Source organism: Nyctibius grandis, chromosome 3 (genome assembly GCF_013368605.1).
Source record: "Nyctibius grandis isolate bNycGra1 chromosome 3, bNycGra1.pri, whole genome shotgun sequence".
Lineage (NCBI taxonomy): Eukaryota > Metazoa > Chordata > Aves > Nyctibiiformes > Nyctibiidae > Nyctibius > Nyctibius grandis.
This window is the reverse complement of record NC_090660.1, coordinates 13709330-13781418: the sequence shown is the minus strand read 5'-3', so window position 1 is coordinate 13781418 and position 72089 is coordinate 13709330. Positions and strand designations below refer to the sequence as shown.

Here is a 72089-nt window from a genome sequence, read left to right as displayed (position 1 = left end):
AGGAGCTCCTAACCCCATGCAGCTTGAAAGGCATCATCTGAGTTCAGGAGTGACAAAGGTCCGCAGAAGTGCTGGGGAGTTTTCCTCGCACCCACTCAGGAACCCGAATCCTTCTGCAAGCACAGACTCGTCCTCGTAGTGTGGGGTAGGAACATCTCTCCCATCTAGCTTAGCTGCTACAGGATTAAATGGATATATAAGTGCACCCTTATCAGCTCTATTAAATACTTTTGAACTAAATTCAAAAGGCTCACTGGAGAGAATGGAAAAGCTTGCCTCTGCCTTTTACCCTGATTTCCTTATCATCTAGGTAGAATGAAGGGGAAGGATGCAAAAATCAATTGCTTTTTCTTACTGGGTCCAGATTTAAAATATGCCTCCCCAGGAAAGCTGTGAATTGCACATTCCCAGCTCAGTACTTGTTCTAGGCAGCTTTTCGTATCACACAGTGCAAATGGTCTGAATTAAATTTAGTAGGGCAGGGCAGGATAGCAAAATTCAACTTGTAGTTTTGCTCTGTCCCCAGACTTGCAGGTTTTGCAGATCAAGATGTCTTTAATTCCCCTTCCCAGCCATTGATGTGAACTGATAAATAGAGCAAAGCAGTTGCATGTGCAGAGTAGAAGCAGTTACCTCTGTAATGGGAGGGAGAGTATGTGGCTCAACTCTGTACCTGTGTTTATTTCTGCATTTGCTGTTGTGCCCACAGTGGATGTAGAGCAGACCATGAAACCAACAGTATCTTTGCCCTGAAGAGCATTTACTCTGAGGGGCAAGGAGAAACAACAAATCATATATATAGTTGCTTTGCCATAGGAATAAGACAGTTTCATCCAGCCAATTATAAGGACATGTATTTAAAGGAAGAATTTAGTGGAAAAAAGTACTTGCTTTACTGAAATAATGGCAGGTACCTGGGAAGAGATTCAAAACAGGCTAAAAATGATTCATTAGACAGGAATCAGAAGAGACCTCGAACATACACCAAGGATTTTCTCACTGCATTCAGATGAAGCCTGAAGTTGGCACTATATAGTTACAAGGTGGGTTTTTTAAAATTCAGATGGAAAGAAAGTAAGTGTCTAAAACTGCTGCATACTCCGCACTTCTGGCTCTCATCCAAGCCACAGTTTAGCCATGCTGTGTAAAAATTCTTCCCGTTTTTCTTCAAGGATTTCCTATTTTATGCTAAAGATTAATGTTGCCTGCCACTCAACAATATATCAGATGACATAATTTATCCAGCATGGTAAATGTCAGACACTGCCCAGAAATACCACTTGATAAATCATCAGTAAGTCTAATAACAGGGGGTTTTCTGATAAAAAAAATTAAGAAGGAGAAGAATAGAAGGAACACTGAGTTATTTCCACTTGGTTCCCTTTATGGTTCAAGGAAGTTTAATTGAATTTTGGAGGTTGGAGTTTACTTGAATTCAAGGAGGCAAAATTAACCAAATGATACTCTGTGTGGATTGGAAACCATAATGTCTAGCAATAGGGAGAAAGTGTTGAAAACCCACGAGATGTGAAAGAGAAAAGAGGCATACAAGTTAATAAAAAAAAAAAAGCAGAACGGAGGAGACCCCAAAAAAGGAAAACTGGAAGAGAACACAACATTTTGGAGAGGGCTTTGTATAAATGATTTTTTTTTTGTGCATCTTTACTTCCATACATGTTCATGTGATACAGAGTTCATCCAGGCGAAGGACCACACTAATTCACTCACTATTGCACTCCAGCTGTAGACAATTGCAGCCCAGAATATTTTTAAAGGTCATTTTACTAATTTAAATAGTCAGAGTTTCCCACCAACCACACAAGGCTATGTCACTTTAGGCCATTTGATGTATCTCAGCCTAGGGGTAAAACTAGAAATAAAATTTACTTAACGTTGCACCACTGGGGCAACGCTCTAGCGTTGAGGTAGACCAGGAGGCCTCCCATCCCCCTGGGGTGAAATCGGTGTGCCCAGCTCGCTCCCTGAAATGCCTGTACACCAATGCATGCAGCATGGGGAAGAAACAGGAGGAGTTAGAAATCCGTGTTCGGTCGGGGGGCTATGATCTAGTGGCAATTACAGAGACTTGGTGGGACGCCTCGCATGACTGGAATGTGGTCATGGATGGCTATGTCCTGTTCAGGAAAGACAGGCCGCTAAGGAGAGGTGGTGGAGTTGCTCTTTATGTGAGTGAGCAGCTAGAATGTATTGAGTTCTGTCCAGGGGCGGATCAGGAGAGAGTTGAGAGTTTGTGGGTGCGAATTAAGGGGCAGGCTGGCAGGGGTGATAATGTTGTGGGTGTCTATTACAGGCCACCGGATCAGGATGAGGAGGGTGATGAGGCCTTCTACAGGTAGCTGAGAGCAGTCTCGCATTTACAGGGCCTGGTTGTCGTGGAGGATTTCAACTACCCTGATATTTGCTGGGAGGCCTACTCAGCCAGCCATCCCCAGTCCAGGAGGTTCCTCCAGTGCATTGATGATAACTTTCTGATGCAAATGGTGGATGAGCCAACTAGGAGAGGAGCGCTGCTGGATCTTATCCTCACTAACAAGGAGGGTCTGGTTGAAGAGGTGAAGGTTGAGGGCAGCCTTGGTTGTAGTGACCATGAGATGGTAGAGTTCAGGATCTCATGTGGCAGGAACAGAATAGCTAGCAGAATCACAACCCTGAACTTCAGGAGGGCCAACTTTGGCCTTTTCAAGCAATTGCTAGGGGAAATCCCATGGGACAGGGTACTAAAAGGTAAGGGGGCCCAAGATAGTTGGTTAGCATTCAAGGACTGCTTCTTCCGAGCTCAAGATCAGAGCATCCCAACAGGTAGGAAGTCAAGGAAGGGTACCAAGAGACCTGCATGGTTGAACAGGGAACTGCTGGGCAAACTCAAGTGGAAGAAGAGGGTGTACAGATCGTGGAAGGAGGGGCTGGCCACTTGGGAGGAATATAAGTCTGTTGTCAGAGGATGTAGGGAGGCAACTAGGAAAGCTAAGGCCTCCTTGGAATTAAACCTTGCAAGAGAGGTCAAGGACAACAGAAAGGGCTTCTTCAGATACATTGCAGGTAAAGCCAACACTAGAGGCAATGTAGGCCCACTGATGAATGAGGTGGGGGTCCTGGAGACAGAGGATAAAAAGAAGGCGGAGTTACTGAATGCCTTCTTTGCCTCTGTCTATACTGTTGGAGGCTGTCCTGAGGAGCCCTGGACCCCTGAGGCCTCAGAAGAAGTCAGGATAGAGGAGGAATCTGTCTTGGTTGATGAGGGCTGGGTCAGGGACCAATTAAGCAACCTGGACGTCCATAAATCCATGGGCCCTGATGGGATGCACCCGCGGGTGCTGAGGGAGCTGGCGGAAGTCATTGATAGGCCACTCTCCATCATCTTTGCTAAGTCGTGGGCAACGGGAGAGGTGCCTGAGGACTGGAGGAAAGCGAATGTCACTCCAGTCTTCAAAAAGGGCAAGAAGGAGGACCCGGGTAACTATAGACCGGTCAGCCTCACCTCCATCCCCGGAAAGGTGATGGAACAACTTGTTCTTGGTGCTGTCTCTAGGCACATCAAGGATAGGGGGATCATTAGGGGCACTCAGCATGGCTTCACCAACGGGAAGTCATGCTCAACCAACTTGATAGCCTTTTATGAGGACATAACCCGGTGGATAGATGATGGTAAAGCTGTGGATGTGGTCTATCTCGATTTCAGTAAAGCGTTTGACACGGTCTCCCACAGCATCCTCGCAGCTAAACTGGGGAAGTGTGGTTTGGATGATCGGGTAGTGAGGTGGATTGTGAACTGGCTGAAGGCAAGAAGCCAGAGAGTGGTGGTCAATGGGACAGAGTCTAGTTAGAGGCCTGTGTCTAGCGGAGTCCCTCAAGGGTCGGTACTGGGACCAGTACTATTCAATATATTCATTAATGACTTGGATGAGGGATTAGAGTGCGCTGTCAGCAAGTTCGCTGATGACACAAAACTGGGAGGAGTGGCTGATGTGCCGGAAGGCTGCGCAGCCATTCAGAGAGACCTGGACAGGCTGGAGAGTTGGGCGGGGAGAAATTTAATGAAATATAACAAGGGCAAGTGTAGAGTCCTGCATCTGGGCAAGAACAACCCCATGTACCAGTACAAGTTGGGGGCAGACCTGTTGGAGACCAGCGTAGGGGAAAGGGACCTGGGGGTCCTAGTGGACAACAGGATGACCATGAGCCAGCAGTGTGCCCTTGTGGCCAAGAAGGCCAATGGCATCCTGGGGTGTATTAGAAGGGGTGTGGTCAGCAGGTCAAGAGAGGTTCTCCTCCCCCTCTACTCTGCCCTGGTGAGGCCGCATCTGGAGTATTCTGTCCAGTTCTGGGCCCCTCAGTTCAAGAAGGACAGGGAACTGCTAGAGAGAGTCCAGCGCAGAGCCACGAAGATGATTAAGGGAGTGGAACATCTCCCTTATGAGGAGAGGCTGAGGGAGCTGGGTCTCTTTAGCTTGGAGAAGAGGAGACTGAGGGGTGACCTCATTAATGTTTATAAATATGTAAAGGGCAAGTGTCAAGAGGATGGAGCCAGGCTCTTCTCAGTGACATCCCTTGACAGGACAAGGGGCAATGGGTGCAAGCTGGAACACAGGAGGTTCCACTTAAATATGAGGAAAAACTTCTTTACGGTAAAGGTGACTGAACACTGGAACAGGCTGCCCAGAGAGGTTGTGGAGTCTCCTTCTCTGGAGACATTCAAAACCCGCCTGGACGCATTCCTGTGTGATATGGTCTAGGCAATCCTGCCCCGGCAGGGGGATTGGACTAGATGATCTTTCGAGGTCCCTTCCAATCCCTAACATTCTGTGATTCTGTGATTCTGTGATAGAGTCACATCGAAATCAGCAATGCACTGCTAATTTCAATGACCCAATTTAGAAGTTTAGAACCCTTAGATCAGCTAAGGAAAAGTTAGCATTAGCTCACAAAAGCACTTCCAAAGGGCAAAGACAGAGCTTTTTGGTTAAATTAATATAAGCTGGAATTAATATAAGCTAGATTAGGGTTACAAGTTGCTCTGGGAATTACCTGTCAGCTAGAAGAGAGAGAGGTGATGTCTATCTTGCTAAAGTCCAGAGATGTAAATTTTCTTGCAGGTTGCATGAAACTGTTTCCCTAGGTATTTTTTTTTTCCTGAAAAACAAATACATTTTTACATTATTTAAATAGCACATAATAAAGTAGCTAGGTTCTCATCTTGTTTAAAAGGGGGAAAAACCCTCCAAAAAACCGTGCCTGTCCTGTGCTCCAGGCTCAGAGGGTGACACAGGAGCACAGTAAGTAGAAAAAAAAAAGTGAGAAAGTGTTTAACATTCCGAATTTGTCCACAGCCGATAATTTATTGGAACTCATCTGTAACAAGGCCTGGCACTGATTTATAAGTTGATTTGAAAAATAAATAAAAGTGATAGAAACCTGCATTCGGTTTTAATGATAGACTGTTGCAGCGTGAAAAGTAAGGATATGAAACATTGCAAGGAAATTAGATATTATGCCCTGAAGACAACTGCAGCTACCAGCCCATTAATTGTTAGATATTTATTATTAAAAATTTCTTTTCATGAGTGACTGCAGAATATTTGCGCTCTTAAAGTTGTTGAGTTCTGACATGAATGAAGCGTATGAAGCTCATTTTTTCTACCCTGTGTGTGTGCGTGTGTATGTGTTTGTGGAGCTGACAAGGTAGCTGACCCAAAAATGTGATGAATCTTTCCTGCACAAACACAAACACACAAGTGCTGCCTCTGGATTGATACTGAATAGGATAATGAATGCTGGGAAGTTTGTTACTGTTCTGAATTTCAATGGCAAGGGGCTTGAGAGCACTCAGAAATCAAGTCTCTCTGGAAGCAGAGAGGGCCCAGCTCTGTTTCCAGTGAGATGAACAGCATTTTTAAACATGGATAGCATATCATCTCCTGTGTGCTCCCAGAGCTTAGCCGATTATACACCGAGTGCTGCAGAACGGAGGAGACAGGTAACAAAACAGCAGTGTATATTTGACAAACCAAAAAGAAGGCAAGTAAAGTATCATTTTAAAAAGTGCTCTAAAGCTCCCGGCAAACCAAGGCATTATATCCTGCCTCAAAAATACAGAGGAAATTTGATCAAATAAATTCTAAACCAAAAAGAGTTCACAGAAAGGCAAGACCACCTAATACGTCCTTCTCCACCCTCGACCTACTTACAAAATAGCCAGCATTGCTGATCTTTTGAGGAAGCAATATCTAAGGGAAGAGCATGCATAGGACTGGTGCACAGGAGGCACGGCGTGGGCAGCTGTGTGTCTGTGCGCCGACTGCCACACTGACCTGCTGAGTGACTATGGGTGCTGACCTGCCTGTAGAAATGCAGACAACAATCTGCCCTTTCTTTTGAAAGCACTTGAAGGACAACTAATGAAAATGGGAAAGAGACAGGGAGAGAAAAACATAATGTTTTATTATTACAGGGTCGTTATATTGTGGTAGTATCTAGAGTTATGAGACACTGCACAAATACATAAAGAGAAATGGTCCCTGTCTCAATCGGCCTATGATTTACCTGTCTCAGATTTTGCTATGAATTATTAATAGCAGTTATAATAATTAAGTATGATAATAATGGGGCTACAGAAACTTAATGGAGGAATATCAGATTTAAAATCCTTGCTATTTGGATTGTATGAGGCAAATGTTACCATTGTGAGCTTGTACAGTGTTCAGATCATATGAAGCAACTTGACTCTATTACTAGTAAAACAATATATGCATCTTTGTTCCTCTTTTCCCTTCCAAGTTGTATAAGGCAGTTTATCCCCATTTCTCCATCCTCATTTCACTTTGAAAACCATATCTCTAAGGCCATACGCACTATACAAACAAGGTTTTCAAAAGCAGGGATGTGTCCAGCTCACAGTAAAAGGTATCTGGTACTTCATCTGTCCTTGGGATGCAAACATTTCCTTCTCCATAATGAAATATAACTTACAGTCTACATTACTGTTATTTCCTCGTAGGTATTTCTTTGGTGCTTCTAATGAAGATAAAATCTGGGAGGCCACAAACTTCTGCTTCAGAACACTGATTTAAAAAGGAGGAACATTTTATGCAGTGCAAAGAAGACAGGCAGCTATTAAAGAAGATTCACAGTTATAGGCATAAATATTAATGGTGGCGTTAGTTCTTGAAATGAAAATTTATAACATGCCTTAACCTAATCCCTCATTAAGATAATTTATTCCCACCCTCAAGGTCTCACAGCTAGCACTAGGCAAATAATTAGTAACAAACAATTCATTTGATCAATTTCAGCTCCTCTTTTTTAATGAATTGTTAGCCAATGCAGTACAATTTTCTCAAATATATTTATAATTTGGCATTATTTGCCAATTTTTGTGATGAATTTGTAGTCTGTTGTTTATCCAAGAGGAGCTGGGTGCTCGATGGTAGCTAGTTAAGGCATTTTGAGTGGATGCAGAAGTCACTTGCCATAATTGGGTTCTCTGCCTGGGAAGTGGGATGTACAGATCAATTTTATTTTGTGAGTACTCAGGCTTTCAAGATTTGAACATTATTTCCCCTAAACAAAGTTAAGCACATGAACATTTTAATCCATAACTCACAGATGAGGATGGGAGTTCTTTGCTTTGGGGTCACGTTGACCAAGAGACTCACAGCTCCCTTTGTAGCTAGGTGGGAAAGGGACCTACTTCTATCTTGCTGCTGTGAGAGAGCATCCTGGCACAGAGGAGGCTGCAAGCCTGTGTGCTAATTAAGGTAGCCTTAGGAAGTTACTAAATCAGAAGCATTTCCTACGAATCTCCAGCAAGTATCCAAACACTTGCTGAAGTACTGACTAAGCTCTTTGCTCAGCTGCCCTTCTGCCTGCTGTGGAGAAACCTGTGGGAGCCTACTTAGTAAATGTGGCATCCAGAGGACTGAAAGGCTACGAAATGAATTGGGGTCTCTGACATGGCCCTATCTGGGCCACCACAGCAGCCCTGGAAGGTAATTTCAAACTACATTTTTCATGTTATATCAGCCAGAATGAGAGCAGTTATCAAGCTAATGAAGTTCTTACATCTCTGTCAGCTGACGGGAATAAAGCCACGCAATACTGTTTCCTAAAACAGCAGCACAAAGCCACCGACCAAAAGCGCAACCTATAAAACAGAGGAAGAGAAATACAGCAGTTATGGTGTAAAGGAACCAGGCTGGGATCCAGCAGGCCCATGTTAGCATCACCCTGCGCAGCGTTCCTACGTCAGCCATTCTCTCTTCCTTTTCTGTGAAACGGGGAGAAATGTTGTCGTTTTTCACGTGCGGCTGACTGCCTGTTGATTCTGTTTGCTTTCCGCGACAAGGACGACTTCATACTGCAGGGCTGTTTGGGAACCAACGAGGCAGAGGTAGGTACACATTACCCCCACACAAACAGTGCTAGCTAGGGCGTTCAGATACTCTCTCTAAACCAAGTACTGTAAATCCGGAAAATTCAACTGAGGTTATGCATACGACAAAGCACAGAATGTAACTAAAGCTCTCAGCCTCACCTCAGCCCTGTAGAGACACAAAGCTGTAACTACTCAATGACAGAGGCATTTTAGCACCTCAAATTAAGCACTTTTAAAAAAGTGCTGTATGATTTCCTCCAATGGGAGGAGGAGTGTAGTGGCAAACTGTACTGTTCTGGCTGGGGATAGTTACACCTTCACCATAAAATTTATGTTCTCTGCATTACATTATCAAAACTTAAACAATTTTAATTTAGTTCAAGAATTTCCTTAGGATAAACTATTAAAAATCTGTTACATGAATGCCAATTAAGAAACTCAAATAACGTGCTAGCACTCAATATTCCTAATGGAGACACCATTAAAAAATAAAAAAAAAACCACTCATGCAGTCCCCTACTCCAAAAAATTCTAGAGTGAGAGCAAAGAAAAACAAGTTAGTATTTTGACTTTTTTTTCCCTTTACTTGCTATTTTAGAGGACTTTCAGAGTGGCCACATCTCTAAAGGATGGGTTAAACAGAACCTAATACTTCACATTGAGAATGCACTCTTGATCTCCTGCTAAATTGCCATCCCAGTCTTACTTGGAGGAGTAACAGAAGTGTAAGGAACAGATTCTCAGGTATTGATACTCCAGCTACAATGCTAGGGAAATATCATAGAATCATAGAATCATAGAATGGTTTGGGTTGGAAGGGACCTTAAAGATCATCTAGTTCCAACCCCCCTGCCATGGGCAGGGACACCTTCCACTAGACCAGGTTGCTCAAAGCCTCATCCAACCTGCCCTTAAACACCGCCAGGGAGGGGGCATCCACAGCTCTCTGGGCAACCTATTCCAGTGTCTCGCCACCCTCACAGGAAAGAATTTCTTCCTAAGATCTAATGTAAACCTCCCCTCTTTCAGTTTAAAACCATTCCCCCTCGTCCTGTCTCTACTTGCCCTTGTAAAAAGCCCCTCTCCCACTTTCCTGTAGGCCCCCTTCAGGTACCGGAAGGCTGCAATAAGGTCTCCCTGGAGCCTTCTCTTCTCCAGGCTGAAGACCCCCAGCTCTCTCAGCCTGTCTTCATAGGAGAGGTGCTCCAGCCCTCTGAGCATCTTCATGGCCCTCCTCTGGACTCACTCCAACAGCTCCATGTCCTTCTTATGTTGGGGGCCACAGAGCTGGACACAGTACTCCAGGTGGGGTCTTACGAGGGTGGAGTAAAGGGGCAGTATCACCTCCCTCGACCTGCTAGCCACACTTCTTTTGATGCAGCCCAGGATATGGTTGGCCTTCTGGGCTGCAAGCACGCACTGCCAGCTCATGTTGAGCTTCTCATCAACCATCACCCCCAAGTCCTCTCCTCAGGGCTGCTCTCAATCCATTCTCCGCCCAGCCTGTATCTGTGCTTGCGATTGCCCCGACCCACATGCAGGACCTTGCATTTGGCCTTGTTGAACATCATGCGGTTTGCACAGGCCCACCTCTCAAGCCTATCAAGGTCCCTCTGGATGGCATCCCTTCCATCCAGTGTGTCACCCGCACCACACAGCTTGGTGTCATCAGCAAACTTGCTGAGGGCACACTTAATCCCACTGTCCATGTCACCGACAAAAACGTTAAACAGCGCCAGTCCCAATACTGACCCCTGAGGAACGCCACTCATCATTGGTCTCCACTTGGATATTGAGCCGTTGACTGTAACTCTTTGAGTGCGACCATCCAGCCAATTCTTTATCCACTGAGTGGTCCATCCGTCAAGTCCATGTCTCTCCAATTTAGAGACAAGGATGTCATGCAGGACAGTGTCAAATGCTTTGCACAAGTCCAGGTAGATGACATCAGTTGCTCTTCCCCTATCCACCAGTGCTGTAACCCCATTGTAGAAGGCCACCAAATTTGTCAGGCATGATTTGCCCTTGGTGAAGCCATGTTGGCTGTCACCAATCACCTCCTTGATTTCCATGTGCCTCAGTACAGTTTCCAAGAGGATCTGCTCCATGATCTTGCCAGGCACAGAGGTGAGACTGACTGGCCTGTAGTTCCCCGGGTCTTCCTTTTTTACCTTCTTGAAGATGGGGGTTATGTTTCCCCTTTTCCAGTCAGTGGGAACTTCACCAGACTGCCACGACTTCTCAAAAATGATGGATAGCGGCTTAGCAACTTCATCTGCCAGTTCCCTCAGGCCCCGTGAATGCACCTCATCAGGTCCCATGGACTTGTGCACCTTCAGGTTCCTTAGATGGTCTCGAACCTAATCTTCTCCTACAGTGGGTGGTTCTTCATCCTTCCAGTCCCTGCCTCTGCCTTCTGTGACTTGAGTGGTGAGGCTAGAGCTCTTGCTGGTAAAGACTGAGACAAAAAAGTCGTTGAGTACCTCAGCTTTCTCCATATCCTGGGTAACCAGGTCTCCCGTTTCCTGCAGATTATGTTGTACAATGTGGTGGGATGGTGTCCCTCCATTTTTCCATCCTCGTATTTGAACCTACTCTATAAATTAGTATCATCTCTGGTAACATTACAGCCTTGTCAAGAAAAAGGGACTGAAGGAGACTCCAGCAGCCAAGACAACTGATCTGGTAACTAGACCACTATATAAAAGTCTCCTGTTCCAGCACTTCTGTTAATCTAGCTCTTTCTTTCTTTTGGCTTTTTAATGATGCCATTAACTACAAAATATAACATCCCCTCTTAGATCAAATAGTATTTTCCATTAAGTGCAAACTGTTCTTAGGTTTTCTTTTTCTGGAGAAACCTCTGTCTCTCCTACCACCAAAATGTTCCCTACACTTTCCCTAAGGATTAAAGCTGCCCTCAGCCGAAGCCAAATATACACGCAATTGCTTCAGTTTGGCTGTTGAGTTTAATGAGTTTGAATGAGTTTAAATTGCTGAAACTCGGCCCCAGGGAGAAGCTGGTTGATCTTCTTTTGTAGTAATCTGTACATTTTTGCTTTTCAATAATTTCTACAAATCTCTATTTGTATTCACAGTTTCTTTAAAAATGATTAATTGTTGTTATTCTGCATAAAACCCTAATTTCATGCATATCAAACATATGAGCTCATAGTATTGCCCTGCCCTTCATGTACGAGGAAAGGTCTCAAATACTTTCTTCTTCTTCAGGAAAGATGGGTGTTTTTTTTGGCAGAACAGAACCAGTAGCTCCTCTGTTTCAACAAGAAATCCCAAAGATATGAGATTCTGTTATTCTGAGGTTTCTGTTCTCCTCTGAAGTGTAAGTAGCAGTTACAGTCTTCTTGCAGTGAAATAACAATAGATCTGCAGTCCATGCTGCTCGTATGTGTCGACAGGCTTTATGGTACATTGTGCAATGCACTACATTCAATAGAATTTGTACGAATTTGTAGTTATTGCACTTCTTGCAAACTAACCATATAGATTTTTATAGACAGCGGTGGAGAAACAGGGAGTCGTGACTGAACAGAACTTTATTAATCCATTGTTTAAAAAATAATCTGCAGTAGTGTCAGCCACAGACTTCTGAGTAACAAATCCAAGTAAATCACTTGGTTTGCTTTTGGATACCAGCATTCCAGAGGCAAAGAGACTGAATTAAGTTAGAGTCATAAGTGTCAGTTATTCCACACAGTCAAAACAAATCATCAATTGACTACACACATTCATTGAGAGTTAAGAGAATCAGGACATAGCTTACACATTAACTGAAATGAAATTACACCTGTTAGAAAAATGCGTTGTTTTTATTCATCAGCAGGATAATATAACAAGTATAAATTCATGCTTAATATTAACTGGTTTAGCAGAGAGCGTATGTTCACCCCTCCAGCAGTGTGTAACTCACAGACTACTGGTACTGTTGTTTTGATAGTTGGATATTAATAGACTCTATAAGCAATAGGACTTTGCAATGATTTTTCTCCATCTTTTCCTGTAAAGAGAGTTCTGAGGTTATGAGGCTACACGTGTATTCAAGGAAGTATGGCTGCATCTTTCTGCTCAGTCCCAGATTTACTCCAGCTTCTTGCAAAATGTAACGGAGTTCAGATCACACACACATGAAAGTTACTGCAAGATAGGGAAGAACGTGACCTTATATGGTCAGCTATTCCACAGTAACAATCTATGTGCTCAATACAGATGAGATCATTTATGTTTTTTCAGTGAGAAGCATGCACACATGGGCAGTTTCTACTGAATTTACTGTGTGGCAGCTTTCTGAGTCTCACATCACAGAAATTTGTGGACACAAACTCTTAGGTGTCTATCATCCATTTAAAGGAGAAAAATGTTTACATGTTTTTGGGGATCTGATCCTTATTTTTTTCAATAATTCAAGACCTTCTTTGCATAAAGAAACAGTACATATACCCTTGGCTCACAAGGATAACAAAAGAATAAGCCTATGATCACTCAATGAAGTCATAGTTGTCATGGTGAAAGGAATGCAAAATGATAGAAAAATTACTTGCATAGTATAAAACTAGTAACTGGGATGCCAGGTTTTTAACTGGTATTCTCCACTTAGACTACAGGAATGAAAAAACAAAAAGGGTGAGGGCAAAGGAGCAAATACAGAGCTAAAACCACAAGCAAGCAAGTGTGGGTTGCTCCTCTGACTAAAAGCAACAATGTTCTCCCAAAGGCCCATGTCCTCATGTAGCTACCTCAGCTCTTTTTCTGTTGCTGCCCTACAACATCCACGTGCAGAAAAATTAAGCTTTTTGCGAGAAATAACAGAGGTAACGGATGTACTGCCAGCCCTCACTGCTGTGGCAGTTTGGAGAGGATGATGCGTTATGCACCATCTTATTTTGCTGTTGTGATCAGCTTCAGACATGTACCATTATTTACCACATGAGGCTGAGAACACAGGTTACCAATTCTGTTGAAGAGAGATTACAATAATAGAAATGAACACGGGGAAGAAGAGATGCAGACAGCTCTTACTGTGAGTTTCAATAAATAAACTAAACAGAGAAGGAAAAAGGTCAATATTGAAAATTACCTACGAAGAATCCCCTGCGCCACAGAATATTAATTAGGAAAAATACAAAGAAAAAAAATCAACCTGAGCCCCCCCAAACTGTGCAAAACACAAGTATCTGCAGCTTCAAAAATACACATTTTAACACTGTAAGTCATTACCAGAAAGAGAACAGTTAAACTGATCCAACAGTCATAGCTCTGGCAGAAGAAATCTAGCAGACTGAAGAAATGGCACGCTAAATCATATACAGCCCCCTTCAGCCACCCGCACATATACCAAACACGGTTCACCCATTTTGAGTTTGGCACAGCTATTCTCAACTTTGAAGGACCTGCAATGATGCTGACTGACAGGAGCCATCGTATTTCTGACCATGAAATCTCAGCATAACTAAAAAGAATGTCTTTGCCCATCAATCAAGGAATACATTTAAGATGGATCTGTCTTCACAGTGGATCTCCACAGATGGCAACAGAAGCTTTGCACAGAGAGGGGCAGTCTAGTGCTCTGCTGTGGTGACTGTATTAGGTATTTTCAGAACAGTAAAGCAGATAAGGCTCAACAGGATTTTGATTGTCTTTGATTGCTTTGAAAAATCCCTCCTGATTCCTAGTCCGATTACTGAAACCTGCTTTGTAGCTGTTGCACCCAACATTATGCAATGGAAAAAAAAAGAGTATGGCCAAGAATTAACACTATTGCTGTCCAATGCATCTTGATTTTCATTTCTTTCCTTTATTGATGTTCTTTCCTCATCCCACCACACTGCAGAAATATAATCTGGTGAAAAATACCACATTGCACCTTTCCCATACACAGGAAGGCCTGGTTCTCCATACAAATTTAGCTCTTAGTAGGAAAAAAACTAGCTCTCACAACTAGTGACATTCTTATTTAGAAGCCAAACATGTATCATTTGTACACAGTCTATGCATCAACTTGGAGAAAAATGAGCTCTTATCTGAGAAAGAATAGACTATATTGAAGCTGTCTTGCAATGCAAAATTTACCAAGTCTAAGATGGTCAGTTCAAGCTGCCTTTACCTATCTGCCCGGGGACCCAAAAGCTTTAGGCGATAACTGGTCTCATCCCTGGCAATCATGTAAGCTTGATTGCTTAATCTCAGGCTGCTTTAATCCCAGGAAAGATGCAAGCTTGCAAACCAAGGCTGTCCAGCCAGACATGACTAATTTATTAAGGATAAGGAGTCCAGGGAAATCAGGCGTGACTCATAGTAAGAATGAGCTATTCTTAAATCAGTGCTTACCTATGTAGAATTTGTTTTCTTTTGTTAAAATCAAGGATGGCGATGTTACCTAACAGCAATACAGTCTTCATTTGAAGAGGCCAAGCACTCACATTCAGATTTTACTATTAGCTGCATTGCACAGGATGGTGTAAACTAGGGATAGAATACTACCAACTGCTAACTTGAACTGCTTATTAAGGGCAATTTTTAGCATATTTCTCACTAAAGTGATTTTCCAGCACCAAAATTTGGATAGTACACAAAGTAAATAATCCTAACTTTAGGCTAGAGCAACAGAAGATTAAAGGCATGTTAAAGCCTAAAGAGATTAAATTCTGCTTAGTCACTGCCTGAAGCCTATATGAACTGCTTTATGCATTAAAGCCTTTCAGGGGCCCCAAATCCTCTTTGTGGACATGTCCACAATTGTCCAAATCCTGTGGCTGCAATGTCTATCTCAAACTGAAACACCCATCAAGTTCAGAATAAATAGGTGTACCTTTACCTGTTCGTAAGCATAAACAGATTTACTGGATTAGGTATGAGAGGATTAATATAGCAGGCTACATTTAAAGACACGGTGAGCAGAGAAGCCATTTCTATCTTTAAACAGTACTGTTCATCGTTTGATGATGTGGCTTTTCTCTCCTCAGCCACAGCAGTGAGAGCCACGTCTCCCCCTCAGCTCTCTTCTGAAGGGGTAATTATAACTTTTGAACTACCGGTCATTCCGAAAGTCGAGATGGGGCACTTCCAGTTTGCATTGCTATCACTGTTTTATTCATGAGGGACAACTATTGAGCTGGACATGATCATCCAAATGAAGGCTGAGATGGGTTTGAATAACTCACCTATCTGCAAATTTGGGTTGCTCTACTTTCTACAGATAGCCTATAACATAATCCACTTCCTAATCACAGGCTGCAGTGCCCTTAATTTTTTGTGCTGAGGGCTCTTTACCTATAACGCGTAGTCCTGCGAAGCACTGTGACAGGTCTCATGTAATGAAACTAGCATGAGGGCTTGCAGTTTTTGAAGTCATGGAGAAGCATGCAATGAAGAAGCACCTCTGTAGCATGCAGCCAACAACGTTATATGCAAGACTGGGCCGTGGAGCTTTCACAATGCTTCGTCACCGAGATGCCACTGCTGCCTCATTCCTGTTCCCCAGTTGTGGACATGGGTGTGAAAAAGACTATTCTCTTCAGAGGTTTGATTATATCCATATTTATGTTAACACTGAGTGCCAATAGTTACTGTAGAGCTGCAGAACCATAAAGGAGTTCAGGAACTTGGATTGTGGCAAAAGCGAAGAAACAGGAACTGTAGCCTGTCAGGAAAGAATCATTCTTCTACAAAGGGTACCAGTAAGTGGATCCTATAAAAGTGTCTGAATTCCCAAAGATGATTTTCATGGCCAACTGGACCACTCGCCAATTGCTTCACAGACTATAACTGAAGCTATAACCTTTCTCATATAACAGCACTGTGTTTGTCTTTCCTAGGGAGAGCACCCTATTCTACCTCGACCTAAAATAACACCTTCCATTTTCTTATGAATGCTAGAGACTTCTGGGATGCCTACATTTCCTCAAGACATAGACTTCAGAGGAAGTAAGCACAAGCGCTCTTCTTAAACCAGGTATAAGACTTGGCTTGGTAAATCCCGTTTACTGCCGGCGCTACTAGAAAATTCAGTAAGCTGAGGACAGGTAGACTTGGTGCCTTAACAGAGAACAAACCAGGCATGCTGGCAGCACAGAAGCAACCAGACTTAGAGCATATCCAGATCCTTCCCTCTTGCAGCCCTCTCCCATGCCTGATGGGATATTTCACCCAGAACACGTCACCAAGTCTACTCCAGGAGGCAGGCTGCAGCAGAAGCCAAACTCACACCACCCTGTATTCAGATGTACCATGCTAACAGAAGCCCAGGGCATATTTGTTTGATCTGTTTTCCCTTTACTGCTGCAGTTACAGGTAAACAGCAGTTTACCATGTGACAGACAGATTGTACAATGGTTAACAGTGGTGTTTAGCGTGTGTGCTCCAGTGCTGGTGGGGTTCAAGTGTTCAACCTGACATAGCAATTTTACTTCAATTTTATACAGAACTAGGACTGCTATAGGACAGACTTTTGCACAGATACGTTCATGTAAATGCCTGATACTACAGAACGATATTTCAGTGGAATTTATACCTGTGATTTGAACAAGTAGGAAAGCATCTACCACAGCTGACCATGTCCAGGCAAAACACTGACAACTAACAGGCAGCAAGTGGTGTAGCAACACTTCCAACAGACATCTGCAGATCAGATGCTGCACTAAAACACCCACTAGCATGGCAAGAGCTAAATGCAGAAAATCAAAAGCAACTCTGAACTCCTTAATGAATACAAATAGTTCTGTGTTGACAGCATCAATTTCATCTACCAGTTTCTTGCATTTGCTCTAAGAGATTCACATACTGTCATTTTGCATTGAGCAGCTGTTACCAAATGAAGGTGTCTCTCTCAAGGGGATTGTGCTCTGCAACTACTCACTATTCAGCTACAATCACACTATCAGGCACTGTGAGCATGGCTGCTTCAGCTGAGTAGCCAACACAAACAGAGATAAACATTCTTAAAACAAGTATTAATGCTTTGAAAACAGGAGAAAAAGTATTAGTGATCTGGACAAAGAAGGTAAGATTTATGATCACAGAATGGTTGAGGTTGGAAGGGACCTCTGAAGGTCATCTGGTCCAACTTCCCCTGCTCAAGCAGGGCCACCTGCAGCCGGCTGCCCAGGACTGTGTACAGACAGCTTTTGAGTATCTCCAAGGATGGAGACTCCACCACCTCTCTCGGCAACCTGTGCCAGTGCTTGGTCACCCTCACAGTAAAATAGTGTTGCCTGATGTTCAGAGGCAACCTCCTGGGTTTCAGTTTGTGCCACTCCCTCTGGTCCTGTCACTGGGCATCACTGAAAAGGGCCTGCCTCCATCCTCTTTGCACCCTCCCTTCAGGTATTTATACACATCGATGAGACTCCCCTGAGCCCTCTCTTCTCCAGGCTGAACAGTCCTGGCTCTCTCAGCCTTTCTTTACAGGAGATATGCTCCAGTCCCTTCATGACCTTTGTGTCCCTTTGCCAGACTCTCTCCTGTAGCCTCATCTCTCTCCTGACCTGGGGAGCCCAGAACTGGACACAGTACTACAGGTGTAATGAAAATTACAAGTAAAACTTTACACTTAAAATAAAAAAAAAACAAGAGAAGAGGAAGCATATATGTGAGAAATCTAACAAAGAAAAAAGTATTTAAATATTCAAAAGTGTAGAGAAGCAATACATTACTATCACACCTCAAGAAAAAACAGCAAACCAGCAGAAATTGATCCAGGTATAGAAAAGAAGCGTTAAGTCAGCATTATATTCTAAGCTCAGTATTTGTGCATGAATGTTCTTTATTGCGTTACTGTCTCTGCTTCTCTTCAAGTGAATGGCAAAAAGATACAGATCCGGCATGACATCATTATGCTCAGTTCCTCACATTATGGCAATGCCTCACAGTTTTCCAGTGGCAGCAGCTTTTGACCTGTAGCAAGGTGAATTAAATCTGGACCAGTCACCTGAAAGTGAAGGATATTATGCTTCTCCTGCGACTGCCACTCTCTCTGGTTTCTTTCCACAGCAGTGTTCATGGACAACAGAACAAATCAACACGACAATAACAATGCACACAATGCAAAGAAGCTTCAAACAAATGCAGGAAGCCTGTTTTGTGGCTGTCTTAATTTCACTTTAGATTATACTAGAACACACAACAGAAACAATTTAAGATTTCTAATACTAGGATAAAAGAAAACTGAACTTACATTGGTACTGTTTCATTTCAGGTACAGAAGGGCTCTGTACTTGGGGCATAGAATAACTGAGGGTATTAACATCTATTCCTTGCTCATCACAGACTTACCAAAGCAACTTTGGGCAAATTACCATCTCTGCTTCATCAGTGAAATGCAGATAGGATTTTTCTTCTTGCCTCATAGGCAAGACTAAAATTAATCTCTATAAACTGCCTGAATAGTCAGGAGTTTTATATTAAATATTAAAATTAATATAAAGATTTTTAAACAGGTAAAATGTAAAAGAAAAAAAACCCTTTCACTAACAAATTCTGAGCTATTACCTAAACCATATATAAAATCCCTCCAGAAAAAACATCTGAATCCATTTAATTACTTCCCTAACTTGTGAAGTTTACTTATTATTTGCTGCCCTCCAGAGTATACATGCAATTCTATATCTCTTTTCAGAACAGTAAACAACTCAAAAAGTTTCCATGACTGAACAAACAGTGGTCAAGCATGAGAGAAGGGCTTGTTTGTGCCTGGGAACACGGGAGGCAGAAAGAAAAGAAACAATTAAGACAAAGCAGGTTAGTAAGGAAGGCACTTATTAAAGAAAAAAGAGCACTTGCAATAATTTATTTCCTCTTCCTTTAGTTCTCAAAGGCAAGCAAGAGAGAAGAGAGATTTTCTTGGAAGATGGAATGAGGTCAAGGAGTTAACTCATACATGTACTCATCGAGACCTTTCCAAAAATAACGGAAAGTATAAAAGGAAAGATTTTTTTCGTGGAGAAAAAAGGATTTAAAAGAATCATCCAGACAGTCATAACTGATATGAAGCAGAAAATATGGAATGTGACCAATCTGTAACAGTATGATGCGAGCCCTTAAATGCAGGAATAGAAACCTGAAACAATCCATAGTGCATCAACAGAGCATGTTAAAAAGGGAGTTAGCATCCAAAAGTAAGAAAGACAAACGAGGAAGTAAGGAAGACAAGTAGCAATGACATATGCCTAAGTTTTAGCTTAAAATGTTTGGTAAGTTCAAAGCACATGAGTAGTAAAACAAGATTAAGAAAAACAGTTTAATGCAGTATCGGAAAACACTAGAGGTTTAGGGAGGGTTCAGAGCATTAGTTCCTCTGCACCTGTATTATCATATAGGTATCTGAATAATTAGCAGTTTGATGATACTGACGTACTGAAATACTAAAGATCAACTGCACAGTCAATTACTTCGGTATTCAAGTGTGCCAAATAAATGCAAAAATGTAATGTGAAAGCAACTGCAAATGCATACTAATTTAGGAAGACAGAGCTACCTCACTCCTCCAAAGGAGGCAGAAGTAGAGGGTGTCACAGAGGTAGATTGCTGACATCAATGGAGACCTTGGGAAGCCTTAAAATTTAGTGTGAACTTCAATCCCACTATAATTAACTCTTATATCACAGGTTTTCTGTAGAGAGGAGAAAGTTGTATCGCATAAGAATAAGCAGCAACTAATTCACATTATATTTAGATGATAAATTTTACGGTGGCAGAATGAATGTTTTTTCTGTAGTTTCATAATGCCTACTGTAAAGAGTCCGGGGCCAATGAGTATAAAATGCAAAAGTTGTTATGATCAGCCTACATAGCAACATTAGGAAGGGTTAATCAATACCCCAATATAAGTGCTGTTACATGAAAAACAAAGAATTTACAGTTCCTTTGTGCACAAGCCCTTATTCATATTTCATAAACAACACAAAACTGACACACATATACAGTACAGAAGATCCCAAACCAAAATTCTGTAATAAGAACACTTGGAGGTTTAAGGTTCTCTTGCATGCACTATAAAGCTTATTAAAAAAAACAACCAACCACAAACAGCAATTCACCAAAATGAAGGCTTTCTTAACATCTCAATGAAAGCATGAAACTCTGCAGACCACGACAGGTGGCAAATTATGAACTACTCTCACTCGTATGTGCATTTTCTTTAACACACTTGAATATTGTTGATTAGCAAGTACTAGACTCATACCTATGAAAATAAAAATCTGACTCTTAAATTTATGCTATTAACACTAAACCTACAATATCAGTGTATAAAAATAATTTTTTAAAGTACACCTGTAAAACAAAACATACATTTCTATAGTTAAGAAAATTAATACAAAAATAAATCAAAACTTCCCCTAATGTGTGCTCCATTAACTCAGTCTTGTATACAATAGAGAATAAATTAAAAGGTAAATTATTGTCAACACTACACTCTCCAAAGAGAGAAAATAGAGACAAAACTGGATTATATAAACAGTTTGGCAACCTACATACTACATTTGAATTCTAGTCAAAAACTTTGGGAGTGACTTCTCACCTATTTATATAACACAGATGCCAAATGGATTATATTTACTATGACTTTCTGCATGTATGGTAGCTTTCACATAATTTGGTTTCCTGAAGTTCAATAAAGTTTAGCAACAGACAGTTTACAGATAGCAAAACTGAGACTGAAAAATTGTCAAAACGATGCTCAAATGCTAATTACCAAGGTCCACCAAGCTAGTGAGCAGAGCAGTAAATGTCCCAAAATTACTTTCTTTTCAATGGTTCCAAAACTGTCTCTCTTTAAGCTTGAAACGTAAACTTAACCTCACTGGAAAGAGCAACTTCATTTAGTGAAAAGAATGCAAGGGAAGATAAGAGTTGATAAATACTATGGGGAAAGAAATGTGTATCAATCCCCTTGACTTGGTCAAACGAACTCTTGCATCAAATTTGAAATTGTAACCCTTTTTCACACCTTACCATAAAACTTTGGCTGCAACATGAAAATGGATAGCCATGGCAGGCCATCCTCTCTTTCAAGGTGTATCTGTTCATCAAATGCTCACACCTCTACCTCATCCAGGATATAACCAATCATGCAGCAGCTGGGAATTTAAGAAATAAAATTGTCACACGCAATAAATTCTCCTGATTTGGTAACACTGGGTGTACATGGGTTGAAAGGCTTTGCTGACACACCAGAGTAGCTCGAGTGCTGGAAACAGTGCAGTTATGTTAGTGCAGCCCTCCACTCCACTTATTTGTCCCATCGTGCTAAGATGGCTAATGCTATTCCATGCTCTATTTTATAACAGACAAGCTAGCATGCGCTAGCTACCAACTCAATAAGCAAAATTTAAGGCACATTTTGTCTCTGTGCTTTGATTACAAGCTCCTTGGAACACCAATTCTTCCTAAATGTCTGAAAAACATTTTGCACATTTTGAATACTCTCATAAACCAGGATTTTTGGCAGAAGGCAATCCTGTGAGATATTTCAATTCTTTGCACATTCTTCCTGACTATACAATTGTATTATCCAATTTACTTTTGTTTAAGTTGAAAGAACACATCCCAAGATGCACCTAAGGGACACAACAACAACAAAAAAATCATGACCACATGAGAACAATGAACTGTAAGGTGATTAGTATTTGTAAAGTGCTATTGTTAAAGATATAAAACGAAAGAGATGGCAAGCGATTCAAAGTGAGTTGAATACAGACGTAAGAGAGATAAATGGACTTAGTCTTCCTAAATTCATGATGAAAAAGACAGACTGGTAGTACATTGTCTCGTCCTGTCATTATATAAAGAAAATTGTAATCTGTACTCTAATCCTCTTAAGTTCATCACAGGACCACACAAAGACTGACACAATACATATCCCAAGTACATTAGCAGATGCTGTTATTCTTTACTGCAATATTGAAAATGAAGAGTTTTGATTTGATGATACTAATTTAGAGGACTTCCATGTCTCTTTACACCACTATGATATGCAGGGCCACGGGCCACTAAAAATTTTGTATTTCACCATAGAATAAGCAAATAACAGCTTATTACACCACTGTTTCAATCACGACTTTTTCATTCTGTGTTCTCACCCTGTTCAGGCCTGAAAGCCCATTCCTCCCTTGTAAAAGCATGGGTGTTGGCTGCACAAACAATCTCATTTTTGCTACTTGCAAGCAATAATAAAAAAGAGTAACACCGTAAGATTTCCATAAAAATTTCAAATATTACAATAAATATCAAGTTCTGTGATGATCTAATCAATAACTTAAAAAAACCCCAACGTTTTTATTTAAAATGAAAACAAGTGACAACACTTCTAAACCTTCCACCTTTAAAATCGCAATTTGGTCAACCAGTTGCTGATTAGGTTCCATTAAATGTCAATACAGTATTACACTTAAATTACCTCACCTAGACAATTAACAAAGAACCACTAATCTCAGATCAGCCACATGGCCAATATTATTAAAATGCCCAAATTAGTCTTCTACTGTGTCCCACTTGGAGTGCAGCTTCTCAGCAGTTTGCCAGGAGCTGCTGTCCTTCATTGCTTGATAATGCCATCTGACAATGGCCTACAACACCTTTTACGATGAATTCAAGTGCTCTGAAGAAAGGGCTCACAAAAATGTGCATTTCTAGCAATCTGCAAGCAGACAATATGCCTTCGGCTCCTTTGGTTTTAATAATGTTCCCTTTGGAAAGTGAATCACTTGAAGACTGTTCCGATAAAATAGTAAGTCATAGTCTAGACAAGGCATAAACCACTGTCTACACAGTTTGTGACAACGTCCTTGTTTTTCTTTCTTCCACACCTTTTTTCCAAAGACCACGTAGTGAAGGCAGTTTGATTTTATCCATATTCTTACTGTAAACATTAAGAAATATACCAAGGACAACAAGTAAGCCCGACCACACGTACCTAAAGGGGAGGGAGAGGAGGGGGAAAAAGTTACCATTAGAATTTTATCTGTAGCAATTACATACCAGTATTCATGGATTAAATAAAAATAAAGCCCCTACATTAAGGAGAGAAGAGTTTAAGGAAAAAAAACCCCACAAATTAGTGGACTCCAAGAAATAATTTGCTTGAATCTTCCACCCTTCTTTTTCGCATCCTGGCTGGAGAGCTTATTAAGGTGCATTTATAGTTAAATAATAACTAAACAGTAGCTATGTTTCTCACATGAATAAGGTAGTCCTGAGGGGTTTTAGTATGTTTTTCTTTCCTATGGTTATGACAGCTATACTCTCTATTACTGGTCCAAAATGTTTCTCACTCAGTGCCTTATATCCACACTTCCCAATGTAAGCACATTTTTGTTTCAGCTCCCCATTATTTTAAGCCTCAAGATTTTTAGCTGGAGTAAATTCCGTTTGGGCATTTGTCTGTAAGCTTTGTTCTTAAATCTCAAATGAATTTATACATAAAATTGAATACTATTTTGTTTCAAACCAGAAGCAATTAGGATCAATGTAGCAAATTAGCTGCATTTGCCAATGTAAGCTCTTCCTTGAAATTAAAAAAAGTGAAGAAACCCAAGCTCAAAAATTTTGGAATTTAATATCTCAACATAATAGAAGCTTGCAGTTATTTAAAAGGGCTAGCAAAGAACTCAAACATGAGCTCATAAAAGGGGAAACAATACTGTAATGGAGAAAATGCCTTCCTTTAGCCAAATCTTCCTCTACTGAGAAAGTACCCAAACAATTTATTAAGTATCATAAGGGCTAGATATTATGTAAGACTTTTCTTAAAAAAAAAACAACAAAAAAATGCCAACACATGGAACTGCTTGTCTTCCAGACCTTTAGAAAAATGGAAACTATTTTCTCTAGCATCACTAGCATCAACAAGACAGTCAATATTTACAGCAGATGGCCAACATTTGTAGAAGATACGAAATGAAAAGCATTAAAGCCTGAATATGATTAATTACTGTTGTTATATTTCCATGATCAAGAATGTAATTTTTTGTAAAATATATTAAAACCCATTTAAAACTATAAATACTTACTGGAATGTGAATGGCTTTGCAAAGAACAAAAAAGAAAGCACAATGGTCATTGCTTTTCTTCCTGTTGTTACTGCAGAGAAAAACAAATATTTACTTGTTTAAGAATTCAGTTACAGTAAAAGAACAATACAGTCTGTAATATTAGTAGACAACTTCATTACATAACTAAGCGTCTGGTTAAAACTATGATCATCCTTCGTGCAAACACAGACTGCAGATGCACCAGTCCAGCGCAAAATAGCGCTACAACCACACGCAAGTACATTGTGTCAGTAGTATCGGCTCCAGTCACAGTATCTGCAGCAGAGAAACTTCCAGAACAAGGCTTGCTATTTAATAACTTCATGCTAATCAGTTCACAATATCTGAAAGCAACAAACAATCCTTGCAAGTAACTGATGGTATAAACTAATCTGTTAAAGCAGAAACAACCGGTATCACTATTTGGATACACCAAATCTCTTGCCATTTCCACCTCATGTTATTACAGTTCAGTGGTGTTTTGGGCTTTATTTTTAAGTGGAATGGGATCAGCATCTTGTCATTCTTTTGAAGTTACTGAAAATTTACCTAACAGTGCAGAGAAATAGAATTTTGGTTAGAAACTCAAAAGGCCAAGGATATCTGACTACAACAATCATGCACTGGGAAGTTTTCCTCAAAACCATTAAGAGACCTTCTTCTACACGTGACCTTATCACTAGAAAGAGTCAAGGTAGTAAGAAGAGTTGAGAACACAATCCTGTTACCAAAATGGAAGTAAACCACCTGTTTGGGTTATTCTCAAATTAACTATAGCTCCCACAATTATTTGAACAATTTCAATGTTATCTGTTATGAACAAGAATACAGTGTTGCTAGCAAATTTTGTACCGGGAAACCTATGTAGTTTATCACTGAAACAAAATCAATAAATGAGTAAAAGTTACAGAAAATGCTTTAAAAAAAAAAAAGTAACAATGCAGCCAGGTGTACAAGTTTAGCTATGGAGGTTAAGGGTCTGAGAAGGTGTTATATGATAGTGCAGGCTTCTCACTTAAGACAGACCCCAGTACAATTGCCTGCACCAGAAGAAAACTATGTTTTTTACTAATAGAAAACATTTTGCTTACCACGAAGTACTTTTTAATATACCGTACTGGAAAGCCTTACTTGTATAAGTACATCCACATTAGTCTTACTGTAACATACTGACAAAAGGAACCAGTGATTACCGATGCATTTTCGTGCTGTTATGGCTAATAAAGCAAGCTTCATTCTCCCCAACCCTCCCCCACAAACAAATATTTACTTAAAAGCATGTTTTGTAGTGGAAGAAACAGCCTTCACCATTGCTTTATCTGTCTCAATCTCAATTTTTTAGTAACAATTTTCTTTACATTTTAAGAAATTTATATGCATCAAATAAAATCATTTTCTATTACATGAAAAATTAAAGGGGAATGAAAAAGAAAATTGAGTTTTAATTAGAAAACAGTTTACAGATGAATAATTTAAAAAATGGTTAAATTACTTCAGTTTTTCTAATTACAATTATTTCTGTTCTTTCAAATCAGTTATTAATTAAAATATTTATGTAACCATTTCCTTCTAAATTAAGTGCCTTTTCTTCTTTTTCCCAATTAAGTCTGATAATTTCTCATTCTGCTAATAGAAATACAATTTTCATTAAACTCTTTCACCCCACTCCCCCCAAGAAGGGGGAGGGTGGATGGGGGGTGGGAGGGACAGTAATGAATGTGGTGTTCTTCCAAGGCACAATAAACATTTTCACATTGCTACAGGCAAGATGGAAAGGGCTCAAGTGTTGGGATTGTCAAGGTCAGGCATAAGAAAACCTGGGAAGGGTTTTCTATTCCACAGCATTTTTAAACATTTTTTAGCACAGTAAGACTTTTTTTTTTTTTAAAAAGAGCTATTTTAATACATGAACCCACCCTCGCATCTGGGCCAATTTCCAGTCAGAAGAGGTACTGAACTTTGTTAAAAACAAACGTGAAACAGAAGTGCTGCAGAAACAACAATTAACGGGAGAGCAGAGCATCTGATCCTCACGTCAGAAAATAACTGTCTATTTTTCCCTCTCTGCTACTGTGAAAGAAGTAGAGCATCACATGACAGAAAGCAGCTTTTAGGGGTAGAAAGAGAGGAAAACAGCTTCATGGCATCTTGCTACACCTTTCCCCCCCAGGCCCTTGTGACTAATGTTTGTAGTTTTAAGAAAAGGTAACCTGAGGAAGGAACGAGCCTGGTGCAACTGTTCTTGACAGACTACTGTAATTATATAAATGATAGGAGAAGCTAGATAGGCAATGACTAATTTTTGAAAAACACACTCAAGTTACATTTTAAGTTTGGAAGCAACAATTTTCTACAGACAAACAATTTTATGTTCGATAGCAGTTGCATATAGTAAAGAGTAATAGTTTTAGGGACAGCCTGAAAACAGGTGTACAGGAAGATGCTGAAAAATGATAAAGTGTCAGACTTTTCCTCTAGTGTTGTTAGACACATAAAAAATGTTAACATTACAATTAACTGCTGTTAAAATGAACAGCAGGGTCATTTCCCCTTATTCCATCAGTTGAGGATATTTTGACATGTAAACACTTCAGTCACTCGACTGTTTTACAAACTCATAATGATATAGGTTAAAAGCACTCACCTGTAATACAGGTATGTCATTTGGCTGTAGCTAGCTTTGCTGCCCTCAAGTAACATCGCGTACTAAAATATGCCACAGCCTCACACATACAGATATATTTGTGTACAATAAACTAGTACAAATAATTTCTGAGCCACCATTTCCGTCACATCTGTCTTACTAGTGGTTCCTTTGATTTAATCATTTTCTATACTGCTTCTTCCATTAAGGATTCTCAGGCAGACAAAGCATCAATAAGGTTTGAACACACCTCCTTCTCTGAAGCCATACAGTTGTCCTTCCACAAAGAATATGTTTCGTTTCAACACTTTTCATTGTTTCTAAGGCACACATCAGCCCATGCATTAGCAAAGACCAAGCATAACCACATGACACTACTTGCCAGGGCAGTGCTGAGACTCATTGTGCTCAGTGGCTTCCTCATTCATAGAGAGCCAGACAATCTCAGCTAGTAGGATTTCAATCTCTCCACGTGACTTTTCCCAGATGATTGATTACTCAACACGAAGAATATGTCCAGTTGCATATGGGAGAAGCGTCAAGTCTGAACATCTATAAAGGTCGAAAATCTATAATGGTTGTGACCGCCTCTTGCATCAAGTCCTCCTTTTCCTCATTCATCACCTACCTGGAGCGCATCGGTGCAGACAGGTCTGACTTGCATTTATTGCTAGGAAATTATTATATTATTAGGTGAGAACACCACATTGCAGAAACTTTTTACTTGTGTGTGAACTACCACAGGAGCAGACAAGATGGCATTTGGTGACTTTCTTAGCCTGGAGAAGACTCCAGTAACTTCTGACATATACTTTTGGGACTTACATTGTTCCACATTCACATGCAGCTAGCAGACACACCACTGAGTGGCCCGAATCTTTTCAACATATTACTGATCAGAGTTCTTGACATTTGTTTCTTCTGACATGGCTGATACAGTCATATGCTGTACTAAGCATTTAACAGAAAACATGACTGCTTCCATTTTTTATGGGACAATTACATTGGAAGTCTAGAAGAAGATCTGAAAGACTGAGAGTCTGCTTCTGTCATTAGCAATAGGCTTGTGCCTGTCCCATGAATACACAAGTTGCAATTTAGAGATAATCCAGCAGCTGTTACACAGCCCACCAGAAGTTTCTTTAGTTCAAATCCTGACTTCCAAAACTAATACACACCTTTTATTCCCTTCAGTTTAATAAAAAGAACAGAGGAGATCATCACAAAAGTCAGAATTTGTTCCACTTGAATTTAATCTGAACGGAGTCTGAAGCGTACATTTAACATCGCTACAACAGCATTACACTGAGAGAGTATGAGCGAAATTCTGTGCTTAGAGACTATGACACTGCCTACTATGCCTTACTGTAAAAGGAAAATCCTTACTTTTCCTTCCACGTTTCAAATAATACCTGTCTTTTCCTTACACCTTGCTATACATTTCCATTGCAATTCCTCTGTTTAGAACAGTGTTGTTTCTGCATTAAAACATAGCACAGGCTACATGCACAAGACTACTTAACAGGCTCTTCAAGGTTGAAACCGTGGCACAGAAAGAACCAAGAAGCTCCCAAACACATACTACTAGGGGAGATCCGTGCTTCACAAGCCACAATCAGCCAGCACAAAGAACAGAAAAAATGCCAGAGTAAGAACAATTCTCAAAAGCTCTGTCCTAAATAACAGAATAGGATTACTTAATGTTTTTATACCAAAAGCAGTAAAGATATTATTTGTTCATACCTGTTACAGCCAGAAGGGCACCAAAGATTTTAATCAAAGCTAGGACAAAGGATATGCCAAAATATCCAGTCAGGGAGAAAAGGAATGCATAACCGTAAGTCTGAACTGGATGCTGCAACAACAAAAACAAAAAAAAGCCTGTTAGGAAAATGTAATACAAACCCTGAGGTATTGCAAAATGACATAAAACTAAGGGCTTTAATCAACTGCTTGAGCAATAATAAGCTGTTCAACAATGCATTCATGCAAAGATCCTTATTTAATTTTAGTTAAATAATGGAAAAATAATAATGAAATTATAAGCTCATAAGTCTGGTCCTGTGATTTTGCTTTGTTTTTTAAAACATTACCCTATCTTATACATCAAAGACTGTAACAACTTGCTTAATGTATGAATTATTCAAGTTAAACAGTTTACATGACAAAAATATAACTTTAGAGAAGTGGTGAGACTTTCTAAACCATACAGAGCAATGTTTCCCAATGAGGTTCTTCATATAAAAAAAGAAATCTTTACACCTACCTTTGAGCAAAATGTTACCGCAGGGCTTAATCCACTAGTGCATGTTAATCCAAATAAAATATACACAAAACCTATTGAATAGGAATATAAAACCTAGAATAATTTAAGAGAAAATAATTACCAGGTAATACTATACAAAAGGACAAAATTAAATGCTTTCAAAAGCTTGGCCTTATTAATATGTTCAACTTCTCACAGTTGAAATTAAAGTGTTCGAAGATTTCTATAATAGCTGATGTACAGTGAAAAGTGAATAATAAGTGTTAGAGACATTCTTCCTACCCACAAGTACATAAAAAAAGTTTTGTAAGCAAGTCAGTTAATAATATCCTGAGGTCAATGTTGACTGAGGCAAATGCTTCAGATTCAGGATTTCACAGCCTAAATAAAACTTCACACAACTATATAATTTAAATAGTTTGAATAATATGTTAAACGTATTTTGTTTTCTGCTACTTATCCTGCACAATAATGATCCACGTTACACTAAATGTGTAAAGGGTAGCACATAACCACCATGAACTGCCAGAAGTGTCACGTAAGTTTCATCTATGTCACTTCAGTTCACATATATGGCGCACCTGCATAACGGTTATAGGATACAAGATTTTCAAATATGACCAGCTCTGGCCTAGTTCAGTACTCAGAACAGGCTATACTCAGCAAACAGGTAAGCTCTTCATTTTGTCTGTACCCTTATTTAACTCATAGCTTCATACAACAACATAAGAATCTTCATCCTATCCTTTCCCATCTACAGGCAACAACAGAAGTTGGAACTGCCCATCCATACATCCTCCGTGCAGTGGGAGGCATTCAGCTGTTTGGGCAACATTTAGTGGCCTTTTCTTGTGAAAAAGGGAGACAGTGAACAGAACTATTCTACACATTACCAGCTAGAACACGCTGATCTACTACACTTTCAAAATTCAGTGTCAATTACAGGCCTACTTCTTTTGACACAGGTTTCATCAATTGTTTTCTTGTTATACTATCTCAATTACTTGCAAAAATAAATCTGTTAACAATTGACAACAATGCCATGAGACAACAGAACACTTATCACTGCTCTACAATAAAGGAGGATGAATATACATATCTAGAGCAGAACTGCTTTCAGACTCTTAAAAAACAATGACCTGATCTTCAGAGCTCTTATTTTACAGCATTTACACACACAAACAAGTTAGTCTCTAGTTCTTCATTTGCCTCTGCATCCAGCTTTTCTCGCAAACTACCCAAAGACCTCAGTTTTCACAGGCAGGAATGAGCACCACATTGCTTATAGTGTGATATAAGTCACTTCCTTAAAATCACACACAAGACAAAATCAGGTATAACCTTCCAGAACAGTGGTTACTATTTCAGCCGCAAGACATCTCTTCTGTTTTCATAATTGCTTAATCCAGGGCAAGTTCCAAATTTGGCAACAAAACAGAGATCCTGTGCATGACGGGTTCCTTTACTATTCAATTTCCAGATCACTGTTCATTGAACATGATCTCTGTTTCAGAAAACCTCTTAAATTTTTACCCACAGTCTCAAGCCTAGGAAAATGATTTCTGAAATTCTGGTTATACTTCTGCACTGAATTCTCCAAACAAAATCCTGGAGTGTAATCTCTAGGCCTCAAACAAACAAAACCTTTATATCCTTAATCACTACACCGATTCTCTACAAGTAGCATGAGTATGCCATACGAAGACCAGCAGACTAACACAGAATAAAAAGCAAAGTTCTGGAGATAACAGGAGCTTCATAGGTAAGGCAGTTAACAACTGTCAGATGACTGTTGGCAAGATACAAAGTGGGCAAGAAAACAGTTACAGATTGTTCTTTGTTTTGGATTTCAGAGATTACAGCTATAGAAGGCTGCACTGAGGTGAGGCCCATGTAGCTAAAATCTCTGCCTTCAGCAGCAGTCAACAGTGAATACTAAGAAAAAGTACAAAAATAAAAACAAGAATACAGTGACACTTTTCAGGTATATTCTTCCACTTTCCAGAAACTTGTAGTTCAAATTTCCTGAGCCAACCTAAATCACTTTCAGCCTTAAATGAAGCTTCCTTCTAACAGATTTTTTCTCCACTTATGAAGATAGTCTCATAAATAAGAAACTAGATTTTCTAGTTAAATGTCAAATACATGCCGAATACACAAATTAAATTTCAATAATTTTTTACTTGTGGCATATTCAAATAACATGTTATAATAAAAGGTTTTGTTGTATTTACTTGACTTTAGAGAAAAAGATGCCAAATTCAAATATAAGTATTGTCTAAAAAGAAAAAAAAAGTCAGACCATACGACCAGATAATCCGTGTTCCAAATAAGTATATAAAAAATACTGAGCAAGACTTTTTCAAAATTATATATTTCACTGAATCAGGAATATACATATTCACCCATTCTAAAAGTCAGAGTTTTACTGATTTCAAAAGCTTCAAAAAAGGCTACCTCTCAAATGCTAGCACACTCTAGAATCGGAAGTCTAGCAAGTAAGAAAAGCAACGTGTTCCATGTAATACTTGCTCACCAGTAGCAGAACAGTATATATTTTTCAGAGATTAAGTGCATGATCATACAGAAAACACTCCATTGATTTCAGGCCTCCAGGGTAAACAAAGAAATTGTTCCCAGAAAAGAGTGTTTCTGTACCTGAAGTTGCTACATTTGATGGTGCACCCAGAAAGCAGCACCCCTGAAAGGTTAAAAAACCAAAACAAACAAAAACCAGCAAAAGCCCCCAAACAAACAGAGAACTCCAAGAATAGTATACCAAGAGCTCTTCTTTACATACACAAGAGAAAAGCAGATTAAATTTCATGTTTTGTCATTGTATGCCTTGTCTATGATAGAACATGTTCTTTTAAAATTGCAAATCTGGTATTTACCATTTCTGAATTAGAACCATTGTGCAACTTCATAGCTTTTTCCTGTACATTTCCTATAACCGCATCTGCGCAGAGGGCAAGGGATATTAGGACCACACCTAATACAAGAAAAAAACAAACAAACAAAAACTTGTTCAGAATATTTATCAGCAAAGCAGAGTAGTGATGAAAACCACTCTGTACTTACCCTGAAAAAAAAAATCAGGAAAAGAAAAATAATAAAAATCCTCTATATCATATTCTAAATGTTAGCAAAACTATTTCATTATACTAGTATAAAGCAGTGTCCACTCCCACTCCCTCCACCAGTTAACCCCTGAGCACTGTGTCTCTAAGTTTGATAGGAACATCTGAACATTGCTATAAAGAAGCCAGCTGTAGTTTTTGTAGCAACGAGAGTGAAAGAATGTCAATTGCATTTATTTAGGAATTTTTAATGAAGATAAAAAAACAGAGAACATACTCTTTTGAGTAGTTAATCCTAGATTATTTTTTCCTGATAAAGACAAACAGAAATGTTAGATGTAATGGTTAAACAAATGCAAGAGGATTCACAGTGAAAAATCTTTAATTACTGAAATAATTTTTTAAAAACTACAGTTCAGGTACAAACCCCATGGTTTCAGGTTACCATATTTGTTCACAACAAAGTCACTACACAGTCAATAATGTAATCAGCTTTCCAGTAACAAAAAATAGTAACTCTTTACCCATGCCAATCACAATTCATTTCCCAACCTCCAAACTTCAGTTCCCTCATGACTGTAGCAACTGTTGTATTTAATGATGCGCACAGGTTGAAATACCAGGTTTCCTAAGTATACAGCATTACAGAAGATATCAGCCATCAAAATCATATTTACTGTCTGCTCTAGCCTTGGTTCCTTAAAACATTGCAAGTGTCGGGGAAGAATGAGGAGTGGAAGAATAGAAACAAGCAGTGTTACATTTTCTTAATATTATGTTCTTACTATCAGAAGTCTCAAAACAGGCATTCTGATGGACCAAACGGAGTATAAGGTCCTGACAGTGAAAAAAAAATTCCAGCTCCTAGGATTTTCAGAATTGAAAGATTTAACATTTTTAAGACCAATGAAGTTCAAGGTGGCATCTCCTTGTCGAACTTCTGGATATATGGGAAATTCTAAATCAGCATTTTTAGTTTGGGAACCATTTCCTTTCCCAGGCTAGACTTATGCAACAGAAAAAGACTCTTCATTATCCAAAGTTATCAGGCATTGGAAAAGGTATGAGTCAATGGAAATGACATGATAACCTGAATAATATTGGTTATGCTAAAGACCATAGTATAGATACATCAACTACATGGATTCAGCTCTTGTCCAAAGGTATAATAACACCTCGAGCTCAGCAATAGCCTTGCTGCAGATCACTCCTGTAAAGTGACTATGTCTCCATCTATGTTCTCTATCATGCTTGTTCCAGCAGTGCTTAATGGCCCAGGCACATCACTGGACAAATGCATGGGTTCAGTACTAGACTGAGATGAAAAGGTTATCTGGAATCTGAAGTGCAAGTGCACATGGAAAGGAGAAATGTAGGGACAAGACAGATGTTACTATTACAAACATACACAGTTTGGAGTATGAGGAGAAGACTTTTTCCACTCATTGTGATAGCACTGCACCTGGTGAGCAGCAGCAGCTAAACCATGAATGAGACCAGTAACCTTACGTAATATGCAAAGCATGAGTAAAAATGGTTGAAATAACTGGTCCTAAATTAGTTCTGAAAGAAATTAAACCTCGAGGTCTTGCACCAACAGACTTGATTGAAACACTACATTACATTGTATTTTACGCTATTAATGTGATGCTTGAAGTCATTAAAATATTAACACTGCTTATACATTTATAAGCTATTGGATATTTACATAAGTTCCTCAATAATACATTCTCACACTTGCAATCCCCACCACGCAAGTGTGTTAAGACTGGTCAGCTGTTTGGAGTTTACCTGCCCATTAAGACCTCTTTAATACTCCACATTTTAGAAGCCTGACATACATAAGATTAGAAGACACAGTAGAAGTAGCTAACCAAGTAATATTATCTTAACAACAGTGAAGCTAAGGACAAAACACCTCAGTCTGCAAAAGACTAAACTGCACCTGTACAAACAGTCTAGGGTGGAGGAATTTGCATGTGTCACGGTTTAAAGCTGGGCCGGCTATTAAACCTGTGGCAGACGCTCTCTGTTAACCCTCCCCCCCGCCACCCGAAGGGAAAGGGAAAGGGAAAAGGGAGAGAGACTTATGGGTTGGAAAGTTAAAACAGTTTTAATAAACTATAATAATGAAAAAGAGTATAATAATAATAATAGAAATAATCAAATATATACAAATATATACAAAACCAAGATCGAGAGCTTAGAAATCCTCCTCAGGCAGAGTTGCTCCCCCCAGCACAGGTAGAGGGGAAAATGCAGTAGCTCCCCTGCCATCACACCTGCAGGCTTTTAACTGGAGAATTGGCAAAGCTGGTACCAATCAGTGGGAGACAGGAGGGCCCCTCCCTCCTGGGCCCCACCTCCAGGAGGCAGTGGGTTAGTGATAAATAGGAAAGTGAGAATGATGTGTACGGGATGGAATACCTCGTTGGTTAATCTTGGGTCACCTGCCCTCTCTGCTCCTCCCTGCAGCTGCGACCCCCCTTCGGCTCTTCACTCATAAGCAGTGAGGAATTTAGCAGTGACCTTGGTTTCTTTAAGACTAATTGGCCTGGTTTGGGCCAAACCAGGACATTCCACCCCTTATTCCATACCATTCACATCATACTCAGATCACCACTACCTTTTCATTTTCAAATATATATACACATATCACTAGTTTATGATTCATCTTTATGCAAAAAGTTCATCAAGTTCATTTAGTTCAGGATTGTGGGTTTGCATCTGGCTAGCAGTCTCTCAGGGCAGGAGAGATGGTATGAGTTTTGTCACGGTTCATGCCCATGGGTTGCAGGTTCAAAATGTCAGTCTCGAGGTTACTGGACGCCACTTGCAGCTAGCTCCGGTCTCATCACCACTGTCTTAACCTGAAAGACACTTATGCAGCAACAACATACAGTTCAGAATTAAGTAGTCTCACCCAGAATCAGATCACTTTCAGGGACACATCGGACTTCACCATCTTGCAACATCACCCACCAAGTACATCCAGGTCCCTGAGCAAAAGCAATCCCACGAATGGGTTTACCTTTGACCGTTGCAGGAAGAATCCAGACAGTTCTTCCCAATAGATCCCTTTCATGCACCACAGGGACTTTATCTCCTTCTACTGTATGTAGAAGGTCTGACTGAGCAGGGCCAGCTCGATTGATAGATCCCCTGGTGTTAACTAACCAGGTAGCTTGTGCCAGATGTTTATCCCAGTTTTTAAAGGTTCCACCCCCCATTGCTTTCAGGGTAGTTTTTAACAGCCCATTATACCGTTCAATTTTCCCAGAGGCTGGTGCATGATAGGGGATGTGATATACCCATTCGATGCCATGCTCTTTGGCCCAGTTGTCTATGAGACTGTTTTTGAAATGAGTCCCATTGTCCGACTCAGTTCTCTCTGGTGTGCCGTGTCGCCACAAGATTTGCTTTTCAAGGCCCAGAATAGTGTTCCGGGCAGTGGCATGGGGCACAGAGTATGTTTCCAACCATCCGGTGGTCGCCTCCACCATGGTAAGCACATAGCGTTTACCCTGGCGGGTTTGAGGGAGTGTGATATAGTCAATTTGCCAGGCCTCCCCATATTTATATTTCAACCACCACCCCCCATACCACAAAGGTTTTAACCGTTTGGCTTGCTTAATTACGGTGCATGTTTCACAATCATGGATAACCTGTGCAATAGAGTCCATGGTTAAGTCCACCCCTCGGTCACGAGCCCATCTGTATGTTGCATCTCTCCCTTGATGACCTGAAGTGTCATGAGCCCACCGAGCTAAAAATAGTTCACCTTTATGTTCCCAGTCCAAATCTATTTGGAACACTTTAGCAGCTTGATCCACTTGTTGGTTGTTTCAATGTTCCTCAGTTGCCTGACTTTTAGGTACGTGAGCATCTACATGACGTGCCTTCACGACTAGTTTCTCTAGCCGAGCAGCAATATCTTGCCACAATTCAGCAGCCCAAATAGGTTTACCTTTGCGCTGCCAGTTGCTTCGCTTCCACTGCTTTAACCACCCCAACCCTAATTAACAAATGGATTCATGCTGCTCACAGGGACTGGACCTTCATTTCTCCTATTCACACTTTGGAAAAAGGGATTTGAGGCCCATCTACCCTGACTGGGGTCCTGCTCACTGGTAACTGGAGCAGCCATCCTTCTAGAAAAATTCTCTCTGGTATTTCTTTTAGCTTGCAACTCACGTACTCGTGCCTGTAGGGTACTGGTAGGTTGTCCATGCCATCTGCTCGTGTCCTCCCCATAACCACGCAGGGCAAACCACAGGATACCTCGTGATGTGTTCCGTTTCCTTTGAGCTGGTCCTGTAGGAGAGCGTTTTCTCCTAACACCTGCAACGCGCGCCTGTGTAGGTAGAGAGTCGAGTTTATTCTCGATCATGGACAGTTTGTCTGACAGTTGTTTAAATGAGTCCTTGTTTTCCTTAGGCAGTTTTTCCACAGCCGAGATGCGTCCCTGCAGTGGGGAAGAAATACTATCTTCATACTGTCGCATACAGTTAGCCATTTCGCCCACACTAGATCGTGCCATAGCATCTTCTCCCCATACTAATATTGACAATGTATGGGTATATGTCGGTGGAGCATTCTTCACAACCTTCCGGAACATGGATCGGTTGCATTCCACTTCATCAGGATCTACAGGATCTACAACTTCCCGTGGGTGTCTATAAATGATCTCTTGCACGGCTAGTTCTCTAAGGTAGTTAATACCTTTTTCTATAGTGGTCCATTTGCTTAGGTGGCTCATAACATCATCTTTATAGGGATACCTGCTCTTTACAGCTGACAAGAGTCGCCTCCAGAGACTGACAGTGTTTGACTTTCTTGCGAGCGCCTTATCAATACCACCATCTCTGGACAGGGATCCCAACTGTCTGGCTTCTCTGCCATCTAATTGCATGCTGTCTGCCCCATTATCCCAGCATCGGAGCAGCCAGGTAATAATAGGCTCACCGTCATAACGGCTGAAGTCTTTCCTTATATTTCTCACGTCCTTCAGGGATAAAGAGTGGTAGGTTATCTCTACGTCCGAGTCCTCCTCTTGTGATAGTTCTGCTTTAGAAGGACCTTTCTTCTGTGATGGGTCTGCTTTAAAAGGACGATCGAGGAAACCCCCATCTGTGTCAGGCCCTAACTCTGCCTGAGAAGGGCCCTCACCTGGGTCATATGATGGCTCTGTCTTAGAAGGCTCTGAGTCATCATCCTTCTCTTCACGAGCTGATTTCTTTAGGTATTTCTTCCTGGTTACGGGAGCAATTGGTACAGATTCGATAGATGCTGGGGTCTGAGTAGATGCAGTGGCTGTCGTGGGAGTGCTGAGACTCGTTAGAGTCTGAGTAGCTGCAGTGGCCATCTTGGGGGTTGTAGCAGCTGTGGTGCAGGCTGCCAAGGTTTCAGTGGATTTAGTGGCTGTAGCAGCAGCAGCACACGCTGTAGGATCTGAGGTGGCTGCATAACACCTACAACTGTCCCTGCACTGATATTTAATCTTATCCCACATCAGAAACACATTCAGGACAACCGAAAATAAAAACATGCCACCTAGACAGCACCATCCTCATTTCGCAAAATCTAGTGGAATCAGCTTGGCAGAAAAGGAGAAGGTACTATTTCCCAAAGTAAAACTGGAAGTGTAATCATTAACAGAATCAGTTAAAGGACGCCTGGAGCGTGCAGATGAAGTCGCTACTACTGATTCGCGATTAAAGCTGCCCATCACTGTGTCATAGAGATAAGAGATCGGAATATTAACTGCCCAGTTTATCACAGCATAAATCAGTATCAAACCCCATACCAAAACAATACATTTCGACCAGCGCCCACTGCTAAACTGCATGTAAACATTCATAAGAAGCAAGCAATAACACAGTGCCCACGGCAGGTAAGGCATCATTGCAATACTCAACTGTGAAAGAAACTCTATAAAAAGACGAGATAACACAGCATTCAAAAATGACATCACCATTTTCACTGTTTTAATTTCCAACCCCTCGTAAATCTCAAAGGAAGAAATCTGTTACTCTCTCTGCTGAGCTCTCCGGGTCTCCTCCTGCCAGCGCCAGGATTCAACTTATCAGAGCAACCTGTTGGAGCTTCTCTCAAGCCCCACGTTGGGCACCAATAAATCTGTCACGGTTTAAAGCTGGGCCGGCTATTAAACCTGTGGCAGACGCTCTCTGTTAACCCTCCCCCCCGCCACCCGAAGGGAAAGGGAAAGGGAAAAGGGAGAGAGACTTATGGGTTGGAAAGTTAAAACAGTTTTAATAAACTATAATAATGAAAAAGAGTATAATAATAATAATAGAAATAATCAAATATATACAAATATATACAAAACCAAGATCGAGAGCTTAGAAATCCTCCTCAGGCAGAGTTGCTCCCCCCAGCACAGGTAGAGGGGAAAATGCAGTAGCTCCCCTGCCATCACACCTGCAGGCTTTTAACTGGAGAATTGGCAAAGCTGGTACCAATCAGTGGGAGACAGGAGGGCCCCTCCCTCCTGGGCCCCACCTCCAGGAGGCAGTGGGTTAGTGATAAATAGGAAAGTGAGAATGATGTGTACGGGATGGAATACCTCGTTGGTTAATCTTGGGTCACCTGCCCTCTCTGCTCCTCCCTGCAGCTGCGACCCCCCTTCGGCTCTTCACTCATAAGCAGTGAGGAATTTAGCAGTGACCTTGGTTTCTTTAAGACTAATTGGCCTGGTTTGGGCCAAACCAGGACAGCATGTAATTGATATTTTTACTGTGTCTTCACTGAACATAGTTAATTTCCACTTACACCTGTAATGCCAGAACAGTGGAAGTTCCCATAGCACCAATGTTTCAAGACTGTCTCCTTCTGCACATCCTTCTATTCTGGTTTCTCTTTTGGAAGTCCTGTATCTGTTATTCACAACTATTTAGGATATCTACCACTACCTCTGCAACTTGATAATGCTAGGAGATTCTCTGAGCTCTTAGCAGTCTCAGTCTTGGAAAGTATACCTCTTCCTTAGTTACAAATATGTACCTGTTCTGGCAGAAGAGAGTTTCTGTTTTCTTGGCTGACCTCTTTCATGTGTAAACAAAATCTGTGTAGATTCCTTTTTTGGCCCAGCAATACTGAGATTAGATTTCAATAGCAGGGAAAAAAAAAAAGAAAAAAAAAAAACAACTTGTAAAATTGTTCATCCAGATAATATTTTACATCTGCTCGTTCATCCAGATAATATTTTACATCTGCTCATGCTCCATTTTTAGTACGTGCATCAGACACCAAAGATTATGTGTTTTGTTTAACTTCACAGCATAGTTTTGCTCTCTTAGAACTGTGAAATGTAAACAGCTTTGTTCTTAATGAGTTAGTAGAAGTTCTATGAAATCATGCTAGAATCAGACCAGTTTGCATGGAAAAAGTTCTACATAAATGTGCATAAATCACTGGAACGAACTCAGGAATTTACAGGGCAGTAAGTAGGCAGTAACATAAAACTGCAACTTTAGAAAACAGTAATTCTGAAGTTTAACATTTAATCTGCTGTTTATGTTTTTGAAAGTTTTAATATCCTTTCTTATAATACTTTGTTATTTCTTTGAAGATACTCTGTGAAGACACAAAATGAAACTCTGCCTCTGCTTTCAGTTCTTATTCTGTGATTTACATCAAGAAAAGTGTTAATTATTCAAAAGAATATGCCATTTTGCAGAGTAAGCAAAGTTTTTAATAATTCTTATAACTGGTTTCACACTTTGGTAGCTACATATTTCTACAATACCAAAAATCAGTACATTTCTTGAAGGAAGGGACCATCTATCTCCATAATTCATCCAAGAAAAGGAAAAACTCCAGCTTTCCCATTATGAAAAGTTTCTTCTGGTTAAATTAAGTGACATGGGAATAAAACTAAACAGGCAAGAGGGAACAGAGAAATACAGAAAGAACCTTCTCAGAAGGTGAGCAGGGGAATTTCGAATCACCTTCCTAAGGGGAGGCCCAGACTTTTCAGTTCTAGTTCTATACTCTGTTTTCACAGAACTAACTTCCTCCAAATGGTAGTTCTCCAAGCTTCAATATATACAGACTTGTTTGAAGTGTTCAAAATAAATTAATAATGAAAGACAACCCTGTTTATTCTCTGAAGACATTTGAAGTTTTTTATCTTGTGTTTTGTAGATCTTCAAGGGCATCAGGACTTTGCTACATTTGCTGCACTTTACCCTATCCCATTCAGTTGAAGAATCAACTTTCCAAATCTTCTCAGAACTAAGTCATAGCACATATTTAAAACAATTCAGATTTTACAAAAGGAATACATTAACATGTGAATGCACTTAGAGGCTATAGTCAAAAATAGCTCTGATGGTAACATATATCTACACATCAGAAACACTAGAGTACAATTACATACATACCAACATCACACTGTACTCAAAACGTTTTGTGTTTTTTTTTTTCAAGTAGTCACCCAGTTAGACTACAAATAAACACATTAAATGCACAGTTACATAATTCACAGATATTTGTAATTTCTTCCACTACCACTAAAACTACCTTAAAAGGCATGAGAATTAATTTATGAGCAAGGCAAAAAGATTATATACAGTTTAGACAACATCCCAAACTGATCATTACTAACATTAGATGAAATAATATTTTGTAAGGACAAAAAGTCTTTTCCTTAACACTGAGAATTTATTATTATTATTTATTATTACTTCTAAATCAGTGCCTTCACTATTAAGAAATAAAGGTTTCACACTGAACTTCTGTCATAACAATTGTTGTAACTCATCTCAGAATTTCAAAAGAAGAAAACACTAAAAGTTGAATATTCAAAAGTTTTTCAAGGTTCAGTAGTAATCCAAACATTGGCCAAGTAAATAACATGGCTTTTATGAATAACCAATTCTCCCTCGTCATTTGAGAAAGAAATTCAGCTAAGTTTTTAAACCCAGGAAGGTTAAAATCTTTTCTTTGCTTCTGATTTTACACAGTATAGAGAAGTTAGAATGCGGGCACTCCAACCAAGAACTACAGCAAATCTTTTGCTGTATCAATTAATACAAAGTAAATGGTTCTGAAATGGAAAAAGACTTAAAGGTTTAACTAGGAAAGACAACTAATCTTCTGAAGTTTTAAAATGGTCAAACTCAATTTTATCATATTTATTTTAATATATCTACTGGGAAGTAAGTATTTCTTGAGAAAAAGCATGAGACATTTCAACCTGAAGGGTAGAATTTCCAGAAATTTTAAGAACCTAAAATCTAACACTTAGAATAAAGGCCTCTTCTGCCACAGATGATAGAGTTCTGCTAGTGCAAAGCTACAATGAAACCTGCATTTTCCACATGATACCTAAAGGCACTCCTCCAAGAACTCTCAGAACTTCTATGGAACACTTATTGTGGGAAAAAACAAGCATTTTGTTAAACCTTAAAATATTATAACTTTACCTGTCAAGTTGAAGTTTGGTGCAACTGTGCTGTCAGCTAAAGTAAACCATATTAATCCAAGACTCATACATAGGGCAGCAGACACATCTGCAATATTATAACGTTTTCCTACAAAAGCAATACAAACAACATGAATGGACTGTGAACACTCTCAGAATTTCAAGTTTATCCTGTTTAGCAGGCTACAAGGTAAAGGAAAAACTGTTCCAATGCTATTCTTTTACTTCAGCAGAAGACTTAATGCTCTGGCCTTTCAAGACTGGCATTAGTTTCTTCTACAACAGCAGTTCCTAATATGGAGGAGGATCTTAACAGATAATATCTGATTCTTGTGGTCAGTTTTAGTTTTACTCCTAATGACATAAAGCACATTCTCTATGACACAAAGTACAACCTCCCTGACAAAGCACCATCTCAGCAACTTCAGGACAGCTTAGATGTTTTCTTAAGATTTTTCCCTCATGCAAGACATTTTGGCTGCTTTATTGATTAGAGAGAAGTCATTCCCAAACACTAACAGATGATTTGGGTACTTTTAGAACCCTGCATTGTCTTTTAGTTTGGGAGAGACGGGATGTGGAGGGGGGTGGAAAAAGAAAGAGTAGGGAAATAAAAAGGCAGGAGTTAGTATATCTTGTTTGAAATAACATATTCCTTTCCCAGAAGCTGTATATTCAATATAAGCTTCCAAGGGAACTTTTTTAAACTGAAAATTTTAACTGAAAAATTTTTAAAATAATAATAATTAAAAAAAAAAATCACAGCTTCTGAGAATACAATACTACTACAACACAATATAAAGTTTCACAAAGCTTTAAGGGAATACCAGTCTCTCTCCGCATTAAAATGATACAAAATGACTCGTAATAAAAGGTAAAAACTGTGAGCGCATGTGTGTACGTAAACTTGTAACCTCCTCTGAAAGTTCAGCTTTCTATCGCAACTAGAAGGCCAGAATGAACTACAGAAACACATCATTCTAGATTCTGTTCCATAGCGCTTGCCATGCAGAGCTTTACTGACTTAATGAATCCTTGCATATTGAACAAATAGAAACTTTTATAACACACTTAAGTCTTCTAAATCCAGAAATACTGAAGTATGTTTATACACATAACTATAGTCTTTATCTGTTGTTCTCCAGATCCCTTTTTATGTTCTTGGAATACGAACTATAACTTTAGGACTCGCCAAAGATATATAAAGCCGGGTGTATTTTTGACTAAATGTTTAATCAAAATTTAGGAATTTTAATTAGGAATTTAGGAATCAAGCTTTTCAAACAAGAAAAGTAGGGGATTTCTTCACAAATTATGGCTGGATTTTTTTTTCATTTCAGTATTGAAAATGTTTCACTTATGAAGCGATTTGGTTTAGAAAACAGTTACATTACTTAAAAATCAAGAAGGCCTGCACAAAAATGAAGTTTTGCAAGTGACCCATACAACTTCTTTTTCACCTCATTTTCTGCTCATCTAATTGTATTTGTATATTTTCTGAGAAGATGCTTCAGAAATTCATGTTTTTCCTCCTACAGGAAAAATGCGACCCGTCTTTACGCAAGAACCTCAGTGGAATTTAACAAAGTACAGGATTCCATACATGACTGCTTCCCAAAGAAACAACAACAACAAAATAATCATCTTACAGCAAGACTAACACTTACCTTGTATAAAAACCCCGCCTATCATAACTGGAATCAGCTTACAGCACTTGAAGATGACTTGAGTAGGGTAATTCAGATATCCTAAAGAAGTATTTGACAAACCCATAGTTCCCACCGTTAAAAACGCTATTATCATGTAAGTTTTGCCAGGAATTCTACAAAATATAAGCATACAAATCTTGGTATTACAGACTCATCTAGAGGAGATTTAGCTTGGAAAATTTAGATAAAGGAATAAGTTTGTAATACAACTTGACCATCTTTCTCACTGAATTTCATTCTGTAACAGAAATTTAAAAACATACATAAACGACCGATTTCAAATTTCATTTCTTTTAATTACTGCTAATAAACAGCATTCAAATACAAGACAATAAAAACTTCATGGCTCATGAAGTATTCAAGTAGTAGTTCTTTAACCTCCTTCTGAGAAGGTATATTATTTACAGAAAGGCCTCAGGTTATTTCTCAAAGGAAACATCGAAGGTTGGTATACCAAGCTATCCTGAATCTTAGTCCCATCATGGTCACCCTGTCAATTTTTTTGGTGAAGTTTTCACATGAACATTGACATTTTTAGAATGAAGAAAGCTGAAAAAAGTACCATTGTCGCATAAAACTCAATCGAACTAAGAGAGAAGTGACTCAGATACGACGAACGAAGGGGCTCATTGAACGTTTTCAGACGCACTGTTCGCAATTTCATTAAATTATCACCTGACAACAGATGATCCAACAGTAATTTTTAGCAATCGCTGTGCTCACTTTGCGATTTTTTTTACAGTTATTGTTGTGCATATGTTCAGCTACTTTTTATGCATACTCAGAGCCACATTAAGCAACATAAGGAGATGTCTTGCTGTAACCCTGTCCTATCAATAACTCATTATGTGATGTAGGCATACTCTGAGGCATGCAAGAAGAATTTAAAATTTAAGAAACAGAGAATTCAGCATAAAAATTAGGAAACAGATTTTTTTAATGTCTACAAGAAGATGCCTAGGTTATAGAAAATAAAATGTAAATTAATATATTTAAGACCTACATTTCCAACATAACTTACTTTCAAGATCGTGCTCTGAAAGCATTAGCAACTATTTGGTAATCAAAACCAAAACACTAGTTACAGAACACACAAAAGGTAACGACGCAATACTATCTGATGCATCTCAAAAAGTCAGATAACTTGAAATATAAGCTGTCAGTGTTTAAAATAAAAAGAATAATTTATCAAAGTTACGTTGTTTGGCTATAAAAGAATTCTATTACCTAAAATCAGTCTATGCAAAATCAGCCAAGATTGCCTACAGGTAAAGAAAACTAGTTATGCTCAACTAGGATAAAATGCTTTAAAGCAATTTTAAAATTCACGTACACCATGACAGCTTCTATCCAAGCTTCCTGAGGGCCTCAATACACAGTTTGCAGAGGCTGTAGTTGGGCAGGAAGCCATAGAATGGCCACAGTGAGTCAGATCGAACTATACCATATCCATAGGATTCAAGACAGCAAGAATCTCCTTCGTCAACTGCAGTGAAAACACAGAATAATTTTGTGGCAGGGTGTTATGAGTGCTATCCTAAATGAAAAATGCAAAACCTAAGCACATCCTTTGAAGCAAACCTACACAGCCACATGGCAAACAGGGAGCAGACCTCTGACACTCTCCAAGATGCAGAGCATGTTAGAGGAACCTCTTGGTGAGGAGGTGCCAAGGTTTCAGGAAAAGGTATTCAGTGAGAGACGGCTGCAAGTGCTATGAAGTGTAGGTTGCCCTATTCTGGACATGATAATCCCAAGTAACACATACATGAGTCAGTCTGTATCAGCTGCCTTAAGGATAGAATATGCTTTGTAAGCTGGACAAAGTGATAGTAAAGTCAACAAGACTACTTACAGGTCTGAAATCTAAGTGGGTGCTTATAAATAATTTTCTAACATCATCCAGTAAATTCACATTATTTTAACTATGGAACTGCCTCCAATGCCTCACAATATTCACATTCAAACAACAGAAGTTAAATTTACCATAAATATAAAATGCTTCTAATTTGATGGACAGTGGGTAAAATGCTTGGAAAAACACATACCTTCTCCTTTTGTCCTGAATCAACTGCAATTCTATTAGTCCAAAAACGGAATAAAATCCAAATTGCACTAATGTGAGGTACCAACCAAAAGGTTTAAAACCTTCCACTGAAAATATCAATTCCTATAAAAACAAAAATCCACCAAGGTCACATACATACACCAAAATATTACATCAAAACAAAATCAACACATTTTTTTTCTTCATGTACATTCAAATCTAGCCTTTGCAGCTGCTGGTTATTAACTAGAATTTATCTGCCATATGTAACTTGCAAAGTCTTTTTTCAAAAGACAATTTAGGTTCTCCAAAATGCAATGAGAAAATTTACTGCCAGTGTAAATCCACTAAAATTAATGGATCAGTTCATCAGGGGAATACATTTGATTCATGAATATTTATCTCAAATTACAGATGGTTTCCTGTCTGCTTTTCAGTTGGTTTTCAGTTCATTTACTTCAGTAGACTGGTTTTTATCCAGAATTTATAAATAGCTCACAATAAATTAAAAACAAACTTTCTCCAACAGACATATTTACTGGTATTTTTCATCTCTTAGGAATGCACACCTATTATTTTGAGTGTCTACATTAAACAGCACTTGTAAGCTTATAAATTTGCAGGCTGTAGGAACATTTAAAACCAGAGCAATTAGTTCTGGAAAAATACATGCACTGCATAAAGAATTATGTATTTGTGTCAGTTATAGAAACAAAAGGCTACCTAATATTTTCTTTTTTGAGATTCTGCTTTCAATTACCAATAACTTTGTCTAGCTCTTTGGAAGTAGCTTTATTTTAACAAACTTCTCAACTGTTTCTGAAAACTGCATTGGAAACACAGTGAGTTTTAATTATCAACTTTTTAAATCATTACTTTATTGAGAAGACTGTCTGAACTTAAAAATTATTTAAAAAGGAACAGAAATGTAGCTGCTCCAGATAAGAGAGAAAAGGTTAGCAGGAAAAGAAATGTTTAACTAAAACTGTATAAACATTATGCTTCCTCTTAACAACCAACCATAGTACATGTGTCAGCTCTGTCCTGAAGGGAGAGCAGAGAGAACAACAGACTGCTATTACCCTACGGCACTCACAGAACTCAGGGAGATCTAAACGTTCTCCTTCTAAGAGTCATCTTCATCAATGAAGACTTAGATGTCAGTCTGTATGATTCTACTAACTGTTTTCAGAAGACTATGAAATCACATTTAAAAAATACACATTCAAAACAATATTGAAAGGTGTATCTTGCACACAGAAGCAAAAGATCAAGTTATAAAAAGTCCAACTGAACCAAACCTTGCAGGCATGTGAACAATAATGGAACCTTACATTATACAATTACTTACTGCTCTTGAATCCTGAAAGCTTGACTTTGCAATCAGTATCTATTTTAAATGTCTATACATATTAAAATACATACTATATTATTATGCTACTGAAAAAGAAAAGGGGTAGGAGGAATTGGCCTAAGACACAAGCTCATAGCATTTACCTGTAAATATCCGTAGATTAGATAAAACATAAAAACTCCAGAAACACAGATGAAAAATTGAGTAGGTTTGTTAAATTTGCTGAGATTCATGCCAAGAACTACTACGTCATCTACTGATTTGATATGAGGAGACATAGTTTGAGATTTGGAAGGTACACTGATGGAAATGTATTTTCTTGAAGAAGTGAATTTCAGATCCATGATTCCTAGTTCGCTGCATTCGGTGCTATTGTTCTCTTCTTTCTGCTCTTCTCTTTCTGTATGTCCTCTGTCTGAAAGCTGAAAGAAATGGTAAGGTCAGATAAGACATAACATACAGCCTTCCAACAATAACAGTAAACAAATGTGACACTTTATGTGAAAAATATAGAGGTTTAAGAGTTTTGTTGGATTGTTTTTATTCATAAATTTTATTTACCTTTTCTGATGTCCACAGTTAACATCAGTTAATATCAAGGTCAACAACACTTTATTAAAGCACTTTTGCTTCATGTGGGAAGTAGTATTCCTACACTTACAAAAGGAACAAAGAAACAAAAAAAACCCAAAACACCAGCAACACAAAACCAGCTTCAGTTTCACAATAGCTCAAACTAGCCCTTTTATGCCAGTACTCACAGGAGTGACTGCTTGGGAGAGAAGTGATCCCCATGATCAAATCACAACTAAAGAACTGGTATTGAAGCACTGTGGTTCTGTCTACTTTACTTCATTTTCACAGGGAAATATACCAGACTAGTCCACTACATGAGAAGCCTTGCTAAAAACTGCAGATTTGAGCCTATGATTGGTTATAAGCCTTGAACTGTAGGAAGTTATCCCCTCATTCTCACATTTATTCATTATTTCTCACACACTTCTAAGGAAAAGAACATGAAGATTGAAACAAGAAGATTAAGAAGCCAGTCTCAGAAATTAGATTGGTTATCTGATGAGGTCTATGGTACGGCAATCCCTTTAACATTAACGACATGCAGCCATTTCCACATGTAATAGAAAACAAAATTGGATAACTGAAGCCTGGAGAAGGAATTTAGCAGCTTAATAGATTGACAGGCAAATAATTCTTTTCTCCAGCTCAGCAGAGAGTATGATGTTTGAAGCTTTTTTTTTTTTTCTTTTTTCTTTTCAGCCTCAAGATAAACACACTGGTCAGTCAGTTGTCCCAAGATTTTTAAGTTTAGGTCAGCATCTAGTTCAGCAAGCAATCAGTAATTAAATTCTGTTTGTCTCAACTATTTAGTCGCTTGCTTTCCCCAGCTCAAAAACACTTCTCATCACGTATGTATTAAAAATGCTTTTCCCACTGTTTTTAAATGGAAAATATGCTAGTATAGAAAAGCTAGATCATGCAATAAATGTAGTAGATGTAATCTGCGTGGACATTGGTAATTTATTATACAATATAACAAATGACAAGTTTAGCTGAAAAACAAAGGACTATAAAACTTGCAATTTGGTTACGTTTCCTTTTTTGATACAACCTACTATCAGGTTGGAACAGGGTTCCTACTAAAGTTCTGAAAGAACAGTTTGGGGCCTTTAACAGGAGTTTAGGGACTATAATAACTATTTATGTTTAAATTCAGAGCTCTTCAATTGAAAATTAAAAGCCAAAGGTAGAAAGTTTACCCTTGTGGATTGGTATAATCCCCAAATGAGATGGCCACAAAAAATGGAAAAAGTTTAAGTAGACTCTTCAGTAAAAACAGAAAAGTACCAATGTCATGCAATGAGGCACTAGTGAGCCTTCACATACAGTATCATACAGAGTTCTGATCGCCCTCAAAGACAGGTTCAAAGAACAACTGCAAAAAAGGTTATCAGGATGGAGGAACAGATTGCCCATTTTATAAACTGAAATAAGACTAAAGTGCAACATATCTAGTCTAGCAAAACCGTGATGAAAAGAAAATAGACTTGCTTTCAACAAAAGTTATCACAGGGATTGCCACTAAGGAGGAAAAATAATTTCAATGTTAAGGCTAGTAGCATGAGAGCAAATCAGCATGAAGTGATCACAAACAAACTTTACTAGAAACTACGTTTTCATCCCTAGACTATCTGTATTCTAGAGCAGCCTAAAAATGAAAGCAGGAACAACTGAACTGTTTTTAAGGTGAAGTTTATGACAGCAATTATGTAGAGCTGTTAAGACTGGGCATGATGACTGAGCAGTCCCCTTTAGTCCTGTGTTTATAGCATTCCACCACCATGGAAAGCAGAGTAAAGGTGCCAGCAGAAGATACTCGGTAATCCTTACTTGGTCACTAAACCAGGATATGAATCGCTACTCTCCCCATAAGAATTGCATGCAAAGTCAGGACTCCCAAGTTCAAGTCCAACGACCAAATCACCATGAAGGAAAGACAATGTATTTAGAAATCTATCCATTGCTGACATCTTAGCTGAACTTGTATTTTCATTGATGCCAGCTCAGATCTTTCCTGTCCAGCGTACACTTCCTCTTGATAGGTACACAGTGTTTGTTAATGTCACACTTTCTCAGCAGGAACAAGGGCTGCAGAAGTAATCTGAGCCTCATTTTTCGCCTAAGCTGAAACACAGAGAATGACGTATGCCCAGCAGAAGACAGAGCCATGTACTGTCACGTGTGCTTCATGAGTCCAAAAATGGAGCCAATTGTATAACGCATAGTTTTGTAGCTACATTTTCCACTCTGGCCACTAATTTAGATGTTATTTGTGTAATACCTGTGTTACGATCAGAAGTAGAAATAGAGGGAAGAAGAAACAGTAACAAGTGTATTTACATATTGGGTCTGGCTGGGATGGAGTTAATTTTCTTCATGGCAGCTTGTATGGTGCTGTGTTTTAGATCTGTGACCAAAACAATGTTGATAACACACTAGTGTTTTAGCTACTGCTGAGCAGAGCTTGCACAGCACCGAGGCCTTTTGCTGTTTCTCCCTCTGCCCCTTCAAGTGAATAGACTGGGTGGCATGCAAGAGCGGGGCACAACCAGACAGATGACCCGAACTAACCAGAGATATTCCATGCTATAAAGCGTCATGCTCAGCAATAAAAAAATGAGAGGAGGGGGTTTAGGGAGGCTAGCCATCTTTTGCTCAGGAACTGTCTGGGCACCGGTCTACCTGTGGGAGGAGTGACTGTCATTACATCACCAGTTTTGTTTTCTGTCTCTCTTTTTCCACTTTTCCTCCACTTCTTAAACAATTTTTATCTCAACCCGTAAGTTTTCTTGCTTTTACTCTTCCTTTCCTCTTCCCCCATCCCTCTGAGGGCGGGGGGAAAGTAAGCAAGCAGCTGTGTGGTGCTTAGCTGCCTACTGGCATTAACCCACACCACAATTAACACAATTTTGCCAATTTTCAACTGTTTATATTCAAAATATTTCCTCAGGAACAACATCAGATTTTACAATCTGTCCATTTAACTTCTTGCAGATTACTGAGTCTACCACTAAAGTAGTAAGAAACAACACTGATAGCTCTAGTCATGCCCAAGGCCATCCATAAGATGATGCACAGTTATTGTTTTTCTCTATTATGTTCTTTTCAAGAAACATTTCAAGGAACATTATTTAACAACTGAAGAAACTGTAAATGTATGTATCCATTTGAAACACTCTTGACCATGTAATTTCATTACCAATGGTGAAAGTCTTCTGAAGTCCACTGACACTTCTCAAACTGTTATTTTTTCAAGTATCAAAAATGCTATTCACCCTCCTCTCACCAAAATCCCTCAAGCAACTGATTCACTTTTTGAACAAACATGCAGCAAAAATCTGTTTTATGAAGAGTGAAGTGGCTTAAGAGCTGTCCTGATGTGTGTAAAATAGCATATTCCCCTCCTCTTTTTTTCTCCCGTGTGTAAAAGTGTAAACAACACATTCTTTAGATCAAAGACTTTTTGTTCCTTCCCCTTTGAAAAAAGTCCCATGCAGAGCAAGACTTTAACCTAACACACAATTAAAATAGAGTGATTATTAGATGAAAAAGCAGCAAATGAACAAGTAACTAGAAAAGCAAAATTTCTTTGACCTCTAAAAAATTAATGATTTGTACCAAGCACGGAAAATGAAGGAGCTGAGGCTTTTTTATTTAACCCTGAAGAACACCCATTAAAAACATCAGTTTGGCAGAAACTAGCACCTCAGTACTCTCAGGAAAATCGCCTGCATGAGCTATGCAAAGCAAGTTCCACGCTGGCCCTGGCCAAGAGACATTTTCTTTGGAGCCAATTCCACAAATGCTTGGTGGCAGGACAGCAGCTGGCACGGTAACAGGGATGCTGCGGGTTACAGGGATGCAAACATGCATCTGCTGGAAACCCGAACAGATCCTTTGCTTGGTGGTACCTGGCTCCTGCCCCGGAGGCAAAAGAGGGGAGGGGGACAGGGACCAGCGCGATCCGTGATGCTTCCCTCCTGCCCAGTCGCCCGCGCCCAGCCCTCCGCCAGCCGCGCTGCCGGGGGCTGGCCCACGCCACACCCCGAGGTCAGGACAGACGTGGCTCTGCCCGAGCACCTGCCAGCTGCCCCGGGCAGGGCTGGGACCGAGGCTCCCGAGCACCGATCGGCCGCCATTCCTCACCCCTCCCCCCAGGGAAGGGAACGTCTCGCTGCTTACGGGCCCCGAGGGCCCAGCGCCACGGGCCACCGCCTCCTCCGGCCAGCCAAAACCCTCAGGCCAGCCACAACCAGCCGCCTCCTGCTCCCTCCCGGCCCCCCGCGCTCCTCCTCACCGTCGCGCCCATGGCCCCCTGTTGCCGTGTGACGCTCCCCAGGAAGCGACCCCGCCTCCTCCCCCCTCGCCCCCGGTGCGCGGGGGAGGACTGGCCCCACTCCCGTACCTGTTCGGCGGCGGGGAAGGGGCGCGGCGGCAGCGGCCAACCGCCCTCCTCCGCCAGCGGCCGCCCCTCCGCTCCCGCTCCCGCCAGCCTCGCGCGCCGCCGGAAGTGGCCGTGGGGATGCCAGGGGTCGGCGCGAGCATCGAGCGCATCGAGAGAGAAAGAGAGCACGCGCCGCTCACTCGGCGTTCCGCTACTCGGCCTGAGGCGGGTGGTGACACCCTCCAGCTCCCGCCTCACCCTCGCTGGGGGGCGGGGCCTCTTGATTAGGAACCGCCCACCGCGGCGTGTAGGGGCGTGCCGTGGGAGGGGGCTGCGCTGCGCTGCGCTGCCCGCCCCCAGCGGGGCTGCCGAGGGGTGTCCCCGCGGGCGAGTAGAGGCGGGTGGCGCGCGAGGATAGCTCAGCTGCGCGCTCTGCCCCGCCGGAACGCAACCAGGGCGCCGGGCTCCCGTTGTGGGGGAAGCTGTCCCGGGCGGCAGGAGCCCCGGGCCCCTCTGCTCGCGGTGCGCCGCTGAGGGGGCCCCTCGCCTGCCTGCTCCCGCAGCGGAGCGGGTGGGTAGCGGCCGTGGGGCGGGGGCGCCTCGCAGCGGGACAGGGCCAACGGCCGTGGGGGCAGGTGCGGAGCTGTGTCCGCCCAGGCCGGGGGTCGGGAGTTGTGGTTTGGTCAGGCGGTGGTTGGGGTCCGCAGCGGGCCCGAACGCTGTGGAATAGCCCCAGGCGAAGGCGATTGTGGTTCCCATCACGGTGAAATCGAAATAGTTGAGAATCCTCGACGAGAAGTTTCGTTCCGAGGGCTGGCCAGCGCTCCGCTGTTCTAATGCGAGCAGTAAATCACCCACGTGAAGCTGCTGCCTTCGTAAAAACGCGTTTTGCTCTCCAGAGAGGGTGCCTCGTGATCTTTCCATGTGAGGCTGCGGGAAGAAAATAATAAAAATATTTAATAATAACAAGCGAAAAGGTAAAAAACCCATAGAATCTCGTTATTAATCATATCAAGCTGTAAAATGGAAATGCTGTGTATCTAGTAACAATGTGCATAAGTTTTTAACATACATAAATATATATCTGTTGTCCTGTAGTGTTTGGGAAATTTGAGCTTTTGTGTTTGCAGTGTTTTAAAAGTGTTCTTTTACCTTTTCCAATGCTGCCATAGTAAATCAGTATATAGTATGGATAGTAGCAACAAATGCGTCAGCATTTAAAATCATATTTTAAATGATTAACCAACTTGATAGCCTTTTATGAGGACATAACCCGGTGGATAGATGATGGTAAAGCTGTGGATGTGGTCTATCTTGATTTCAGTAAAGCGTTTGACATGGTTTCCCACAGCATCCTCACAGCTAAACTGAGGAAGTGTGGTCTGGATGATTGGGTAGTGAGGTGGATTGTGAACTGGCTGAAGGAAAGAAGCCAGAGAGTAGTGGTCAGTGGGACAGAGTCCAGTTGGAGGTCTGTGTCTAGCGGAGTCCCTCTAGGGTCGGTACTGGGACCAGTTCTATTCAATATATTCATTAATGACTTGGATGAGGGAATAGAGTGCACTGTCAGCAAGTTCGCTGATGACACAAAACTGGGAGGAGTGGCTGACACAACGGAAGGCTGCGCAGCCATTCAGAGAGACCTGGACAGGCTGGAGAGTTGGGCGGGGAGAAATTTAATGAAATATAACAAGGGCAAGTGTAGAGTCCTGCATCTGGGCAAGAACAACCCCATGTATGAGTACAAGTTGGGGACAGACCTGTTGGAGAACAGCATAGGGGAAAGGGACCTGGGGATCCTAGTGGACAGCAGGATGACCATGAGCCAGCAGTGTGCCCTTGTGGCCAAGAAGGCCAATGGCATCCTGGGGTGTATTAGAAGGGGTGTGGTCAGCAGGTCAAGAGAGGTTCTCCTCCCCCTCTACTCTGCCCTGGTGAGGCCACATCTGGAATATTGTGTCCAGTTCTGGGTCCCTCAGTTCAAGAAGGACAGGGAACTGCTAGAGAGAGTCCAGCGCAGAGCCACAAAGATGATTAAGGGGGTGGAACATCTCCCTTATGAGGAGAGGCTGAGGGAGCTGGGTCTCTTTAGCTTAGAGAAGAGGAGACTGAGGGGTGACCTCATTAATGTTTATAAATATGTCATGAGGATGGAGCCAGGCTCTTCTCAGTGACATCCCTTGACAGGACAAGGGGCAATGGGTGCAAGCTGGAGCACAGGAGGTTCCACATAAATATAAGGAAAAAGTTCTTTACAGTGAGGGTAACTGAACACTGGAACAGGCTGCCCAGAGAGTGGAGTCTCCTTCTCTGGAGACATTCAAAACCCGCCTGGACGTGTTCCTGTGTGATATGGTCTAGGTAATCCTGCTCCGGCAGGGGGATTGGACTAGATGATTCTGTGATATTTTCTAGGATATTTATTGAGGGACAAATGCAAAAAAGAAAGCGTGTGCTTGAGGTTGACTTTAAAAAAAAAGAATGTAATTTTGAACCCATCTTCTTGAGAGTTTCCAGTGCTTATTGCTTTGGGTTTCCTCTGTCTGGGTTGAGGGATTGCACATTTAGCAGACAATTGTGCTTTTTACAAAACCAGGGATTGTGCTTTTTGCTGTTCCCTTGATAGAAGAAACAACCCCAATATCTCAAGTAAATAAATCCAAGCTTGCACATGGTCAGCTGGGATTTTCTAGCTCCCTATAAGCAAATTCTCTAGATATGTCATTTGTAATGAACTTTACTATTACGGATATAAGTGGGGTGATCACTTGTCTACAATGTGATTTTCTTTCTGCTACTGCTAGGTGGTAGGTAGTAGGTATCAAGAGGGGAGCACAAAGCTCCTAACTTTGTGAAGTTTGAAGACAAGTGTCTCCATTTAGCCGACATCTGAGGCTAAACAATAACAGAATCACAGAATCACAGAATGTTAGGGATTGGAAGGGACCTCGAAAGATCATCTAGTCCAATCCCCCTGCCGGAGCAGGATTACCTAGATCATATCACACAGGAACGTGTCCAGGCGGGTTTTGAATGTCTCCAGAGAAGGAGACTCCACAACCTCTCTGGGCAGCCTGTTCCAGTGTTCAGTTACCCTCACCGTAAAGAAGTTTTTCCTCATATTTATGTGGAACCTCCTGTGTTCCAGCTTGCACCCATTGCCCCTTGTCCTGTCAATGGATGTCACTGAGAAGAGCCTGGCTCCATCCTCATGACACTTGCCCTTTACATATTTATAAACATTAATGAGGTCACCCCTCAGTCTCCTCTTCTCCAAGCTAAAGAGACCCAGCTCCCTCAGTCTCTCCTCATAAGGGAGATGTTCCACCCCCTTAATCATCTTTGTGGCTCTGTGCTGGACTCTCTCTAGCAGTTCCCTGTCCTTCTTGAACTGAGGGGCCCAGAACCAGCTGTTCTATCACTCAATGACCCCTCCCCAGCTGAGAAAGGGAATTGGGAAAAGCAAAAGAGACGCATGGGTTGAACTGAAAACAGATTTAATAAAACAAGAAAACCAATATCAATACTAACGCTAATATAAAATACACAGATTTATACTCAGCCCATATAGTGGTCAAGAGCTGTGCAGTCCTGTCAGTGAATGCCAGATGTCAAACACTGCGAGCACCACAGCTCCAGCGAAACCAAGAGAGTCACAACAAATGGGAGAGCAGGCCTTGGCGGCAGAATGATGGGCGAGACCCTCCAGGGATGGCAACTATTGAGAAGGGAGGCTGTCCCCAGCAAACTTCCCAGTATATAGTGAGTGTGATGTTTATGGTATAGAATACTTCTGTTGGCCAGCCTGGGTCACCTGCCCTGGTTTTTGTTCCTCCTAGCTTATGCACCTGGCTAATTCAAAACTGCTAACAGCCTTAATCACCATGTACACCTGCATACTATGGCTGGCCACGAACTAAAGAAAAGTGTCTTGTCACCTGTGTTTCCACCATATCGGGTGCTGCAGTCTTCTCAAATGTGCAGCTTTTCTGAACAGAAAATTGATTCTATGCTTCTATCCCAGCAAAACCAGGACAAAGAGTTAAAATACATAGGAGGCAAGGTTTGGAGTAGAATGTGCATGAATGACTTTGTGGAAGCAGGCAGATAGAAGGGAAAATCAAACTGTAGCACTAAATGGGATTGACTAAGTAACCTGTAACTGGAATGAGGAACCTGGGGGCTTGGGGCTCTTGACTAGGAAGAGTGTGAGGAGAGACACACTGGCAAATGTGATTCTCATATTCCCTAATATTTGAGACTTTGCAGTCTTGTTGCTGTCTTACTGTAACATTTTTTTCTATTCAGAAATGTAGAAATTAGGCTGCTTGAGTTTGTCTCGGAAGGTGTCCTGCCTATTTGTAAAGGCCATGTATTTTGCCATTTGCAATGCATTTTTCTGTTTCTATTATCCATATTCCATCATTCAAACTGGAGAAAGCGTAGAGCAGGGTGTATGCTGGGGAATGTTCTCTTTAAATAAAGCAGAAGGATGAACTATGAGTAGGATGTTTATTATTGATCTCGCAGATGTTTTTGCAGTCTGCAATATGAACACGTATGGATTACTGGTAAAGCTGGAAAGCAAATTACATTTTCTTTTATCGTTTTTAAAAATGAAGTTAGGGCTTATGAAAGGTACTGGATTTCAGCTCTGGGGACTTAACTTCTCTGTTTATCCAGGAAATAGATATTGTACATCACAAGCAGAGGCAGTGGAAGTATTAAAGATCTCAAAGTTCTCATGCTGCCTGTCTGTACTTCTCCTTTTTGACCAACTGAAGGTACCAACAGAGAAGCTTACTCTGTGCGCAAACTTAATCTTAGGTCTTTCTTCTGGGATACATAAGTGAAGATACACAATAATGCTCTTGGCTCTAGTTTTATTGACAAGAACTTGTTTTCACTACAATCTAACTTAGAAATGCCAGCTTCATATTAGGTTTTGTTGTCTTTGGCATCTAGCCTAGATTGTTTTCCAGCTCTTTGAATACGAGCGTTTCTAATTTTTCATCTGTAAAATGGTACGCCCGTACCCATGCCCTATATAGTAGGTTGGGAATTAACCAGAACAAAGGTGTCATGCATTTCTTGTTTGTGGAAGGGGACACATATATGCAATATTTTTAACAGGTGCACAACTTCTTGTTAGCGGACTATGGACAGTAATATCTTTGTGGCGTAGCGTGTGTTCCTATTAAGAATTTAAAGGAGTAAAGAATATATCTGGGTGCAAAAATTACCCACTAATACAGGTATGTTTCTCCATGAAACACGTCAATAGGTATACCATTAGTGACACAACTATCCGCAAACATTTTCACCCAGCTGATAAATAAAATGAAGTTAATGAAGGACTTTCCTATTTCAGCATGAAAGGCAAATTAGTACCACTTTCAAAAGCTTGAACCCACCTCTCAGAGCTGTGGTTTTTTAGATTTGTGTAAATAATTTTAGAATCTGCTGTGTTGACTAAAACATGGAAATGAGGATGCAGTTTGAGAGTATTGATACAGCTAAACCCAATGTAATTTACTGGTTTGTTGTCTTTAGCAAAAAGGATGGGGAATTACATGCAAAGCCCCCTGTTTTTCTTTGAATTGTGCTTTAGGGTTTGCATTTAAGACAACAGTATTATGCAAAACTAAGTATTTTGATCAGATGAAAGTACATTTTGGCTGTCATAACTCGTCATCTGCCAAGTTTGTGGGAATTAGATCAAGCTAGAAACTCGACTGAGAAAAGAAGAGAGGCTGTTTATCTCTGTAGCATGGGGAAGAGCAATAGTTCTCTTCTTCTGTTGACAAATATTATGGTGTTACTGATAATTTAATACCGTATGTTTCACAGTAAGATTTCCCTGCCAGCTTTGTACAGATTTTTATTGCTGTTACTCTGAGCTGCTCTGGAGTGGGAACAAAATAAATAAGGCACATGTAGAAGAAAGACTTGATTGGCTTTTTGCTAGGAATATTTTTAAAATTAGGAATAAGTGTCCATCCAAGCTGGGGATGGCTAGTTAAGTATCACAATATCAACGCAATTTAAAAAGCACATATTTTACCTCAAAATATGTTATTTAAGCTTCTCTAATAAATGTTTTCTGAGTCCTTTCCTATAGTTTTCTCTACTTAAATTCCAGCTGCAATGATTTTTCTTAGCCTAGTTTTTAAAACCTTTTCTAATGTGTTCCTTGTACTACAGCATTTTACTGCCTCAGAAACTAAATTGCAGTTTTAACAGTAACAAAAAGCTCTATGATTATAGAATACCCAGCTTGAAATGTGTGATACATCACTTCATATTCAAGGGAAAGCTATTGTATCTAGAATTATAAAGTTAAATTAAGGTTCTGCTTCTGACATTACAAAGTACTGTAATACTGATTTTTAAATTTTTAAATTGCACTTAAACCGTGGAACATATGACCAGACAGATAATCTGTCAGGTGTTGATAACTGTCTAGCTACACCTTCATTATTTCTGTCTTGTCACTGGCGCATATACATGCTAGTAGTTGGAAATGCAAACAGTAAGTAATTTTTTCAGAGAGTGCGTGTGCAGATGTGTATTCTTTCACTTGTTTCGAATAACATCATAGGGAATTTTGCAGTTGTAACTGACTGATATCAGAAAAATTGTGCTTAAGCCAGGATGTATTAAAATTATTTTGTACTTTGTGATCTGAGGGGGTTAAAGTAACCTTACCAGTTGGTTTAGGTCACAAGCAGCCCTCTTTAGAATAACTTCTTTTTATTCATAAGCAGTTCTGAACAGGCGTTATGACCCAAAATTGACAGCACTGCACTGATGACACTCCAGAGCATGCGAGTAAAAGCTGTCTCGCTTGTGCCTGCAGGTCTTTTGTTACACTGGAGACACCAGCAGAGTAAGTACTAGTGAGGCAGGTTGATTGATGGAAAGTTTTCTATGTAATAATTTCTCACTGTCCTATCGCGTGATTTTTGTAATAGTTTAGGGCCTTCTACACTGTAAATAATAGGGCGTGTCATGGCTGTGCGAAGTTTGAATTCAGGCCCTGCTTCTCAGAGGTGAAGGTGTCATGGATGTTCTTTCTTGAAGTGTAAGATTTGGGAGGTTTGCTGAGTAAGGATGTGGCTTTTTATACATCCTGAAGATATGTGATGTGTGCCTTGATGAAACGTCGAGGAATATCTGGGCTTGAGAGCTAACCTAAGAACAAATACCGGGTCAGATCAAAGGTCTGTTTAGTCACTCTCTCTGATGGAGTCTAGGGAGGAGCATAGAAGCTGGGGATACATTAAGCAGTCCTCCTCCTACCATAGCCCCCTGGCTTGTGCGGGTGACTTGTGTGCAGGTTGTGTCTAGATTGTTTAATGGCCACTAGTAGACAGCTCCTCCATCACTTTGTCTATCTTGCTTTCAAGCCATTTAAGTTCTTAGCCTCTGTATTGTTCAGCTAAGGAGCTGCTGTAGGGAGCTTTAACAGATTCTCAACTTGGATATATCTGGGAGTGAAAGGTACTGTAAAGGTGATGAAATGGGTAAGTGGAGACATTATACAGTATTTTGAGATACATGAACTTGGAAGGCAGGTGTTTGACAAGCAAGGTATGTTCCTGGAAGACAACACAGTTTTGCTGGTGTCAAGTGGGTACTGGAAAGGAAGGACTGATATCTCTCAGAAGAAGGAAAGGAGAATACGAGGTCTATTTTATGCTTCTGATTGGTGGCTTTAGGGAGAGAATAGGTTTGGGCAGGCTTGGCTGCTTGCATCATTTTTGTAGCAACTGAGTTACTCCTGTAGGCATTAAGTAATTAAAAAAGCATTATATTCCTTTGAGTGCTTATTGAGTCATCATAGGAACTTTATTTTTTTTTTCATTTTTATTAACAACTCATGCACTAAATAGAAGGGAAAAGTTTACTGATTTTGCATGAAATTGCTAATTCCACAGTCTGTGAGTACCCATTCTACCATGAAGCAAGGAATACAATTCTTTTCAACCTTCTACAAAAATGAATACATTACTTTTTTGAAAAATCACCACAATTTTTGCCCCTTAATTTTTCACTGGAAGTAATAATTGCAATAAAATAGCATGCTGTCTCCAAATATGCTGAAATGTCAGACTATTTACTTCCATAGTAGAGATATATAAAGAAACTAGTTTTCCTTTACTGAGTAAACAACCAAGAACATTTTGATTATGAATATGTAAGCATCACTTATATGTGGGGTGACTGACTTTTTCCTATATGTCAAATCTATACAGATTAAGAGTCTGATGTAAATGTCAATATGAATCCAGGTATGACAGCTCTATTTATTTCTAAACATGATGTACAGTACAGTGCCTGTTTCTGTAACCAAGTGTGCCTGAAAATTAAGTGTGTCATATGCATTCATTTAAAGAAACAGCCTACAGTCTGCTAAAGACATCATATAAAGAAAAATATCCTTTTCAAGAAGGAAATTTGTTACTCAGCTATTTTAATGTGAATTGTTTCTTCTTTGCAGCATGTCTACTATGTCTTTGGTAGCCAACCTGATTACCCCACATCATAAAAATTTAGTACCTTTCTACTGCAGTAGTTACTGGGTTATTGTTCATCTTGAAGGTATAATCAAGTCCATAAATTGCTAAGTCTGCTGCTGAACTTAGGCCAATAATCTAAAGTCTTTTTTTTTTCCCCCATGGTCCATCTTGCAAGCTTTTTTCCTTTGCTAAGCAGTTTAAACTGATATTTACAAATAAGTTAAGTAGCATTATAACATGCTCATTATTCTCAGTTTATTACGGTTGTATTCCAATTGCTTGGTTATGGTGAGTTTTTGTGGTTGTTTTTTTTTCTTTTTCGGAACCTACACAGCATTATTATTTGGGGTAATCTGGCCAGTTTTGCCAAGGCCTTCAGCATGTTCTTTATATACTCAAATCACATTGCAACATGGCTAGGTTACAGTGTAGCTGGTCTCCATTAATTATATTGTTTAGTGATACCTGGAGCAGTAGCATTATTAATGGTGTGTGAGAAAGATGAAAATTACTTGAGGCACAAAAGCTGGTGGCAGAAAATCCTTCCACGAGCAAAAACCAGCAGGGTTCACTGTAAAGGATTAAAGGTAGTGTTGAACAATTTTTGTTTAGATAGAAACTAGTGGCCTTTAGTTCCCATGTACCCAATGCATTTAATTTTGAAGATTAATCAATTCTTTTCTTCATATTTAATGCAGAAGAGAAAAAGAAATTAAAGGGAAAAATACATTTTGTAGATTTACTAAAAGGCATAACTTATCGTATTGGCCATGGCAAATGCCTTGAGTGGTAAGCGTCTTTAGTATTATTCTATTTGTGTGAGCATTAATCGCAATTGACCATTCTGAAAACATACTATACTACAGTTGTATCAGAAGAGCACCTAGTTGTATGAAAATATTAATTTCATGGTCCTTTGCCTGTAAGATATTATGCTTCAGATATTAATGGCCATTCCTTAAGGGAAGTAGCTAGAACAGTGCTAGTTTTGAACCTCCCGATTAGGAACTCTTTGGTAGTTCACTCACCAGAATTGTTCTAGGACTCACTCACCAGAATCATTGCTTTTGGCTGAGATGTCTGGACATATTTCAGTGACTTTTCCAAAACCAACAGATATTATTTTTAAATTGAAATAAAGTTCTTTTGTGTAATTTTCCCTGGGATTCTTCTGTCTCTTGATGTTCAGTGTTTTACATGCTGGAGTGTCCGTGTAGATGTTTAAATTCTTTAACTGCAAAACTGAACTGAGTAGTTCAGTTTAAAGTGAGTGAGTGTGCTGGTAGACGTGACCCTAAGCAATGAACAGTGATGTTTCATGATTTACACCATCCTTTTTGTAACACTTTCCATTATGAAAGAATGAAAACCTTCCTGTTTGCTTGTTTCCTGAAGTGAAAAGTCATCTGCATGGAAACATGGTCTTTTCGTCCAGCCATTTATCTGTAATACTTTGAACTAGTACAGTGGTTGATAATTTCTGAAGATGACGTAAGCTCTCACAAGTAGTCTTTCAACACCATGCTGTTTTTATTTTAGCTCCTGTTTATAGGTGAGAAAACTGAAGAGTGAGTGAAGCATTTATAACACAGTGGGCAGTAGTACTTGTACTATTAGAGCTCATTAATTCCTTTCACAGCCCAGTGATCGTTGTCTCAGAATGCTTCAGCTTTGAGGGGAGTTTGACTTCATTTTGCCGTCTGAAATGTAGGCTGATTCTTTTTTTTTTGTTGTTGAAGACAGGCAGATTTGTCTTTGTTCTCTAAATTTTGCTGGCTCAGTGCATTTGTCACTTATTTATTTGCTCATACATGTATATTTCTGTTCTGTGAAAATTTTTTTAGAAATCTTTAAGCATGTAGGATGGTCATGGAAAAAGTTTAATCCAACCTGATTTTACTTGAACGAAATTCAGGACTTAATCAGGATTAGGAAGGCTTCTCTCATCATGAATGTGAATGTGAACAGTACTATGGGTTAAGTAAATTTTCCTCCTAGTAGTTTGTGGATTGAAGTGCCCGTTTCGTAAGCAGAAGATGAAGCCCATGGTTTAAGTTGTAAGTTTTAAGGAACAAAAATACAACTGAACTATTAAACAAGCTTTTCATATAGGTGTCAATTTTTGTAACATTTGTTGAGGAGCAAAGTGTCTGTTTCCCACGAAACTGAAAGAGAGTCTGAAAAGTTGATCTTTACTCTTGCTCCTTTTGAGGCCATGTGCTCAAATGCCATTAGGCTCAGCAAATATTGCCTGAATTTAATATTCTTTGGCAAAACTATTTTTCATTTCAAGCAATTGGATTATCAGTGTGAGGTTACTAAAAATGATGAGGTGTTTTCACCTGATACTGAACTGAAAGTCTGGGAGCAGGACAAATGGTTTCTGTATCCCTGCTGCACACAATGTCTGTCAGTCTCTGCCTGGACTTCTGCTATATCTAATTTTGCTGTACTTGAGGCTTGCTTGGCACTCACTGCTGCTCTGCAGACCTGGAGAAGGACTTTTTAATTCAGCTGTTTTGTTGCAAATACCTTTTATTTGGGTGGCTTTTTTTTTTTTGTGAAAGTGCTTTTTAAATCTGCCTAGTGCTGCACAGGTTGATTCCATGTTTTCTTGGGTAATAGATTTGGATACATTATTTGTTGTTCTTCAGAGTTGGGAAGTGACTAACCTAATTTCAGCTTTGAATGTATTCTCCAGTATTGCTTGTTTGCTTAGGTGCTTTGGATACTTGGCTAGTTGAACAAAAGGGACAGAAGGGTTAGGGATGCATTTTTCTATGCCCTGGAGAGATGCTCCTAGAGGCAGCTTTTGTATATTTTCTGGTGGTAGCTGAAAGTGAATATAATACTGACTGACACGAGGTATTTTGCTGTATGTTTGTCATGAACATGTAAGAGTGTGGACAATCTTGAAGGAGCAGAGAAGGGTAACTCAATGGTTATATTCATAATGTAATCACTTTGTTATAAGCATGTCCAAAGCTTTCCAAACTTATTCCTGCTGTTGTTGATCTGCTGAAGATAATGCATTCACCATGAGTGGTAAATACTTTCTGTTTACGAAATTAGTTTACCTTTATATCCCTTTCTACTGTTAGTAAATCCTCTGCATAACACTACTTCACAAAAGCTTGTCTAAGTGATATTTATAGAAATGTGTCAGTTGCAATTTTTTTTTCTTAATGACAGTTTGTTAGAAGAAAGAGTGGACTGTGAGAGCTGCAATAGTACTTACTCTAGGCCCTCTGAAAATTAGATACAACAGTAGTTCTTAAAAAGCGTTCTTGGTTGAACTAAAACTGTTCAGATTCTGAGTGTCAGAAGTACTAGGGGCTGGATTGGGGAGATTTGTAAGCCAAGAGCAAGTCGTATCCCCAGGATGGTGGCTGAACATGACTATTAAGAGAGATGACTTGTACCAGAAGTCCTGTGCCCTTCCTCTTAGAGCAATGGCTGGCAAGGAAACATACTCTTTTTTGCAAATTCTGTTGGCAGCAACAAGGAGACCTTGCATGCTTGCATTTTTCAACCTGATTTTGATTGCTAGATGGACTAAAGTATGCTGGAATGGATGATAACTAAATTTTCCTTGCTAAAGTAAGAATACTTGGATGGCCATAGTAAATTTTAAAATCTTTGTTAAACTTGCATATTGGTTTTGTAATTCTAGTATTTTCTAATAGTCAGGATAAGAATTTGTTAGACCTTCTTTAAAGGATTCTTTTCTTGTGTTCAGTTCATATAGTGATGCTGCAACCAGTTGCTTAGGTGGTCTTTAGCTCTCATTGCACTGTTACATGTTCTGCTTTGAGATAATAGTGAACAAATTTTTTATGAAGAAGGCAGCCTTAATTAATAGTAGAAAATACTTTTAAACATACAAAACATCAAGTATGAGCCCACTCTCTGTGTAATTTGTCTGTGTCTTTGTGGGTCACTTTAAGTGTGCGTGTCCATGCATGATTTTTTTTATGCTAAGCCTCACTGGTATCACATCTGATTGAGTGATGTGTGTGTAAGAGTCTTGTGCCCAGTAGACATAATCCACTCCAAGACTTTGCCCATCACTTCCATAAAGAGTGGTCCAAGGAAAATTTTTGTCTTGCGTAAGGAGAAAAAAAAAAAATTGCATACTCCTGCATGACAGAAGTATACTGTGTGACTTTTACTGCGTCTTGCTTGGCTAGCATGTTACTAAAGACATTTAGGTCAAAGCAACCTTGTTAGACTTGGTATGAATTATTTCCTCCTTGGTATAGCCCTCCCATATGGTTATGTCTATTCCAACAGTGCAAATTTCTGCAGCTTGTTATTTACTAGAAATGCCAGCATAGCTTCTTAGGGAATTGACACCAAGGAAACCAGATTAAACAGTATGGTGTGGTATAGTCATACATATAAATGTAACCTGGTATAGAAGTCGTTCCTCCCTTTTTGAGTATTAATTGCCCCAGAAGACTGTCCATGTTCTATTACAAGGATGGAAATGGAGAACATTTGTAGAAATTAATGCTGTGTGTTTAGCCAGTATCAGGGCCCTAAGATCTTAAAAAAAGTATGAATAAATGTATTCCAATTACAGACCTATGCAAGTAATGGGTTTATGGTACTTAGAGGGCTGGATCTGTTCCCTGACAGCCTGCAGACATTAGCGGCCCCTCATGACCAGCCTGCAATGTAGGCATTATGGAGTGATTTTTACTTTACTGCCTTTTCCATCAGATCATCCCCTTTCTTTCACACACAAGGTTAATTCACTTCTTGATCACATTATTTCCTCGCTGCTTTTTGACAATATAAAAATTCTGAGTGGACAGCTCAATCCCTCTTCCATCTCAGATTTGATTGTTATGGTATTGCCTGGCGTCCCTCAGAGGCCTCCAGCAGCCTTTGCTGCACTTTATGACACTTAAATGGCTGGGCTACAATTTCTCCATCTATTCACGAAATGCTGTTAATAACTCATTTCCAAAGAGGCCCTTCTTTATGTCTTGGCATTAAAGGATTTTTTATTAGGTGCCAGGATAGGTGACACACAGCCCCAGTAACCAAAGAGTTAATTAATCTGTTGAAATTTATTGCCTTTTATACTGCACTCAGTGTGACAGTCCCTAAGAGAAACAGATACTATATTTACAACCGAGCTGAAATATTCAGTAATATAGTCTGCATACTGACCCACTCCATCAGTGTATGCCTTTTGCTGGAGTGCCCATTAATCAACTAAGATGGATTTGTGTAATCTGTCTTCTTTCTTATTCTGAGATTCCAATAAATATTGAAATAATAATTTATTGATTACTCTGCAATATAAATGTGTAGTAAAGGCACCCAAGATATTTGCATAGTAATGCATTTCAAAGCTCTTGGCATTCTGTAGGTATGAGGAAGAGAGAGATTCTAACAGTGGTTAAGAGTGATGGAATTCCTTTGGAATTCAGAACACCAAGTTCAGTGTTAGCAGGATGTGGTGGTCCTCTGAGGTAATTTTTGAGATTGGTGAAGTGTAAACTGTAACCGAGCTATAGTTGTTCTCTAAAATTTGTGTATTAAGGGTAAGCCTATGTTGTGTTACTGGCCTCTCATTTGGGTAACAGTAAATACAGGGATGTTTGACTGTTTTGTTTTATAAACAAAAATATTTCAATTCTTTTCAAGTGAGGTATTTATCAGAAGATACTGGCTTGGTTCTTTCCAAAAATAAGTGTGGGCTGCACACTATATTGAAGTCCTGCTGTAAAATATGTGTATTCCTATAATGTACATGACCCAGTGGAGCAGATTATTTCATGCTGCTCTCCCGAGAGGTGAAATACAGAAGGCTGTGTCAATGAGGGATTACGACAGCGTCTGGCATAAATTAGAGAATTTCTGGGGACTGCAATAATTCATAGCAGCCCTTCTTTAGCTAGTGGGATGCAGTATACTGTATATTTTCTATAGCACTGAGATCCAAGGTTTCCACACACCTAACCATGCTCTGTCCTAGGGCCTGGCATGCAGTATAAGGCAGTTTTTGTTAATTCTATGCTGCCTTCCTGTGGTAATTGCTCCCTAGCTCCTTGTGGTTTACTCATTTGTCTTATCACTTTAGTGGTAGATAAAGGCCATGGCAGAAACCCAAAGCAGCTCTGCATAACTATTGAAACGTCATGTACAAGTAGAACAGTTTGCATTCATTTGCCAAGCAAACCTCTTTGTTGTTTATGACCTTGTATTGTACATGGGACTTAATAGGACTATAACTGTAATCAATTTTAATTCTGTTTTTAAAAACTGCTGCATCAAAAAGTTAAGGATGGCCAATCTACTTGGAATATTACCTGCAGAATATTGAATGACTCTTGTTAGGTTGTCACAATTTACCTCTTTATGCTTTCTCTTCTCATTTTCTTCATTTCTTTCTGATGATGAGAGCGAGAAGCAGCCTTACAATAGATGATAAGACTGTGGTATTTCTGCCAGAGGAAGTTGGAAGAGAAAAGCTGAGCAAGTTTTTTGGATCACTCTTGGAGAGGTATTCTTTTACTAACTCCGATTAGGATTTTTGCTCTTACTTCATAAAGGTTTCTGCCTTTGCAGACAATGGAGCAATAATTAGATAAGAGGATTTCCTGGCTACTGTTTAGGAAAAACGGATCACTGTCCTTTCTTTGAGAATGCCTACAAGAAAAAAGTCTGCTCTGGCAAATCTTTTTCCCTGAGGAATTAGAAGAACCAGTCAGTATGACTGATGGCTTGCACTTCGCTTCCTAGCATGGCCTATATTTGTTTTAAAGTTTCAGTGGCCCATTTAGGAGACTGTAGTGTCTCAAAAAATGAGAAGGATCAATTTTCATAGAATTAACACAGAAATACATCCCTCTAATAAAGTAGCATTCTTGTTAAGAGATTGCTTACGGTTATCAGCATGGTTCTGTTGTGTAGTGTACGAAATATTTATTTTTGCTTATTTCTTATGCTGTAAATACAAGGTTTTTCTCTCCCGTATGTATATGGATAACCACTGTGTAAGACTTCCAATGTAACTGTTATTCTGTAGAATAAACATGTCTGTTTTGCCCTGAAGATTCAAATGCAAAATGTCCTTGCTGCTTATTTTTCCTAGATCCCAAATTAAGTTACCAAGACTGGAATTTTTGGGGTTTTTTGCTTATGAAAAACTTTAACCTGCTTCTGGGTGCTCTGAGCTCTGCTCTCCTAATACCTTGATGCCAACCAATATTATCTATTTGTCTAGTATCTAATGTAGCATATTCTTGCTCATGGAAACCATGATCATGAGTGGAGTTTTGGGGGATAATTTTTTTCCTTGAAAAGTGCAGGAGCCCTTAGTTGAATTCAGTCACAAGTGGTTTATGCAGCACATTTCAAGTCTCCATAACAATTTTTCATAGTTTTGGGTGACTGCTTGTGATCAGAATAACTGAAGTATAGATAAAATTGTACTGCACAGGATTTGTTTTCTAGTGGCTTGCTGCGAAGGTTAACCAGATGGTGAAGTATAATCATCTAGGCAGTACCATAGATCATCACAAAAAAAAAAAAAAGACAAAGTGGAGGAGGAGGATGAATTTTCTGTTAGTTTTCTTTGTACATAAATTGAAAAAGACTCAAAACCTACAGAAAGCCAACCTTTAAAAACTAAACAAAACCAGTTCCATTCTTTTCTATATTTCTGTCTATAGACAATATCCCAAGGAAGTCTAAACCTGTTGGTTGAACTTATTTTCTTTAATGAAATTTCACCTATTGGGAATTTGATATCAGTTTTCCAGAGTGCATATTCTGTTCCACAATTCATGACATTAAGAATCTTAAGATCGAACACAGGGGTTTAAAATACAAACTACTTAATATGATTTTTTTTAATACCCACATTGCTTTGAGTGATCTGAAGTCAACTATTCTGGGAAGATCAGAGAATTAAGCTGCTTTGCAGCATGATCTGGCTGTTAACCCACAATTGTATAACGTTATAAATATACAATGCCTTTTTTTTAATTATTTGATCCCTGTTGTCAGGAACAGAGACTTCAGTGACAGAGATTCTAGTGATAACGAACGTGCCAGCATGGTCCTAGGGTATCTAGTGACACCTCTCATTTTGAATATTAAGTTATCGGTTGTTTCTTTAGTCAATAGTGTTCCCAGGGCTGTCTAGTGATTACACGGGTTTGATATAAAATGATTGCAGCAAGCAGCATTGCAAGATGCACATCACTCAGTAACTGTGCTTCTTCAGTCACAAATTAAGCTGTATATCACTTGACTGTACTGTTTGGTATGATAGACTTTGGGCGTTATGAAACATGTTGCTGCTTCCTCTCCGTATAGTGGAATTTTGGTTCATGAAGCACTTCTTGGAATGCAAGATCAGGTCTGATATCACATATTTGTAATTATGTTAAATATTGTGAGGACTGGGGTTTGCAAGCTTTTCAGAGGTATGAACTTGGTTTTTACTGTGAGTTTGTACAGGAATATTTTTTTTTTACAACACACTGCCTGACTGCTGTTTCAGTGCAAATGATAAACTAAGTGAATGGAAAACAAGCTATAGGAAAGTATTGCCTGTGCAAAAGTTACGTGAGCTGGCCGTTAGGAATGTGCTAGCATTTTTTAGAGAGGAGTCAAACAGAGGAGTGTTGAAGGTATAGGTGTGAGAATTGTGCAGCTGCAGATTGACTTCCATTAGCATATTGATAATTTAGATTGTCAAAGGAATTCATTCATGTTTTAGATTTGGTGATTTTGAGGCTGTTAGTGTAGATGAGGAATTACTTATGCTTCTAACCTCTTTGTGTTTGATTTGTTGTTGGGTCAGAATCATAGCTATTAGAATGACTAAAAAGTAAGTTCTTTCAACATTATTAGGACATTGCAGGCAAGCCTTTACTATGAACAAACCCATGGTCTGAATGAAATTTAAGTCTCTTATCACATATGTTAGAAAAGTCATTTAGGTGAGCTCTCTGTATGTTGCAGATGCTCATAAGTTGAATAAGAATGCAAGTGTAACAATGTACCTGTGGGAAAACATGAGAAAGTACTGATCGATATACTACTGTTTCATGATGATTTCTAGGAGGAGACCAATTATTTAAATTTAATAGATGATTGTATTTCTGGAAATATTTCTCCAGTTTTATGTGGAACTTTTTTCATTCTCATCCCTACTCAGATTAAAAATATTATCCATTATACCTTCAGAAGTTTGTATATCTTCTAGAATTTTCAGCAGTTGCTATTATTCAACTTGTGGCTGAAGAACCATTTTCTAACCAATTACTTTTGCAGAAAATTTAGTATTTCTATTTCCAGATGTGTCTCTATGTATGACACTTTATTTACTTTTAGAGAAATTACAGTGTAGTAAGAACTGTTGTGGGTGATTGAGCCCATCATTTAGACACTGAAATAGTGTATATGTTTTGAGTGAAGATATTCAGGAAAAAGCCATTCAATGGCTTAAAACTGATTTCTGCTTCACTCTACTTCAAATGCTTTCATAATAACCCTGAAAGAAATGAAGGTTTTATATATATGTGTGTGTGTCTTTACTGTTATGCCTGTGATTAACATGAAGTTTTTAAAATTGATAGTCATTTGGGACAATGTATAGCTATGGTAGAAGGAACTGTTACACCATCCAAAGTCAATGGCAGTTGTGCCCTTATATGCCAGGCCTGACTAGGGCCCTCTGTCTTTTTAGCCATACTATATTAATATCATTTGGGTATTCCCAGAGGTTATGTTTTCTTACAAGCTACATATTACAGTTGGCAACTTGTGACAGGTACTTTCTGGTTCCCATATGTCTTATGCAAAGCTACAGGAAAATATATCAGTGCTTTTCACATCAATATGCCAAAATGTCAAGAGTCACCTCTCAGCATAAAGACCCTCAGAAATACAAAAGAAAAGTGCTTGGCATCATCCCTTGTAAATGCAGGCCTGTCTGAGAAGCTGTCCATAGAAATACGTCTGTCAGTCATTGCAGGGTATTGTGTGTGAGGGACCACCATGCAACGCTGTCGCAGCTTAAACATTGCACCTTCCTTCCATGTAATGGTGCATCTGGCATGAATGCCAGATGACCTCCCCCCCCCAAAAACTCAATGATCACTCAAGGTGAGGTCTGTCATTTGCTGTTGGCTTTTATTAAGCCACCATCTAAAGGCGTAGAATTAAAGCTGGGCAAATTGTAATGAATCATCTATGGGCCTATAGATGATACCTCTACAGATCTCCGCCTTACTTAGGTTTACCTCTTTTAATTTTTGGTGAATTTTGATGTATGCATCTGAACTGCCTTTCTGGTCTTTGTTCAAGATGCAACCTTATAAACTGGTAATATGTACAGTTACATTAGGCCCCCTTTGCAAAAAAAACAAAACAGACACTATACTATGTGGTAGTTGATCTCTGTATCTTACCCAACTCTGAGTTATTTTTGTTATGTTTCTCCATGGTTGGTACTAATTAAGAATACTTTATATTACATTGTCACAGTTTAAAGCTGGGCTGGCTATTAAACCTGCGGCAGATGCTCTCTGTTAACCCTCCCCCCCCGCAAAGGGAAAGGGAAAGGGAAAAGGGAGAGAGGCTTCCGGGTTGGAAAGTTAAAACAGTTTTAATAAACTATAATAATGAAAAAGAGTATAATAGCAATAATAGAAATAATCAAATATATACAAATATATATACAAAACCAAGATTGAGCTCCCCTGAAGTCAGCCACGTCACCACCGGCACTGCAGGGCAGGCTCCGGGAAGGCCCAGGCTGGGCCTAGCGATGGTCGAGAGCTGGATTCAGGAACGCACGGATCGGGATCGGGGGCAGCAGGAAAACAGACGGAGTCCTCCTTGGACACCGGCCATAGCAGAAAGAGAGCGAGACCCTTTGTGATCCCCCCGCTTTATACTGAGAATGACGTGTATGGGATTGGAATACCCTCGCCTGGTCAATTTTGGGTCACCTGCCCTGTCTGCTCCCCCCTGCAGCTGCGACCCCCTTCGGCTCTTCACTCGTAAGCAGTGAGGAATTCAGCAGTGACCTTGGTTTCTCTCAAGAACAAGTACAGCAAGAGCCTTTCTGCACAACATCCCTACCGGTGCCTCAGTGATAACTACAAACTTCGAGCATTATCAGTCCTGGAAGCAGACACTGTCTGCAAAAACATGCAGTTAGTTTCAGAAAGTGCAGTTACTTAGAGGAGACTTATCTGAAAGTAAAAATCACTGAAAGGAAAATCGGCCTGGTTTAGGCCAAACCAGGACATACATTAAGTTTAGAAAGGCAAAAAACTGAAAGGCAATATGATAATATGCATAATATTTAATTTACGTGTGCGTCTAAAGCAATTAAACCAGTGGAATGAAATTATAGTTTCTGTTGATATCATCAGGAATTAGAAGTTGAATTATGCCAAACTATAACATCCATGAACTTGACAGAAAGGTGAACTCCTGTCTTTTAAAAGTCAGGGGCAAACCTCTTAATATTATCTGTAGGTCTGATTTTTTTGAGTTTTTTTTTTAGGTATGGTTTAATTTTTTCTTGAAAACCATGACAAACTGACATATGGAACATATAATCATAGAATGGTTTGGTTTGG

General features: G+C 39.9%; 1 protein-coding gene across 3 annotated transcripts; it reads right to left on the bottom strand.

Moving 5' to 3' along the window:
• Positions 1–22270: 22270 nt before the first annotated feature.
• On the bottom strand, positions 22271–52048 carry SLC35B3 (solute carrier family 35 member B3). Of its 3 annotated transcripts, none has more exons than XM_068396609.1 (10): positions 51965–52048; positions 47127–47405; positions 45631–45752; positions 43541–43695; positions 41875–41982; positions 32240–32337; positions 29346–29438; positions 28823–28934; positions 24415–24484; positions 22271–23318 (listed from the first exon to the last, which is right to left on the bottom strand). In XM_068396609.1, exons 2-10 carry the CDS (start codon positions 47325–47327, stop codon positions 23168–23170), a joined length of 1110 nt encoding a protein of 369 aa, XP_068252710.1. In that variant the 5' UTR covers positions 47328–47405; positions 51965–52048; the 3' UTR covers positions 22271–23167. The 3 variants fall into 3 exon arrangements, 1 of the variants encoding a protein (XP_068252710.1); XR_011047835.1 differs by lacking the exon at positions 51965–52048 and adding an exon at positions 27462–27749 and having other exon boundaries at positions 23302–23318; positions 47127–47394; XR_011047836.1 differs by lacking the exon at positions 51965–52048 and adding an exon at positions 27462–27631 and having other exon boundaries at positions 23302–23318; positions 47127–47394.
• Positions 52049–72089: the final 20041 nt, after the last annotated feature.

Coding starts and splice junctions, on each gene's coding strand:
- SLC35B3 (XM_068396609.1), bottom strand. CDS start 47,327: ATGGATCTGAAATTCACTTCTTCAAGAAAATACATTTCCATCAGTGTA. Junction 43,696..45,630: donor ATTCAGGACAAAAGGAGAAG/GTATGTGTTTTT, acceptor TATATTTTGTAG/AATTCCTGGCAAAACTTACA. Junction 23,319..24,414: donor GCAAAGCCATTCACATTCCA/GTAAGTATTTAT, acceptor CCTCCCCTTTAG/GTACGTGTGGTCGGGCTTAC.